Below are 56,034 nucleotides of genomic sequence, written 5' to 3'. Positions count from 1 at the left end.
AGGATTGTACAGCATATATCCCCCCCCCCCGACTGGAATAAAGTTTCTCCTCTGTTATACACGGTTCATTCTTGCTACAAACATTTAAGGACGGGACAGTGACCAACTGCCCTAAATCAGTCAAGATAGTCCTGTCTCAATGCCATAACAAGCTAGGACATTGGCCACTTCTCAGTCCCAGGATGCCATGGGCATCCTGGGACTGAGAAGGGGAAGGCCATTTGCCAACGTCAAGTCTTAAGATGATATTGAGTATTTAAGTTGCCCGCAATATTCAGAGGTACTTCCCTGCATCTACTGAAACACTTCGTAAACTCCAATACGACATAAAACCATGGGGAGGAAAGAGCAGCAGCAGTGTTATGATTGTGATTTACAATCCCTATCGTCCACATCGTGCCTGACTGAATGGAATAGTAGGCATAGCTGGCCTAGAACTTCATAGCATGTAACAACGTAACCACCGTACCCCTCACACGCGTATCCTAACATACAGCCTTCGCTGGTCGTACAGCCATCCGGGAAATCAGCGGTTACCGGTTCATACTTTTCTTTGGACCCAGCGCATGCCCACTTTTCTAAGCTACCATCCCGTCCCAATTTCACAAAGAGAAGCCCCCAGCAAGTAAGATGAATAGGAACTCCCCAGCCCCCAACAGTTATTAGAAGCATACAAAAGTACTAAAGAAAACCAAATACAATCATATGTCTCAAGGTTTCTCGGCCCTAAGGGTATTTGACAATATTTTTTTACTTTACTGAGAGGGTGGTAGATAAGTGGAGCAGTACCTCTGCAGAAGAGGTAGACACTAATAGAGTAAGGAAATTTTAACATGCGTGGGATAGGCATATAGTTATCCTGAACCTAAGACAAGAACGAGGACTGATCAAAGTCTGAGTCTTTACATCAGGATAAACGGGCAGACTAGACGGGCCAAATGGTTCTTATCTGCTGTCAAATTCCATGTTTACCCCAATAACATATACATTTCTTTAACATCAACCGCATTGCATGCAACTCCTGGCACTGAACAGGTTAAATGTTCTATGGACCTATGTCTATGACCGACATACAATGGAACAGTGGCCATATTGTTTTTCCATGGAATATTTAAAAGTTAATGTATCTGAAAGCAAACGGCCTTTTAGAAACAGGAAGTAGGGTGATTTAACGTGCATTTAAAAACGTTACAGTCTCTGGAATCCACTCGGCTGAATGAAGCGGCTAAAAGAAAGACTCCAGAAAAAAAAAAAAAAAGGCCCGAATGGACTCTCCTGTTCTCATATCCAGAAACAATATTCATTTAACGTCCCCTCCATCCGACCCTAAAAGGGGCAATTCCTCATGATCATAGCAGCCATCAGAACAAAAAAAAAACAAACAAAAAAAAAACTCATGATCACAAGAGCTTGCAATCTAATATCAATATCTCACATTTCTGGCTAATAAAAATGGGGAGGGGAATATTGTGAAGTTCTGTCAAAGCTGCAATTATTACATTCTGAAGAGATCAGCCAAGCCTGTTTGACAACGCTCTGTCCCGAAATCCTGGCTGGAAGACAATTCACACTCCTTTCATTAAAGAGTTTTGCAGCTGCTGCTTGAACAGATCAAGTTAAATCCCATATGCAGAATTTGACCCAAAAATCTGCCCTAATTCACCACCTCCAGCCCCATGCCTGCAATCACACGGTTACGTCTTCCTCTAATATCACCAGCTTTGTACTGCCCTATATCCTAACACAAGACGTTCCCAGCTAATTCTCATCCAGTCCTGTCCTCATTTCCATTTCTATTGTTAAATACCAAAAGATCTCTAGATTGTAAGCTCCTTTGAGCAGGGCCCTCCGTGCCCCTTGTTCTGTAAGTCAAATTGTTATATACTTCTTATGTCCTGTTTACCCATTGTACATCGCTGCGGAATATGATGGCGCTATATGAGACAATAAATAATAATAATGTACTGTGTTAAATATGGCAGTCCTATATCCTTTTTTACTGTAGCAGGATAAAATCATTTAATTTGTATAAACATGTGAAGTGTAGCTGTTCAGAAATTAGCCATTTTTATTTTTAGCTGGCCACATACAAGGTATAGTCTAACAAGATTACGTCATAGAAAGATAGAATTTGATGGCAGATAAGACCCAATCAGGTCTTCCAGTGTCTTTATTGATGTAGCGACTTGGCCTCATCTTAGATTCCGGATAGCTTTATGATTACTCGATGCATATTTAAATTCCCGTTACCACTTCTGCTGGGATGCAGTTCCACTTATCTACCAACTGCAATCTATAATATAATTCACCAAGTAAAAAGAGACTGCTGCTCCCCTTATTATACATACTGTATGCATGCATACATCCCCGGGACTGCAGCTACATCACTATGACTGGCTCTTGGGACAGTTCATGTTATACATATATTATGTTAGCGATCACATCTAAACGGTTTTCCCTTGTCACCAGACTCCCCATACTGCACTAATAACTTTGTATTGTACCCCATGTTTCAGCAACCAATTAAATCTAAAAGTTAGATTTTTTATAGAATATGCAGTTAGTATCAGATATTTGTTCAGACCGTTTACTTTCATAGATACAGAAAAAGAGCAAACTTTATATACACACAGATCAACACCACAAAGCAATATATACATATACTTGTGTGTGTGTGTGTGTGTGTGTGTGTGTGTGTACGTATACACACACAGTACTGAAATAATTGCTTCTTGCATTATAGATACTTTACTATAGAACACAGTATCTGAAATATCCACATATATCACACATACATTATATAAAAACAGAGCAATGCTACAACTTTTAACAGTATAATAATAATAATAATGTTTGGCGAACATGATTAGATTACCCAAATATTATTATTATATACAATGTATCAAACATGACAACATATATCAAACATCTATATGGGTATTAAATATAGTGGACCGATCACATATACAGTCCCCATTACCCATAGACCATATGCACCAATACAGCTAAATTACACAGCTCCAATTCGAATTAACCGCTGCAGGACCCAGAGCGATCCCGAAACGCTTAACTTTGTGGTTTAGGATTCTAAGAGGCAATGGGTCCGAACACACCGAGCACCTCGGGAATGATTTAATGTGGTTTGAAGCCAGATGTTACTCCATACAGCTCTAAGCCAAAGCTAGGAGATGCTGGCAGCGCTTCTTACACGAAGTGCCCCCAACTTCCTCCACTGTGCAACAGGCTGCCCGGATCCCCCTTATCCATCCTTACCTGTCAGCCATGTTTCTGATGCCCCCCCCCCTTCACATGGTCTGGTCCAGAGCCAGGAGTACAGCAGTTAGTCCTTGTTTGGGGATCAGTTGGGTGCTGAGATCCCTGTTATGATCAGTTGGGATCCAGTCTTAGCAAAGTGTGTAAGGGAGCAGAGTGTCTTCCCCTCCCCTGTGTGTGCAGTGAGTCAGGCTCTCCCTTCCCAGGCAGGATGTGTAATCCGATTCCACTCCCAGCACATCCTCCCCCTCTCTGGCTTCAGAGCCGGGACATGTATTATTGCATTCCCCTCACAAAAGAGGCATGAGAAGGGAGGGGGCTTAACCCATTGCCTGCCAGGGAAGCATACTCCACTCTGCAGGTTTAACTCACAGAGGGAGGGGGGGGTCCCATCTAGGAGGTCCCATGGAGATGTCATTGGCAAACATGCCTTCCCTTCCACTGCACAGGACCCACAAGTAACTAAGCTTCCCCCCTGGAAAGTATTCTAGATCTCATGTTTAATGTTCATATTAGGTTTAGAAGGTACCCATGGTGATCACACCTGGCACAGCTCAAGTAATGATTATGTATGTTACACAATTGCAGAAATTATGTCCATAATTATCTCCGAAGAGAAGTATATTTAGAAGCAGGGCTCCCAGATTAGTTTCAGTATATTATTTATTATATATTTATTATTCATGCCATACCCAGAAAACGGAATGGCCACTCTATCGCTTATGTTTGCCGGTCAGGATAGAGGTCATCGCTATGTCCACATAATTCCTAATTTGTTTAGAGTCTGATAAGTTATGATGAGATCAGCAGATGAATAGCCCAGACCTTTTACCTTTTAAACTTTTCTTTTCTGGAATGACCCTCATAGCCGAGAAGAAACCAAAAATCCAAATTTGTCTCACTCAACTGTAGAATATCAGAATGGAGCTGACTTGCTAGTTTGAATATGGCAGCCATAATTGGGGAAAATCACAAGTAATGCTTTGTGAATACACTATTGTTTGAGTTTCTCTGAGGGGGGCTCCACTTGAGTATAAGTTGCCTTTTATAACATTCTCCCCAAGTTGTGCAACACAGAGAAGCTTTCTTGGAGCTTGGTTGACATGCCAGGACCTAAAGTGGCCAGTGATCTAAGTGAATTTTCCCCTAAATTGAACTTACATTGGCCGAGCAAAAATTGCCCATTGTATTCTTTAGTGAATTGCTTGTGCTTGGCCTGTAAATCAATTCTGTAAATGGTGGCTCCCACTATAACCTGATTCAGAGATCACCTCGTCAAACCTTAACTTTAAGAGTATCACTCATTTTCCCAAATGCAACTTTTTCCAGTTCAGTCAACTAAATTAACTAAATTGCTCGAGTCTCCTTTTGGGTTCAAATGCCAAACTTGACGCAGTTTTGGGTACTTTGACGCAGTGTTGGGCTAAGCAATGTATGGCCGTATAGTGTGACAGAATCCCAATATTTATGGTATTCACTGTGCATGCAATGAATTCTTGCTATGTTTAGTTAATAAGTAATGGTGGGTTTGCCACACTGTGCCATTGAACCCAACAACCCACAGTTACAACATTGTCCTTTTCAATTCTTCCAAAGCAATTAAACCTTTTGAAACATAAAACCAACAAGCTACGGGTAGTTCTACTTAGTTCATTTAATGAAGTCCTAAACCTTGGAGCAACTCAAACCAACGCTGACTTGGCATCTTCCCTAGACTATAAGGTGCGGAAAGACGCTGAAGGCTTGGACTTGAAACATGATATCAATGTACTCCAGAAGACACTTTAAAACAAGACTTTAGTGCCAATAATATGAAGTTATTGTACATTAAAAAAGTTCCCTAAATTCTCAGTGCTTTAAGTGACAGTAAATTAATTTATTGTAGCTCCATCTAGTGTGTGATGCCGACTTCAATTAAATCAGACCAATAACAAAGTTTTAATGCAGAGGTCCTTGTAATCAGTCATGGCCCCTGGTTTCAAAATTGTCCCACCAGAACTCCTGCTACCTGTCTCTATATATTTAACAAAATTGGGGTGGCAGCTGTGGAAATGCTTTCCGATTGTGTCATTTTATTTACTAACTAGAGATTGAAACAGCCATGCTGTACATCAGAACTGTAGCAACATTCATAACCTTTGGAATTCCAGGAAAATTTTGCAACTGTGTATTCACAGATAATAAAGTAAATAATCCTAAGAAAAAGACTGGACGGTCAGTTTGTTTTTATCTGCAACGTAAGTTTTATTCGTTTTGTTCAAAAAGAAAATATTTGTTTCTTGAGACTTCCTCCTTTAAACACTCGGTAACCATGTTCGATGTCTACTTCTGCTTCGATGATTTTGAGGGCCGATATGTCTACTACTGATGGAGCCTCCTGAGGCCATATGACAAGACCTTGAAAACCTACGTTCTCATGGCGCTTGGAAGCAGCTGGCTGGATTCAGTTACGAGTATTAAATATCCATGGGTTTTTTTTTATATCAAAATTTTCTGTTGGGGAGATTACATATAATAACTATAAATTAATTTAATTTAGGAAATTGGAGCAGTTCCTTAGACCGGTTATTTTACTAATGTATATTAGGAAAGTTAAATCGTCCCTGTTGAAAATAATGGTGTCTCAAAATGCTTTGGGCCCTATTTAGTAGGTGCAATTGTTGGAAGAAACTTGTAAAGTGGTTGCCATGGACACCAGATGAAGTTTAGTTATAACAACTAGAATTTTTCTCCTTAAACATGATCCAGCATTTTATTAAGGTATTTATACATTACTACGTGTATATTTTTTTCTCTTATTATAGCTTGAGATTCCTTAATTGGGAAATTAGGCCATGTATTGTGTAACAAAATATTATTCTTGATGCATGGGTTTGCTATGATGTGATGTAATAGAAGTGCTAATTAAATTTGTACTGTTAAAAGTATAGACTCATCGTTGGTTATGTATAAAAAGTGCTTTTATCACCATTACAATGGCATGTTCTTGACGACTGGACCGTTCCATGGGTTGCTATGGTGATAAAACCACTTTTCAAACTTTCCACTACAATCTCCTTGCATATGGATATCTCCCTTTTCATTTACAATCCCAATCTTGTATGCATATCTTCCCTTGTAAGCTTTTTAAGTATAAGTTTGCTTAAAATTGTTGACTTTATGCAAAAAAAATAATTATTTAAGAACACACTAAATGTCCAATACATAAACACTGGGATTGTCCTAAAATTAGATTTGGATTATATAAAATATTTTTGAGCTCTTATGGCTTGGAATGCTACAGAGAAGTAGGTGACATTAGACAGGAAAGTTTCTTTGTTACAAGTATATCCAACCCTCAGCTTCAAAAATATTTTCCAATCACACTTCAAATTTCCATGTAAATACACAGAGACGTTGTCTTTGTTTATCGTGCGGTGTAGCTCTAGGTTCCTGAGCATTCTTTGTTGCTAGGCAGTCAAAGAGGAATCTCCGTGGGGCAGAGGAGAGGCAGCTGTTGTGGTTTAAAACATGAGCCAAATAAGAGCAACAAGAGAGGACTCCAAAGGCTAGAGATGCCTCCAGCACTCATTGATATAAATGTAAGGTGAATCCTGCGTGGCTACGGGAATGACAGCTTTAGCTTCCATAGGGTCGTGTAATTATAGGGTGCCAGAATGCAGCGCTCTGTCCGATGGAGTCCAAGTTGACACAAATGCACCAAAGTTATGTAAACCTGTAACATAGTCAATGTATAATAGACATGTCCAGCGATTTCCAAATGGTTCCAGTATTCTTCTAAGCTGGGGCAGAATTAGTACCCCTGCTGTCCTGATCCGACGAGGGAAACCAGTTTCGGGCTAAATGTTTGGAACTGCCATATGTTAGTGAATGTATTTCTAAACCACATTGCATGGTCCTTCTACACAATGTTTCTTTCTGTAATTTTCTAACTTACAGTTGGGTGGTTCCAGTACTTTTTAAACTGTTCTTTTACCCTGGGGTGTCAATGGGTTTTCTCTCCTCACACGGGAAGGAGGATAAAACACGGGTGTAATGTCAGTCCCTACAGTTTAGCACCCCCCCCCAACAAAGATTTATCCCTCAAGCCTTCATTGCACAAGTAGGCCTATTGGAGCTGGCCCTAATCACATCTGCTGCTAACAAGTCCTGTAATTACTGCCAGGCATGCACAAAGTAACTTGCTTACTTTTGCTCCTCTCAGGGCTGCAATAAATACAGGGCAAAAGGGGGTCCCAGGCTTATCTTAGGGTGCATAACAGCTGCCCCTCAGACCCCTGCAACAGCCACTCTAGTAAGGAGGTGAAGGTCTGTGCAGCTTCCGATACGGACTTCTCCACGTTGACTTCCTCCTAAAGGCCAGCCACCATCTGATGTTGGAGAGCGCCAGGATATGATGTAATATCCCAGCACCCACCAGCAAGAGGCATGTAATATCCCAGCACCCACCAGCAAGAGGCACGCAGGTACTCGACTCAAACCACCAGCACTGGTACCAGCTGTAAATTTAGTCTAGCTATCTGGGATAGGACCATCATCCAGATGAAAAAATGGCTCTGTGACCCAACACTGGCTGCGTTTATAAATAAGGTTAACAATAAAAAAAAAAATCGCAGCAAATGATCACATTCGTTTTTTTTGCATGAGGCCCCCTAACACATACTTTGCACCTAAATCTCTTCTGTATCTATACCTCCTTCCTCCAAGATGAGCTGAGTTATTTGTGTGTTTTCCCTATTAGAACAGGGTTTCCAAAAATCTTGTACATAACACATTTTGGCATCACAAGATTTGTTCTACAATAATTCTTCAGTACTGCTTTTGTACGAAATCCCCATACACCATTATAACAACTCAGATCCAGTTACAGAATAGTGAGACAATGAGGTCATACCTTGAAATGAAGCAGTTCTTGGTGGAATGTAGAGTTGAAACTGACTTTATGGTTATATATAGTCTTAAGAGTAGAATACGCTGCCAGGTAGAGAAGTACTATATTTAAATCCACCCGATGTGGTTGTAATCTTTAAATCATTTGTTTAGTTAAATCCAGAGTAGACCATGTGCAATTGTTTTCATTATTCATGATTTGGAAGGTAAAAAAAAAACCCTTTAGCTTAAAGAAGCGGAAATGCCTTTCTCCCTTCTTTTGGCATTGACATGGTTAAATGTCGCCTACAAAAATACCCTGAATATGTTACAAAATCAACCGGTGATTGTTGTTTTTCTAGGAACACCCTTGGGGAATCTGAGTTTTTTGTGAGTCTGCTTAAAAATTCAAATTTTATATATATTTTTTTCATCTCTGCAAACATATGTGGGTTTAATTTGCATCATTACACAAAACTGCCTTCTGAGTTTCTCCAAACAGCTGACCTGAAAGTGATATCATAAGATTGCATCACTGCAGGTCTCTAGTTCTGAATATGCAAAGCACATCATCCCTAAATCATTTATGGACACAGAGAGTAATTAAAAACCAGGTAACCATTATAGGGACATGCATACTTACCCATTACCCTAAACGTGTTACCCTTGTGCATAAAACACCAAGGCTAAGTTATGGTGAGGCAATATGATCTTAATGTTGGGCTGGAATTTTGGCAGTTGTGAAACAAGTGTTGAATAACAGCGGCGTATCGTCGTGCTCAGCATATCAGAGGAGACGCTGGTGCAGGGTAGGGCACGATGTCCCCACGAGAGAAAGCCCATCGTTCTCAGAAGAGCTCTTCCCTCTCCAACTGGTTTCCCCCTCGGGTTGAGCCTTTAGGGTTCAAGCGGCCTTGGGACTTTCTGATGAACAGAATGCACTAGGGCAGAATACACTATGACAAGCATCAGTACCATCAGTGGGCAAGGTATTGTGGGGTTCTGAGGCTAAAATGGGACACAGGAGGAGAAAAGGTACCAATTTCTTATTTGGCGCTACAATTCAAATGGAGTGACGCCACTCTGTTCAGGACATGCGGCCGCTGTAGCGAGAGGAAGCCAGATTAAGAGTAGGTGAAGAGTGAGGATCCACCTGTCTGGATGGAGGCCTCCCTCGACAGCCTGGCAGAAGAGCGTACCAGCTGGAGGTCTGCGGCCGCGGCGGACCAGCGGGTGGATGACATGTTTCACTGTTTGGCGCAACTCTAGCACTTACCCAGGAAAGCTTTACTAGCCGACCCCAGGGCCATTCCTCTATATCTAGCTATAAAGCTTTGTCTTTTGTTAGTTCTAGATTGTTATACTCTTTGACTGTATGTACTCTACGAAGCGTAAACCGATGGTTGTCATAAAGTTCCCTTTCGATTTAACTCAAAAACGTTCTTTGAATATTTCTCTTCGTTTTTAGATTTGAAGATTTGTAGAGCTCACCCTAAAATCTCCTTGGCCAACCTTTGTGTTAACACTGTTACAATCTTAGCTTCAACAAAACTAAGACAGAGTGTTACTCACATGGGGAAACAATTTCTTTACATCAATGTCTTGGGGCGCATTCCTCTCACAAGGGCCATACATATTGGGAAAGGAGCAGCGTGCCCAAAAGGTTTGTTAATAACATTTTGGTGGCTCTGGAGCACCGGTGTAATTATTTTACACTTTGACTTATTGCCTTCTCCTGAATGTTAGCTTACAGCTTGTTAGCTCAGTTTAACCAAAGAAACTGGAGAACATATTCTTAAACTAACCGAGAAACGTGTTCGATGGTAAAGTCACCTCCCATACTCTACAACCCCTCCAAAAAACCATAAGATTTTCAGTTTAGTATTTGCGGAATGCCGTTTCACTCGGCTGACAAAACTGTCTTTCAATAAATTGTAATGTACAAAGTATGTTAATTGTTCATCTTATGGCAATGCTGCAATACATGTCTTTTTGCACCGATGCTGTGTGTGCATAGTTTTCATTTGGAAGGGCAGACAGCGACACACACACACATACTCTCCTCCTACACCTCTGCGTGGTATCATCATCTGCAGGGATAATTGAAGGCAGGCTGGTTTTTCTAGTGTATGAATTGCCGTATAAATGAGCTATAACACTGCTGGCGTACACGTGATAGGTTCAACATGTGGATAACATTTCTCCCTCGCTTAGATATTGCTCATAAATGTTTTATGGCCCGTAGAATGCAGATAATTTCCATGTGCACAATAGGTTTTCTTTGTTTTCATAACCTGAAAACGCGAACCCTTAATGGTAAGGCTAGTTGACATGGCAGCTCTTTAGGGTTACAACTCAACACCAGGCATCATGTTGATGACCAAATATATCCTGTATAGACTAGGACCGTCCTGTAAAATGCCACACATACACCGGAACTTGACTTTTCAAATATTTACTATGTAATTGCCCATCACAGAACGCCTGCTGTATTGGTAGAAAACAAACGGTTCTAATAATTCGTTAATTCCCAGGAGATAAAGCCGTTCTGTATTAAGTCATCTTTATTCCAGCAGGGATTTCCACAGTGTCCAAGTGGCTTACTCAAATATCAAATCGGATTAAAATATTAGGGAATCGGCTTCAGACTACGTGACTCTGAGAATCTGCCCATTCACCCAAAAGACCATGATTACTGTACAGTCCCTCAGACTCAGGTTCAGACCTTTAGGGGACCTATACCAGGAGAGGACACCATTCTGCAATGGACTGTTGAGGTTCCAGCGCAAAGTTATTAAACCCAGTTCTACCAGAGATATAGGAATATGGTTTACACTGTGTTTTGCCAAGCAAATGGCCATGCATTACTCAGAAAAAGCCAGTTTGTCTATGAACCTCATCGATCAAAATCCATGAAGAAGGCATAAGCCTAGAAGGCACTGGAGTCCCTAGAACAGGAGACATGAAATACAGTAGAACTAAGCATGAATGCTTGGTCAATGGCGGGTTAACGGAGGTTTTCATAAGATGCGCTCTTGAATGGCTTTAAGGTTTTAGGCAGCATTTGCCAACAGGCATCTGGTCAGTTTGGAGAGATTCCACCATCTGTTTAGTTCCACTTATGGCACTAATTATGAGCAGCATGAATTGCAATTAGGAATGCTGGAGATACTGAAGCAAGGGTTGTGGGACCCTGGGCATGACATCATATACTAGTGCAGGGGCGTCCAACATGCGGCCCGCGGGCCAAATGCGGCCCGCGGGACCTTGAGGTGTGGCCCGCGTGAGATCGGCAGCCAGGATCACAAGAGCCCTGCTGCTGCTTACTTGTGGGAGGTCTTATTGTCCTGCACAGAGGAAGCGGGAGGTCACGCTCCCTGCTGAAGTCTGTGAGCGGCATCGTGAGCTGTAGTGCAGGTAAGGGGGTGGGTGTTTGAATGAGTATGCCTGATTAAGGGAATGAATCTGTGAATGAATGAATTTGTGTGTGTGATAGCATGGATGTGTAAGTGCTGGAATCTAGGCATGATGGGACTGCGATTGCTGTTAGCAATCACACTCCTATCATGCCAAGTCAGCCAGTACATGCTGAAACCTGGCTAGCTGCCCCTTTGTGTATTGATGCTGCCAGCAGTATGGGGTCTGCACATCACTTACAGCCACCCTGTACCAGCATGTACTGGCTGACTTGGGATGATAGGAGTGTGATTGCTAACAGCTAACAGGAATCTGCTAACAGCAGTCACAGTCCCATCATGCCTAGGTTCCAGCATTTACTGGTTGCCTGGGTATAAAAAGAGTGTGTTTTCTGTTAGCAATCACACTCCTATCATGCCAGGTCAGCCAGTACATGCTGAAACCTGGCTAGCTGCCCCCCTTGTGTATTGATGCTGCCAGTAGTATGGGGTCTGCACTTACAGCCACCATGTACTGGCTGATTTGAGATGATAGGAGTGTGATTGCTAACAGCTAACAGCAATCTGCTAACAGCAGTCACAGTCCCATCATGCCTAGGTTCCAGCATTTACTGGTTACCTGGTATAAAAAGAGTGTGTTTGCTGTTAGCAATCACACTCCTATCATGCCAAGTCATATTGTTGATTTTTTTTTTGTCCAATTGTGGTGTTACTTTTAACAAAAGTGTGGTTAACGCACTAAAATTGGACAAAAAAATACAATAACCATTAATTTCTATGATTGTTGACAGCAATCACACTCCCATCATGCCCAGCCAACCAGGTTTTGTGTCGTTTACTTTATTTTAATCTGCATATTTTATTAAAGGCTATATTTTCTCACAGTGAAAAATGAAAGCCCTCGCACGTATACAATTCTGATGAAGTGGCCCACTGCAGAAAAAACTTGGACACCCCTGTACTAGCACATTCACTGATCGCTGCCAAATAGTCATACAAGAAGGCAGAGGAAAGAAGGTCTGAGACATAGCTGTCACTTCCTCCTGTGGGACCATGCTGTTTTTATTCTGGGTAAATAGGGGACATTATTCCTAGTCGTCTTTCTTTGTCTGTTCCCTCACAGATTTATGAAAATGGTGCCTGGTTATGACATTATATACCGGTGCCCCAAAACGAATAGCATAAACTGTTGGCACAAAATTCTCTGCACCCCAGCTAGACCACTGGTCATGCAACAGAGACCTGAATCCCACACTGTCTGGCAAATACCCTAACTGCTATCACAAACGCACCCCTTTGAGAAGCATTTATTAATAGGAGTTTAAATCAGTGGCATATTTTTGCCCAGCGCAGCAGGACAAGGAGGGTGGCAGCCCCTCTGCCCCATAATCGAGGGCCGGTTGTCCTGTTTGGTTATCAAGCTCACTGATGCACCACTGCTCCTATAGTCATTTGTGGAGATCACTTTTAATCAGCCCTAGGAGGCACGACCTTCGTGGTAACCTTACCTGGTTCCAAGCATCCGTAACAGGTAGAGCGTACGTAACGATGTTTAAATATCTTTTTATTTAAAAGGTCAGATGCAATACAGGCACAACTGATGATCTGCATAATAAAAGCAAACGTTCAGTCGCTTAATGGCAATCTGTCTATACCTACCAGCAGACAGACACCGGTTAACCAGCCTCCTTCCTCCCTCAGGTGAAATGGCTTGTAGATGTTAGCTCACGGTTAACCAAGAGGAACAATTGGACAAGATTACATCACGCCACGTTAAATGCATTCCAGAAAGGTGTCCTGCGCAGCACAGTGCAGTGAAAACAACAGGGCCTTGTTGTGTACTGATCCTTTATGACTGCAGGTCAATCTGATGAAGGCTTCACAACCAGATGGAGACATCTATCTGCTTTTGAGTTGGAGCAACCCAAAAACAAAAAATTGTTGTGATGCATAAATCTAACTCTCCAAACTTTGTTCCAAGATTCCTTTTTAGAATTAACCTCATATTGTCATGTGATATCCAGAAAGCGTTTGGTGCACGATATTCACGAACCCCCTGGTATCCCTCGATCTAAAGAGTTTACTTTGCTCTAAAAACTCATCTTTACAAATGCGATAGGCATCATACCAGGATACTTAGGGGTTTTTTTCTTGTGGCAAAACCCACATCCATTATTACACTAAATTTGAATTATTTCTTTCTAGGGACAATGTAGAGTCGCGCTTGGTCATCAGGCTCTTGTCAATGCTCCACTTAAGTAACGTCTTGTAAAATCCAATTTATTTATGCGCCATGCAGGTTCAAGGGAGACTGGGACAGCTGTTCGGCTAAATAGGGGTGGCACTGGCCACACTAGAAAATACAGGTTCATGGTTTTGAGATGGATATTGCAATATTTGGCTGTTCTGTCTAGGGAGAAATTCTGAAAATAACAGACAAATGATATCTGCTCTGACCTGCCTTTGGCTCTTGATGGCAGGATATGAACCAAATAGTCTGGAAGGGGCACTAACCCTAACCTTCATCATTTGTGATATCTGACATTAAATAAACAGTACATATTAATGGGTTTGTGCTTGTTAAACAATGCTTTTTGCCCTAGCAGTGCCAGATTGGTAAAGTGTTCACATGGAAACAGCGAGTGTTTATTTACACTTACCGCTGGAAAGTGTCAGGTTTAGGGTTGTTATTTTTTTTCTTGATAAATAACCCCTCCTCATAGTTGCCAGTGACGTTGCATATGTGCCTCGCGTTTGATCCATACTAAGTAGCTATGGCATGATGTTACCCCCCAGTCCTGTCCATCAGATTGATTCGGCCTAACAAGCTATGCCTATTATAGTATAATTTGGATGAAAGACAACGGAGAGGGGATATGATTGATACATTTGACCACAATTGTTTTAACAAAACATGGTTGGAATATGTATCGGGTCTAATACACAAGCCCTCAATCCCACTGTATGCAGGCAGCATGCAAGGACAACAAGGGAGCAGGAGAACGGACATGCCACCAGCCGCTGGACCACAAGGGATGAGCCTCCTGCTGAGCATATAAAGGAAGGTAAGTTGGCAGGGGGTCCTTAATGTACAGTACATGTGTGTGAGATATGGCATGAGTTTGTTATATGTAAGTGTGCACATGTATGTTCCGGTGCAAAGTATGAAGATGTTATATAATAAAAGATGTGCTGTTACATTAAAGGAATCACAACACTTTAATATATGCGCATGAGTTATACTCAGCTGCTTTCTATCTGGTTTAGAACTGTGAGTGTCACTCTGTTATTATTGTATTTAGCACAGGGCAGGAAATGACATCATAGTCACACAGCAGCTCATTATGTGAAAGCACATGTACACGACATCAGGACATCTCCAAGTGTCCCTCTTAGCAAAGTTTAAGTATGATTCTTAGTACACAAAGGACTAATCCCGTAAGAGGCAGATGGTGACAGATGCCTATCGTGCGTTATCTAATAAACCTGTAAGATTAGCTGTGCCTTGAGCTTTACGAAAGGGAAAAACTAAAACAAGGAAAACCAGACACGGGTCAACATCTTTCGCTACATTTAATAACAGAAAAGTAAATCCTGCTGACATGGGGACCATTTTATCCCCTCCGTCCCCCTGCACCTCAGAGAGGGGTACGCTTTGCCACCTTTTTTTAACATGATTTAAGAGACAATCTTGTTGACAGCTCCTTTCTAATTCCAACTATATTATATATATATATATATATATATATATATATATATATATATACTACACAGAAAATTTTCTGCTTTGCTGGTAGCCAATTCACCATTGATGTTGGCCCTGGGGCAAATTATCATGGTGTCCATTGACAAGCAGGCACATATCACACCTGCACCCACCTTCTGTATTGCACATCAGTGTTCTCGCACTTCTCTGTGGTGAATAGGAAAATGTAACATTCTAGTCTATGAGCTCATTGCCAATATCCATATCCCCGTATCCCTAGATATAGAGATAGATATGCCTAGATAAGCATGGATCTAGAAACAGTTGAGAAACACTGTAGTCTTTACAACACGGTGCCTTACTCAAAGCCATACCCCTATGTGTGCTAAATTAGGTTTCCCATATATATATATATAGATATATATATATATACATATATACAGCAGATCAGATGGCCAGTCTGGGCCTGGTCATATATGCCAAAAAAGCGATATTGATGATGTTAAGGCCAGTAAAAACATTTGAAACGCAACTGGTATGCCTTATGTTTTCATTATATTCAAGAGGTCATAGAATAAAAACAAAAAGAGAAGGCAAAAAAAGAAGAGCAAAAACAGACACACAATCAATCGAACAAACAAAAACAAACAGCATGAGCCCAGTTTACTCAGGTAAATGCTGTGTAGAGTAATTTAATACTGCAGTTAGCTGTTAACACCCCAGCCATTGAAACTGCTAAGAATAAACAATATATTAATATTTGGTGCAAGAAAACACTTTATATTGTCTTCTGGGTGCTTATGCTGGTAATCTTGATTAGCAATCCTCTCTCTCTCCTTTTTTCTCTCTCTCCTTTTCTCTCTCTCTCTCTTCCCGACCTTCTGGGTTTTTTTCCTGCCTTGCTTCGATGCAAGCAAACAATGATCATATGGTTATGGATAATCCTACTTTATAACTTTATTTTCAAGGCTGCCTTCTCTGTAGCAAAGGACATTTTTGAACGGTAATAAAGAACTTTTGTTTGGTGAATGCAGCGTCTACAAGAAACACAAACGTTATTCAAAGTATCCTCTTCAAACTTACAACAGATCGCATTTAATTTTGTATCTTGTTTGTTGAATGCCTGTCCCTTCTGCGGAGATATCCCTTTAAGAATATGAGATAAAAAGAATTCAAGGCATGCGGCCATGCCATTCATTCTCACATATTGAATGATATTGTTCTAAAGAGTTTCTTGCGGCTATGGTTACTAGAATTGTTTTGGCAGGTCCTTCTCCAATCTGGGTTTGTAAATAAAATGTGGGATGTCTTGCATGGAGCTTTCAGTGATTAATGTAAGAGGATTCAGGATATTCTCCATTATACAAATTGTATGGTCTGGCAGGACTAGGGTGATCACTTTGCTTTCTGCCAAACAGGGACACCTTCTCCCTCACATGTTGAATGCGTCTTAAAGACAAATGTTCAATTACACCCCGTCGGCTACAGCTGACCACTAGATTTAAGCACCTAGCTCTTCCCTTCTTTGGAGGCTGACACGCTACAAAAGGATGTATCCTCACTAATGCACTTGTATATTTCTTCTTATGTAGTTGGCGCTTTGCCGTTAATAGTAGCATATTTGCCCAAGCAGCTTCTCAGTGTCATCTTTGTCCTCCGAACAACTTGCCAGTGCTATATTTGCCCCTAAACAACTTGTCGGTGCCACCTTTGGGCTCAAACTTCTTATAAGTGCTATTAGCTTTTCAGTGCCTCATTTATCTCCAAACAGCATGTCAGTGCCATTTTTTGTCCACAAACAGCTTGCCAGTACCATCCTTGAGCCCCAAACAGCTTGTAAGTGCCATATTTGTCTTGAAACAGCTTGCCAATGCCATATTTGCCCGAAAAGCTTGTCATTGCCATATTTGCCCCAAACAGCTTGTCAGTGCCATCCTTGTTCATAAACAACTTCCTAGTGCCATCTTTGTCCCCAAACAGCTTGTCAGTGACATCTTTCTGCCCAGCTTGTCAGTGTTATTTTTGTCCCAGAACGGCTTGTAAATGCCATCTTTATCCCCAGTTTGTCAGTGCCATCTTGGTGCCCAAGCCGCTTGTTAGCATCATCTTTGTGCCCAAGCAGCTTATCAGTGCCATCTTTGTGCATAGGTTGTCAGTGCCATTTTTTCCTCCAAACAGACTGTCAGTGTCATCTTTGCCCTCCAGACATCTTGCCACTGCTATATTTGCTCCAGTGCTTGTTGCCATCATTTGCATCCAAGCTTTTTATCAGTGCTATCAGCTTCTCAGCGCCACATTTGTCTCCAGCCAGTCAGTACCATCTTTGAGCCCCAAGAAGCTTATTAGTGACATATTTGACTTAAAACAGCTTGCCACGGCCACATTTGCCCCCAAACAGCTTGCCAGTGCCATGTTTGAGTGCCTAGACACACACACCAAGTAAATAGACCCAACTGTCCACTCCTAACGCAGTTAGATGCCAACCAACGTCACTTGCTATCCTTTACTGCCATCTACTGGCCACCACTGACCAATGTTGATAATGCTTGCGGCTATATGAGAAATGTTAGCTTGTTTGTGTTTATCAAGCATGAACAGGCCAATGAGCTCACCAGGTAAATACCTGTCGGCAACTCCTATGTACCTTTATTGCAGCATGCTTCAAAAGCGTAGGAGTGTTGTGTGCGTTTGGAGTGTATCCTGCATTGGGTCGCATGCACGTCATTTACCTGATGCTTGCCTTAAAGTGCTGGGCCGATTGTAATCCTGTCCTTTCTAATTGATCATTATTATATTTTGTTGTGACCAGACAGTAACTCACTCACAGTATGTTACATTTTTGGTTGTCTTTAGTGGATACATTGTGGACTATGGATGGTAAATGAACGTACAGTGGGTCAGTCTCCTAGCACCTTGCAATACAAAACACAATGTTTTTAGTAAGACCGTAAGAGGAATGATTTTGCAAAACATTTATACATTATATAGGAATGAACACGCTGTTAATATTAATCTATGGAGACATGATTAAAGGCTAAATATGATGACTGGTTTAGCAGACACATAAAGTGCTACATTTCAGGAATACACTCATTTATCCCCCACAAATCGCTGGTAGATGGCTGCAGGGTAGCTGGTGCTATTCTGTTTCCATCCTGCCACAGACACCCGACCCCACTTCAGCTATTTATATATCCAATTAAGGGACAGTAAAACAATTCTGAGCTAATGTACGCGTTAAACACTGATAGCAAAGTGTTACTATAGAACCAAACACTTGCTAGAGCAGCTGCAACTTCTATGTGGACTTTAATTAAACCACAAGTGAAAAACAACCTGTTATTCCTTATACAGCTTGGAAAAATACATCCTAAAAAAAGTTACCTATGTCCATGGAGAGCTCATTAAAGAAATGAGCTGCACAGAGGAATTGTTTGTTCTGCAGAGTACAGAGGCTGTTACAGTTGTCATGACTCAACGAAGGATGAACCAAAATCTGTACAATATAAATCGACAAGTAGTCCTCCACTAGTGATACGTATAACACCAAGAACACACTCGTTCACCGCTGCATGGTGTGAATCCTCTGCGGGGAATGCCAATGATAACACACATAAAGTATGGACATACATTAACGTATCAAGGTTTGGGGCCACGTAGATATGCCCTTGTTCTTGGAAGAAAAGCAAATTTTGAAATGGACCAGAAAAACAGAATAGATGGAATGTCTTCATAGACGTACAGAAGTCTCCTGCGTTCCAATGGCACGTTGTGTTCACTGATCCAAGTTTAAGTTTATAGGGCTAATTGATCGTTAGAAAAGCCTTTTGCAATTATGTTACAGCTCGAAACTTCCTTGTTTTGACCCCAAACTTTTGAACGGTAGTATACGGTAGTATAGGACGGCTTTAACATCTTACAAACAGCAATGACTTTAATTATACGTTCATTGATATTTGATTGCTTGTTGTTAGAAACATAGAATTTGATGGCAGATAAGACCCATTCAGTTCATCTAGTCTGCCCCCTTTTCCTAATATAAGGAGTCTTAGATTCAGCAGCCATATGCCGTTTCATGTTTTAATTCCCTCACTGTATTAAACCTCTACCACTTCTGCTGGAAGCTGCTCCACTTATCTACCACATTCTCAGTAAAGTATGCCACTAGAAGTCACTATAAATCATTTTAACACTTTCCAGTCACTGAGTACGGTGACACCACTCATGCCTTAGTTTTTAAACTTGAAATTTTTAAATCTGGTCCTCTTGTCCTATTTTGGACATGTTTGAACCCGGTCAATTCACCCCATCAAACCATATATTTTTGAAAACTAGACACCCCACAGGTATTTCAAATGCTGGTATTTTAACTCTTTCAATGTCATGATTTTTGGGAAGAGACATTTTAGGACTCTTTTTTACATTTTCTTGGTACTGGATGTTTCCCCGGATGGTAACCGTTTGGTTTGCCAAATCTCTGTTTTCATGTTGTAGTTGTTGTGAGGTGGACTTTGGGCTGAATAAGTGACTTATTAAAAATGCGAGAGGAGAACAGATCAAAGGAGCAGACCTGACTGATTATATGAGGGACCCAACAGAACTATGTTTGCTTTACTGACCCCGATCCTCAGCATTTCACTAAGAAACACCGCTTGGAAACAAAGCTGGTGGCAGAACGTACATTTCCCCATTGCAGCTGAATTACTTTTTTTTTTTATTAAGCTACAAAAATCGTCACGCTGACCCATTGCTTAAATGGACAATAGAAGTGAAAAGAAAAATTGTTTTACGGAGATTTACCAGGATCCTTCTTTAAAAAGGGAACTATATGCAGATAACAAATCACTTTTATTTGTTGTTTTTTTACCAATATTTAAAGATTTTCTTACCTCTGCAGGACGCTGTATAATGGAAATGCCCTTATTTTCATTGTTGACTCCTTCTGAAAAACAGCCCAAGAGAAAAATGTAACTTTTTGCTTATGTTTCACTTTATTTTGAAGCTGTAAACCGCTCATGTACACATTATATGAAGTATCTGTACGAGCCATTGAGGAATTATTGTTTTTTTTGTTAAATTTGGCCATTAAAAACAATGTAAAAGATAACACGACAATAGCTTCACAAAGACTAAACAAACACATTGTATCCAGTTATGCACTTTTTTTTTTGGACCGTTAAGGATTTATTTAAATGAAAGAGGAAAACCCTACATTTTTGGGGCTTGGAAACTCGTTTGACAAGTTTTACAGACACACCTTACCAAAGGGTCATTTGCAATTAAATGATATCGTTTGAGCGAGAGTGATAAATGCTTAGAAGCCCGACGATGAAAAGCGACCCTTGTTTTAATGGTTGTACATAGTGACGTATCCACGCCTAGACAGACTGGGCCTAGGGGCGGCAGATCGCCCCAGCGTTCGGCTACGGAGGAGATCTTTGTGCTTCCCAACTGGCCTACCTGTGCTATGGAGCCTGCGCTGGCGTCACCTTTTAGTGCATGAAGGATGCTGACCCCGGAGGGGGCATCTGGGGGCGCTGCCCTGGGTCAGGCCTAGGGAAGAACAAAAGGTAAATCCATCACTGGTATTTAACACAGTATTTAAAGAGTTAAAAGACCTTAAGGATGCCAAAATAAAAATGCATTTGAAACTCTGAAACATACCTTTATATAAGTGATTATTAAAATGAACATTTAATACGGATCTGAGTAAAATACCGCCGTATTAAGTATAAGAAACGAATACCTTTGCTCATTCTTATGGGATTGTTGTGCTATTCAGTAAATCAGATTTCACTTAAGACATTTATTAATCTAAATTAATAAGAAAAACCTTAAATAAATAGTAGGGCCGCTATGAGGAAGTTTTGCCCTCGGTGTAGTAAGAAAAGCCACCCCCTTGCTGTAGGTCCCCCGTTAAAGATGTACAGCTACCTCCCGCCATTATACATAATCTATTTCAACCATATACATGAATCACAACGCACTACATTACTAAAAGGAATAACAGCATATACGTTAAGAAATCAAACAGTTTAAATAAATTAAATACAATAACCTTCTATTTATTATTCTATTTTATTTATTAAGCGCTAGCAAATTAAGCACCCCTGTACAATTTAAACGGGGCAATTCTCTTCAGATTCTCTCATGTTTTTGAGGCCTTGCTGTCCTTCCTATTCTAACCGGCTGTGATATTTACATAAGACTCCCAGCTGGGTGTTTTTTGCTCACAGTATGCTATGGTTGATATCCCTGCTTGAAAGCAGGTGACTCAATGAAGTATAACTTTAAATAATATGAAATCAATGTTGCCAAGGGAACGGAATTACAGGCATTTGGGTAAATTGCTACCAAGAATCCTTATGATGGACTATATAAGTGTTAATATTTTAAGACACGGGGCGTTTGCCTGCTGATTATTATAATCATTTTACATAGAGGTCCAAACAGCTGCGCTGCTTTTACGGTAAAATAAAAATGTATACATTGAAATTCACCTCTAGGACTATAACGAATTTTTTAAGTGGCGGGAAAACCCAGAAACTAACTCCCTCTAGGGTAATAGCCATGTGACTGGAGAAACCTATTACCATTTTGCGCCACGCCCATCCCTGTCGTCACCGGACCCTGCGCCGCTGCCCTGGAAACCCCGAGCGGTAGCAAAGAGCCTGGTGTCCGCCATTTCGGGGAGTCGCAGGTTTGCCATTACACGGCCTGTCATCTTCCCGCCCCGACAGCCCTCTTATCCATTCCCGCTCGGGCCTCTAACCTTTTTTTTTTTCCCCTCCCACTCTCCTCACCCCCTACTGTCTGGACGCATAGAGTCGCCGCTCTCCCACCTCACTAGCGGTATAACGAAGGATTGTTGTCGTTGTAGATTAAACGGTTGCCGACATTTCAAACCGTTCTCTTTGCGTAAACAAGGCCGAGGCCTAACAGGGAAGACACCGCCTAGCCCTAGGACTGTCAGGGGCTAACGTCAGGTAATTATTACCCTCGTCGGTCGAACACTTCGCGTTTTCCTTTTATACGATGCGGTTTCCTTGTGCGTATGTCTGGCTTGTGGTGCGTGTTTGCGGCCTACGCTGAATCTTAATGCATGTGACCTTTCTCTCTGGGTCTTTCCACTCGTGTCTCTGATCCACGCTGGTAATTTAACGCGCTGCTACCGCCGAGTGTTTTTAATAGTTTAGGAGGTTTTTTTTATGTTTACCTGTTGCCTTAATACGCATGTGCTAATTTTATATGCTCCCCCCCCCCCCCTGGCAGTGTTCGGGTTATACGGGCCTACCCGGCTGTTACACGTGTCCTAGCGGGTAGTAGTATATTTATGCTGAATATGCCATCATGCCCTGGGTATTATTACACGAGGCCCCGTGGGCTTGTGATTTCTTCTATAGGGGTTAGATCTTAAGGGCCACACTCTTAAGAATGGCCCCAGGTGTCCTATGGCATGAGGGCCTTCCAACTTTTGGAACTTAATATTTGAAGTAGTTTGCCAAGTAGGAAAGGAAGTTATTAAACTGGTAATAAATACGCTCCCTGATTAGGCCTAGGGTGTAAAAATGTGATCCTCTGTAAAAAGACAGTATGATTTTATGACTAATGCAATGAAAATCAAAGGCCTTAAAGCGGTGCATGAAGGAAGGAATACTACGCCTCGGTGCTGAGCTTTTATACCTTTTGAGATCCAAACACTCTGCGTGTTCTCTGTAAACCTCTGCCTTCCTTAATCCTGTAGGCAACTACAGAGTTAAAACAGAGCAAACAGTCTTGGTTTAAAAGCAGATCGCTTAGAAATCGCTTGTTTGCTGTCCTCCATAGACTTAATGTGTTGGGTATGCTTCATTTTAATATATATATATATATATATATATATATATATATTGTAGTGATACATTTGTAGTGCTTGGACTTTATACTGTAACTTATTTACAGGCATAATGTTTAGATTGGAAACATATATTCTGGGTATTCAGCCAGAGCTAAATTAACAGCATGAAAGCGAAGTTACCAAACCATCTGTTACAGGAAGTCCTCGCTGTTAAAAGCGACTTCCTTGAATCTCTACATTAATCTGGTATGATTGGCAACATAGTATATTTATCTAAGTACATCGCAACACGGTGACCTTTTAAGTGGAAAGGAACATACGAAAGAAGGCCATATGATGAAACATTACTGTGCCACAAAGTAACTTGGGTTCTAAATCGATAGTTTTGAGTGCCCAGTATGATTTTATTCGTCACCAGTGGCCGCTTCTGCTTAAATAGTCTGATTTACCTAATTTTTAAAAGATTAACACATTATTGTGTAAGTTTGCTAGTGAGCCGCTGAACTTTGGCTTTGCAGGCAGTTTCTTAACATTATCACATAGGCTGCCAGGGCTGTTAACCACTGAAACCACCTGCACCTCTAATAGGCATGCGCCTACCCAGAATCCCTTGTGGCTGTAGCGGCACCATGAGATTTCTGAGGGAAAAAAGCCTTCTGGTGTCTGTAGATGAGTGTTTAATAATGCTTATACTACCCCCTTAATTTTAAGTGGAAGGGTTAATGACACAGATGTGTCTATAAATAGCAAAGCTTTAAATGTGGCGCAGTCGTCATGGAAACCAGTGGCGTATTCCTGCTGATTGCTTTATATTAATCACTTTGTTCTAGAACCGCTCTTTAATAAGTAATGGCTGCGCAGACGCTCTTCTATTTTGGTTCCGGTTTCATAATAACTGATGTTTGTTTTTTCCCTTTTCCTCCCCAAGATCAACCAGAATGGCTGATGACATTGATATAGAAGCAATGCTGGAGGCTCCTTACAGGAAGGTGAGAAACATCTGCCAGTAGCTTTTGTTTTCAGAGTGTAGTTTATTCATGAAACTACTGCATAAATGTAAACTAACACCCCTGGAGCTCTCATGACTTATCCCATGGAGATATTGCATAACATGAAAAAGTGAATTATTTACTGTTTTGTGATATTGTGCAGTAGTTTGACTTCAGCATGATAAATAAATGCCCATCTATCTCTTTTTGTAGACTTGCCTAACGATATATCACCTCTACTCCCATGAATTCACCTTTGATTCCAGTGTGAACTGTCAATCATAAGGTAGTAATTGAGTGACGTATCGCTGTACCGTGGTCCCCTAGGTAAAAAGACTTGCCTATGAACTGCCGAGCTCCAGTTTGGCATAGCAACAAGGTGAATGCAGTGTTTTTTGGGGGAAATGGGGTTCCAAGAATATCCTTTCACCAGCCAAGAGCAGCCCAGTTCAGCAGATTTTATTCTGCTTATTACATCCTTTTTTTTCAAAAATAAAAGTGAAGAGGCTGGTGAAAACGTCACGTGGACATGGAGGATTCATCTCCTGGGTGACCAAAACAAAACAAAATTCTTGGATCCCCCGCAAATTACCAGGATATCCGATAACCTGCATGGCTGCTGTGTTCTGAATATGCAGCTAAGATTTTTTTGTAATTTAAATGCAGGACTCCTATTGTCCCCAACTTGTATAGCATACATTGCTGCAATGTTCCGTTAAAGGAATTCATAGACTGCCCCCTCCCCTTACTGCTGTCTGGTGATTTACTTTACTATTTGCATGCAAGGACACCGGACAGCCTAGAATGGTTCTCATCCCATTGTTATTGGCTCGTGTCCCTTTTTTGGGCTCTTCACCCCATTGTCACCGGCCAGCTAGGCTTAAAATGCAGAATGTGTATCACCTAGCCCCGAACAAAGTGATCTTAATGTTTTAGCCTAAGTGAACCTAATTTAAAATGGATGCTTCCATGTAAACCGGTATGGCGGTAGGGACATATGTAGGCTGGACAAGTACGTATTTGCTGACTTTTCTCGGAGTCGACGTTACTAAAGCAGTGTGAATCCCTGTTTGCTTCAGGGCGAGATGTGTGACAGAGGTGGCACCAAGCTCTTACAGTCCCAACTCTCCAACGGAAATGGGCGAAGATCACTGGAATGGCATCGGTCACAGGACATGGATAGTGGCTGGCTGCTAGCGTGGCCATTTGGGACTTAGGCAAACAATAGCCTTGGTACCGGTCACAGGGACCGCAGCACCAGAATTGAAAAAAAAACAAACATGTAAACAGACTACAGCATTTTACTACCTAGTGTCACAACGCCACAGAAGCCAGAGCTACATGAATTGTTATATATATATATTACATTGTGCTAGTTACTTTTAAACTTCTTATAGATTACTTAATTATAGTGCTGAAACAAATTCCCCTGTATATTTCTTTTTGTAGCCTTTCACATTAGTTTTTAGTTCCTTAGACATTAAATTTTCTTTTATTCTCTCATTCCAATTCCCTTTACCCTTGACCACTTGAACTGTTTCCACTTCGCCCTCATGATGTTCTTCTATCAACTCTGCTTAGGATGAGAACAAGGTGAACAGTGCCAATGGACATGAAGAACGGAGCAAAAAGTAAGTACACATCTATATCGCTTTCTAATGTCCCTACTTTGTTTAGATTGCACATGTCACTTTCTTTTCGATATAGAACTTTGTCATGTTAGTGATGAGAAAACTACCTGATAAGAAACCTTAAAAAAGTATGTAAAATCTGTCCTATAAGTTATCTGCAAGTGATATGGTTTTTTTTTTTACATGTTAAAATGGTAAATGATTTGCAGAGCCATTTTTGGTTCAGTAGAATATCTGCATATATACTTAAATCCATAGGGTATTGTATACATTTAACACTGCAATAGTGTGTTAACTAGCTTCTTTAATCTTACAGGAAAAAGAAAAGTAAGAGTAGGAGCCGCAGTCGTGAAAGGAAACGTAGCAAGAGTAAGGAGCGTAAACGCAGCCGAGATCGGGAAAGAAAAAGAAGCAAAAGCCGTGAAAAGAAACGCAGTCGCAGCAAGGAGAGGCGGAGGAGCCGCTCAAGAAGCAGGGAACGTCGGTTCAGGGGCCACTACAGAAGCCCTTAGTAAGTATAATGTTCAGTGCTAAAATGTGTATTGTCAGTAGAACAAAAGGGCACGACTTAGTTGTTATATCGCACGATTCTTTGGTTATTACAAGTTAAGCATAGCTGGCTATTAAACAGTTGCATCTGAATATAATAGACCATATGTTAAAATACATATTCCGCGGGCTTAGTGTGGTATTGTTTTACATCTGGAATTTATTCACTCAAAGGAGGCTTGTGGTTTAACCTGTCTGGCTTTTTTATTGTAAAGGGACCGCACTGGCATGTTTCTCTTGCAAGGGGCCATGCTCACTCTGTATAACATGATTAAATGGCCATGGCGACTCACTAATTTGAGTAAATGTTGGTTGCACCTTTCCTCAATGTGACCTGTGTAAATGTTTTAGCCCAATTCCATACAGCTAACTTTTTTTATATATATATTGTAGTTCTGGACCAAAGTTTGGAAGCTCCATGCGTGGGAAGATTGGACCACATAGTGTGAAATTAAGGTGTGATATTTTCAACTGTCCTTTTTTTTTTTTTTTTTTTTTTTTTTTTTTTTAAGAAAAAGTGCTAGTTGGTTCTCTTTTCTTAATGCTCTTCTGTATTATGTTGCAGGCGACGTTCAAAGAGCAAAAGTCCTCAAAAGAAAGAGAAAAGCCCCGTGAGGTATGTGTTGTGGGATACAAATGTGTGCTTCTAAAACTGATATACTGCTGTTCACCAGACAGAAACACAAGATCCATCATAATTACAGGCTGCTACTTCTAAAATAAATAGCTGTGCTTACCTCCTCTACAAAACAGCTGACCCTTAGTCATAGTCATGTTACACTTAGTTATAGGATTAAGTTATCAGAATATACTCATGCAGTTACTTTCATGCCTGCTAAATAGTGTTGAATATATGTTGCTTCAGTATAAGGAAAGTGTTGGTGTGGATTCCTTCCTCTTTAACCTTTTACTGTAAATTGGATTTTCCAGAGAACCAATTGATAATTTAACACCAGAAGAAAGGGATGCACGCACAGTCTTCTGTATGCAATTGGCTGCAAGGATCAGGCCAAGGGACCTGGAAGAATTTTTCTCTACAGTTGGCAAGGTACTTGTCTTACGAATTCCTTCGTTTATGGTACTAGCAAGTAGTGTGTGTACTGTGTGCATTTATTCAATTTAATCCTACATTATTGCAATTTGATCTCTCACAGGTCCGTGATGTCAGAATGATTTCGGATAGAAATTCTAGACGCTCCAAAGGCATTGCCTATGTAGAGTTTGTGGATGTGAGTTCAGTGCCCTTGGCGATAGGGCTAACCGGGCAGAGAGTACTGGGAGTTCCAATCATAGTCCAAGCATCCCAGGTAGGTGCCGGAAAGCAGTTGTGCTCAGCTTGTGTGTCGTCTGTTTTGTGGATACCGATAACATCTGTGGACTCTGGTTGGACATATAAATCGTTGCTCTTACCTAGAGCTGTCCTATCGAAATATCTGTAGCTTTCCACTGTACTCTAACTTTGATGTATTCAGTCCTCAATAAGGTGTTGCCTGATTTTACAAATAACGATGTTGGTAATGGCTTTTAACCTTCAATTTTCATACTGGAGACCAATTAAAATCTGGCTTGTTTCTGTAGTTGAATAATGTGCCTGGTACCATTCATACAATTTTATTTATCCTGCAAAGGGAAGCATATGGCTTTAACATGCTGCATATTACCCTCTGACATATGTTTTTGAACACCAAAACATTTTAAATATACTGTTGCCTCTTTCAAGTGCAAACTTTTATTTTATCACAGGCTGAGAAGAACAGGGCAGCTGCAATGGCCAATAATCTACAGAAGGGAAGCGCAGGGCCTATGAGGCTGTATGTAGGGTCTCTGCACTTCAACATAACAGAAGATATGTTGCGTGGAATATTTGAACCTTTTGGCAGAGTGAGTATGGCGGGGAAATGGTCTCCTGTAACGAATTATTCTGTTTCCTTTATCTAGTTGATAGAAATAGTGTTCAGACATTTTCGAGTTTAATTTTTGCTCCAGTAAATGCTAAATTTGTTGCCCCGTTACTGAAAAATCTCATTGGGTTTCTAAACAAAACATTCTGTTTTCAGATTGAAAGTATCCAACTTATGATGGACAGCGAAACTGGCAGATCCAAAGGATACGGCTTTATTACAGTAAGTATTTCACTAATCTGCAATTTCTTTTTAAAACCGGGACAGCTGAGTAGTTACTAACTTTTGAATCTCTCTCTGAAGTTTTCAGATTCTGAATGTGCCAAAAAAGCCCTGGAGCAGTTAAATGGCTTTGAACTGGCTGGACGACCCATGAAGGTTGGCCATGTAACTGAGCGTACAGATGCATCCAATGCTAGCTCGTTTCTAGACAGTGACGAGTTGGAAAGGACTGGCATTGATCTGGGAACTACCGGTAGACTTCAGCTTATGGCAAGACTTGCTGAAGGTAAGATACTTGATAATGCTTGGATAGCTTCTACTTGTGTATTTCTTAAGGCAGGGGTATACCTCTTAAGTCTAAACCCCCTTCATCCATCCACCCACCCACCATCGTGTTTTCATAATTTTAAAATATGCCGCCGGCATACCTCCCAGATGCACAGAAGTGATTTATAGTCGCCATGGCAACCTGCACCCGGGGTTTGTCTTAAGCCTTGTCTTAAGCCTTGTCTTAAGCCTTGTCTTAAGCCTTGTCTTAAGCCTTGTCTTAAGCCTTGTCTTAAGCCTTGTCTTAAGCCTTGTCTTAAGCCTTGTCTTAAGCCTTGTCTTAAGCCTTGTCTTAAGCCTTGTCTTAAGCCTTGTCTTAAGCCTTGTCTTAAGCCTTGTCTTAAGCCTTGTCTTAAGCCTTGTCTTGAGGTATTTTTTACTGGACCTCCTAACACATTATAAGCTTGAAAGAGCAGGGCCTCTTTTCCTTCTGTACCACTGTCTCTACTTGTGCTCAGATTTGTATATTTTCAGTTTTGGTGTTAATGATCACTGTTCCCTTTTTTTTAATAGTGCTAGTGACTTTGCTAGCACCCTATAAATTAACACGGGGTTATACAAAAAAGTGGTGTGTGATTTGGCCATCCCTTTGGATGCTATGGCGGGGGGGGGCATTCCTCATACTTTGCGTTAAACATAAATGTGTGTGGTTTTGATAATCTTGTATTTTTACAGGCACGGGATTGCAGATCCCTCCAGCAGCTCAGCAGGCTCTGCAGATGAGTGGCTCTTTAGCATTTGGAGCTGTGGCAGGTAAGCAGTTCGGGTTACACTGAGTTTTTGCTAGTTAATAAAAAAAAAAAACCACAAGTCCTTAAATGCTTTGAGTTTTCAGTCCTTGCTGAACCATTTAGGCAACTCTTTTGTTCTACATTGAGCATATTTTTACTAAACATTGCCCTAGCCTAAATCTATACAGTGTGCAGTTTAACTATATTGTTTGCTTATGCTTTAGTTGTGTAGATGGCATCACTGCATGAATAACACATCTTTCTGCTTTTAGAAATTCTAAACCTTGTCTGTTGTGTTTAATAAACCTGTTTGTTTTTCCTTACAGATCTCCAGTCAAGAATCTCACAGCAGAGTGAAGGTTTGTAACTTGTTTTCCTCTTCAGTTGATCACTTTCATTCATAAACCTTAATACTAAGTTTTGAATTAAGGACTGTAAACAAGTATCTATAAAACTGTATTCATGGCTGCTTTAGTGTTTTATTCTTTCAGATGTAATATCTGATGTAATGTAACTATCAGCTAAAATATATTTGCACAGTGGAGATGAGTGAATTTTACAGAACTAGAAACTTACTGGCTTCCTTGCACAGTGAATAACTTAACAGATTGCCTATTAGAAAGGGGCTGTTGTAAATGTGTATATTATAGAGTTTAACTGTTTTGCAAATCACCCTATTAGATATTTTTTATTTTTTCTCTTAAGACTCCAGTTTCTGTTAACATTGTTCCCCCTGCTTTGTTACAGCACTTGCCGCTGCCGCCGCCTCTGCTGCTGCCTCTGCTGCCGCCATCTCATTGACGTCCCCTACTTTACCCGTCCCAGCAGCAACTCAGCCACTTGCTACCCAATGCTTCCAGTTGTCTAACATGTTCAATCCTCAGACGTAAGTAGATGACTGGAAAGCTCCAGTCCTCCCTTTAGCTGCGTAGGAGTATGTGTTCAATCCTCACCAGGAAACGCTTTAAATAAAGTAGTTGAATTTCAAAAAACATATGTCAGAATGTGTTGACATCTTACAGTCAGTACTGTGATCGGTTACATTCTCTAGACTTACTCGTCACATTAAGCAGCTGTACCTTGTATCCCTGGCGTCCTAAAGAGACATACCATACTTTGCGATAAGCTAGTTGCATTGTGCTCACTGTGAGAGTTAATTTAACAAGTGTGATAGGAACCCAGATGTCCCCAAAACATCTTACAAATGAAAGTGAGCCTTGTGTATTTAAAGTAACTATTTTAAGACAATGACATTATCTGTTATTCCTGAAACCAACAAGCCGTGGACACGGTATAATCTGGAGGCCATATATCCACAGTAAGCCCACCTGGTGGCCATAGCCGGAAAACCACTTAAACAGTTTATATTGTGTATAGTATGGGTCTGACCCTTGTAGTTGAGGTCAGTTATACTCTTGGATAAACACTAATGCTGTACCGTAAATTACACATTTGGATCATGTGGCTCATTGTATGTTGTGATATGATTCCTCTGTTCCATTATTGTGAGAGGCTACATGTCTGAGTTTTTGGCACGCTTACAATACTTCTGTTTTGTAAAACATTTTATAGGGAAGATGAACCTGGCTGGGACACAGAGATCAAGGATGATGTTATTGAAGAATGCAACAAACATGGAGGAGTGGTTCACATTTACGTAGACAAGAGTTCACCTCAGGTACGTTTGTTTCTTGAGCTACAGGTGTCCATTGATAAGGGAGAAGGTTCTGTATCTGCCCTAAAAGATAGCCGTGTTCCCAAAGAAATCTCATTGTACCAATTATTAGCCACCTATGACAATGAGTAAATCAAGATTCATGCTGACACTGTACCATTAAATCTTCCAATTAGAAACAGTATGTAAGGAGCTGGAATCTTTCCAACAAGCGGTCTGTAAAATTAAAATATGGCGCTGCTCTAAATGTTAGCGGTATATAGGAGTTCACTAACTTGCTGTTTTTTCTGTTTGTATCAGGGAAATGTGTATGTGAAATGTCCAACCATTGCGTCGGCAATAGCAGCTGTCAATGCGCTTCACGGAAGGTGGTTTGCTGGTGAGTACTCCCAGGGTTTCTCATGAATGTTTAGTGCTCCATCATTGTGCAGCAGCTAAACTTTTTTTTTTTTTTTTCCTTCTATTGCAGGCAAGATGATCACAGCGGCCTATGTCCCACTCCCTACCTACCACAGTCTTTTCCCAGACTCCATGACATCAACTCAGTTACTATTTCCTGTTCGCCGATGAATCGAACCATCCTGTTTTGTACATAGCATTTCTTTTGTTGCAAGAGAACTGTCCAACTGTCATTTTTTTGTTTAGTACAGCAAGACATAAAGGATAGGGCGTGACTTCATTTTTGTAAAAACTGGTAACCTTGAAATAAAGGCTTAATGCGATTATATTGTCTAGCAGGCATTTAAAAAAACGTTTATTCCCTGCACAGGTCCAAATTTGGATTGTTTCACAGTGGACAGAAAAATGTGGAAGATTAAAACCATTAGTTTGGAGGAGTTGTTACGGCGTGAAAACCCCTTGTGAACAATAACATAGGTTTGATTTGAATGTCACCAGATGTTAGGAATTGGAATTACACATTTTAAATCTTAAAGGTATTTAGATTTCTGTATCTGTGAAAATAAATTTTGTACATAGTGTCATGGTGTTTCCAACGTACCAAACAAAATCTCAGCTGCATTTCCAGACCGAGATCCGGGAAATGCAGGGATGTTTTGGATGGTTGCATATAATCTTTTGCTCCTTTTTAAGCTCTGTGAGCTCTGAAAATTTTTTGTTTTGTTAATTTGGTGTGTGACAAGACAGCTTGATATTTCTATCAAACAACTTTCATATTTCAACTATCTTTGTAAAGATGCTATCCGAAATAAACTTTCTTGGGAAAAAATGGTGGTAGTTTAAAGTTTCAACGGTTTTTTTTTAACATATGCCTTGCCAGAGACACGTGTATTTATTAATCCTACGCCACAGTTCTGAATTGAAAAGTTTACTTTCTTTAAATGATTTGTTTTATAATCAGTGAAGGTGAAGACACCCCCCCCCCCCCGACTGTTTTTATCCTCTTCCAAGGGTCACTGCAGGCATAATATGCACTATATAATATATATACTCAATTGTTTTGAGCTTCAGGCAAACCCAGAGAACTTGCTCTCCCTTTTCTGGACTGGAAGTGGCGGGGGGGGGGGGGGAGCTTTTTCCAACAGACAGGAAGCACTTTCAGACCACAGGGAGAAGCCTGAACAGAGGAGCAGACACCAGCAAGGTGCCGGAAAGGCCTTTTGTTCTGCATCTCTGGTGGTTTACCCCCTTAGCCGTTATGACGAGCAATGCCATCATGAAAAAAGTGGCCTAAACACTTTATGAAGAGCATTGTTCAGGGCAGGCTTTTGGTACTGTAACGAAGGGGTTAATGGTCAGGTGAAATAGTTATACTCTCAAGCTACCATTATAAGGCAGGAAAAAGTCAGTAGCTGCGGCCTCGGCCTATTGAAAGATGGACAGGAAGACTATCCTTGTGATAAATATGGTGAGTGTCACTCCAAGAAGACTTGTGGACAAAAAGCCAAACCTCTGACTTTAAAACAAGGCCAAGCGACATAACTATTCACAAAAACACAGGAACTGGGGTGCAGGAAAATGTTTGGCTGTAGCAAAAGGAAGTTCGTTTGCCAAAGGGCTTGAGTGATACAGGAGTGAGTGGAGGCTCCCTGCAAGTTTTGGGCTGCAGGGACATCAGCAGTTAATTGACTGTTTGAGATGTGCTGGGACCGCAGTTACTGAGTTTAAAAAAAAAAAATGCTGTTTAAGGCAAAGGCACCAAATATCGACTTGATTTAGATTTTTCTTGTTTACTCATTTTGCATTTCATTATATGATAAACCCTTACCATCTTTATTTTTGAAAATGTTATTTTACAGCATTTTTTCACACGTGCCTAAAACCTTTGCACAATACTGTGTGCTATTTTTTTCTATATAACTGCTACAAGGATTCAACGTGATCATATAATCATAGGCATAAACTGCCAATACTAAGACCCACCTGTAGACTATGCGTCATGATCACTTGATCGTATCTGATATTTTTTCCCCTTCACTCTTAAAAGTGGCACTGCAGCCATTATAAGCACTTTAATGCATATTATAGCTGAATACCCACTTTAAATCCCCATCTGCCCCTGCTGCTCCCTTGGAAATGCATGCAGAGCACACCTCTTTGCCAAAGCACAGGTAGTTCTAGTGCAGACTTGAGACAGTTGAGCATGCACACCTGTTGAAAAGCAGCCAAAACAGGACCAAGTATAATTTATTTAAGGGCCTCCCGGGCATCCTTTTCATACTTGTCTGGGTATACTGACTCTTGCACTGTCACAATATTCCACACACTTATAAAACCATGGGACCTCACAGTACTACCATTTAGCAAATGTGTCATTACTTTTGGCATGAAAGACCAGACAAATTACCTAAACCAGGTGAAATCCTTTATGGACATATTGTACAGAATTAGCTTTATTAACAAATCAAAGACATGAGCAATCAACAACGAATTCCCATTCCAATGGCCATAAAAGTTCCAAAAGTGCCGCCGCTTTGCATCATCGTCTTTCCAACGCCACCCATGAGCTCCCGTCCTCTCATCCCGATTCTGCAAAACACGAGGATTGCTTATTTACGAACATATGAACAAATATCACTCAGCAGCTACCGGCGCCAGCTTAAATGGGAACCATGAGCAACACGTTTGGGAAGATTAACAGGAATGTTAACGTATTTGTCGTTGACAGTATATAAAGAACCCTTAAATTCTTTAAGACTAAACACTTATTGTATTAAACTCATGGGTGAAAGGGAAAACATGTTTTACTATTACGGTTAAACTATTTCCACATGATGATGTAATATTGATCTTTTTATATGGACTCTGATCAGGGACAGCCCAGGATAAACAAATGCGGACAGTCTGATCCGATCTTTGCTCACCTTAAACACGAAAATGTGCCAAACAGGGCTCCTGCTGCCATGCCCACTGCAAACCCCATCATGAAGCCCATTTTCACTCTGTCAAAGCAGTTCGGCTGTGACTGCCCGTAGGGTCCGACTGCAACCGGCATCTGCAAGATATACGCGATACTCGTTTCTACGCCCAATGCCTGAACCGGATCTTACCTCCGAATCTACGGAGAGGGTCAGTAAGAAAAGGGGGGCGCAGCTGAGAGATATCAGTTATACGTTTACGGTGGGCTACCACCTATACGGTATAGCTAGATCAGTATATGTCAATTTCGCCCTGATTTAGCATTAACAAAATAAATCTTACATCATAATTAGTAACAGGTATTATTATTATTATTTTAGGGTCCTGAGGATGCCATTTCTCCATAGAAACATACTTGAGGTTTATTATATGTTTTTAAGGTAAGAAACACCATTTTAGCACAAGGGCTGTTAACGTTTTTTACCACGATGTCATCTCACAAGTCCCCACGCGGGCAATTAAAATGCTCGGAGCGATCTATTCTCCGTCCAGCCCAGGCTTCCCAGGTATATTCTCCCCCTGTCGCTGCTCTTCAAAGCCCCTTACCCCATTCCGAGCCGCCGGTTACCGCTCTACTCACCTCTGCGGCTTCTCAGTGCCTCTCACCTTCCAGTCCAGGCCGCAGCGCGATGATGACGTACTTTCCCTCGCGTTCCCGGAAGTGGTTTTTGACCTCTCCCACTCCGCACTTGGCAGCACCGCCCCCGTTCCACTTACACAACTTTGTCGTGAGGACGCTAACGGGCTGTCATGCTGTGCAGGGCTGCGCTTCGTAGCCTTCTGGCGGCAGGGAGTTGTAGGAAAGGCAGTGGCGTCCGGGCCTGTTATGGGGAGCGGAAAGGTATCTAAGGGGGTCACTGCTCGGGGCAGGGGGGCAGTAATTTTACATTTATTGCTGTGGATGTATAGTAAAGAGACAGCTCATGCATAACACATGAGCCATGAGCAGACAGCATACATATAATAGACTGTGAGCTCCCAGGAGCAGCGCCCTCTACTCCTTCTGTGTGTTTTAATGTGTGTGAAAATTATCAATTATAAATTGTTAGATCATTTTACTGTTCCCTTTAACAACATGGGATACAAAATGCTAGCCCAGAAGGCCCGAATGGTCCTTACCTGCCATCCAATTGTTTCTGTACCCCTGTGTAGCAGCGCTATGGAATCTGATGGCGCTATATAACTCAACGTTACGCAATACAAGCATGTACAACGCATGCATCATTAACAAGTCACTGGCATCCCTGTGCATACAGTATAAAGGCTTGTGATCAGCTATAACTGTGGCAATATTTAGAGAAAATAACGTTTCAAAACGTGTAAAGAAGGATAAATGTTACAGGATTCTTCTGGGGATGAGGCAAGCATATTCCATGTGTTTTTTTTTTGTTTAATATTAATTTTTGTTTCATTTATTTTGCAGAGAGGCGTGAGAAGGAGCCGGAAGAATCAGAGCTTAGACCCTTGTATATGGACGTTCAGGCTACAACTTCACTGGTCCGTAGTATTAATTAACTTTTAATTCTCTGTTTAATTCCCAAAAGTTTTGCTTAACGTGCATGAAACATCTCACTGACCTAACAAAGTGTTACGGAGGATCAGCCCTGGTGAGCTTCCGCTGTATGGTTATTTCTGTGAGATGTATGGCAGGAAACAATCTCAAGAAAGATTTAATGTTACGAATAACCTGTTTAGTCAATAAGCCCCCTGTCTCTCTCATATAAAACCCTCTTCATTTTCACTGTTACAGAGAAGTGTTGGATTGGCTCAGTAACCACCGGGTTCTACTTTAGCTATGATTTTGGTCGCTTTGTTATATTATTTTCAGTCTAAAGTAAATGTATGTATCTTTGCTAAACCTATGAACCAAAACATAAAAACGACGGTAGATGTAACTTTTCTTCAATAGACAAAAGGAGGGCAGACTTTGCTTATCTGTTCCCACTGATCTCTTTAGGATCCCAGAGTCTTGGACCGCATGCTGCCTTACTTGGTGAACTATTATGGAAATCCTCATTCGAGGACCCATGCGTATGGCTGGGAGAGCGAAAAGGCAGTAGAGAAAGCTCGCCAGGTAATAAGCTGTGCGTAATAAAGTTTGCTAGGACCCTGACTGCAGTTAGTGGCGCATTCACTAACCTGGATGATTGCCGAAGAGTAGATGCTTTATGAAGGGCCAACCCAGTCCTTCCTAACTGCGAATCTGAATAGGGGCTACAATGATATCATAGAGCTTGGATGCCTGTGAAAGCCCCTGGGGAAAGTGAATATATAACTTAGATTATAATACCCTTTCACGACACTGCTTTTTACCCGTAGTATTCCTAGTCTATTTGCAGATAACATTTTACTCAATTAAATAAAAAATGAAATAAAAAACAGGCAGTCCTGCCACAAGAGATAATATTATTGACGTTACAAAAGTATTTGTGTCCAACATCTACTTTCATTCAGCGCCACGGCTATTAATTTATAATTCCCACACAATTCCACTTCCTTCCTAGTTATTATTTTTATGTAAAGACTGTCCTTTGGAGGTATCGGGAAACAGTGGGTGCTACGTCCAAGCTCAGCAATCAGACAAAACAAAGCAGTAGATCTCACACAAGAATCTATCACATGAATGATTTCTGGATCCAGCTGCCATCCTTTGGTGCAGTTGCCAGAGAGGGATCAGTAGGATTCAGGTTTCAGTGCTTAGTATGTTAGTATGTAGCGTCACGTTTGTATGTAGTGATTTAAAACAAGCTGCTTATCCCTTTACAGCAAGTTGCCTCCCTGATCGGAGCTGATCCCAGAGAAATCATTTTTACAAGTGGTGCAACCGAATCCAACAATATTGCTTTAAAGGTAATGTTCTGCTTCATGTACGAACCATTCCCCACACGGCGAGATCATGGCACACGTATGATTGCAGCACGGTAGGTAGCCCAGGGCTTGAGTTCAGGATTCTGATCCCAGAAGCTGCTTTGAGATAAATGATATTGCGTCAAAAATACTCCCAAAGAGCCCTATTTTGCAACATTGTGCTGCCCCTGAAGTCGGTTACTTTTTAAACCAAATTCAGACATTTTACCCTAACTATGGTACGTTAATTTGTATCAAATGTGCAGTTTTACAGGAATACATTTCCTATGCAGGGTCCTGTTTACCATCAGCATTATTTTAATGTTTTACATTATCCAGGCTATTTAAGACAGCCTAAACCTAAGAACCAAAACACGATTTCTCTTCTTTTATATCTTTTTTTTTTAAAAAGTTTTAATAGGGAAAAACTCCAAACCTATAAACATGAGTTGCGAGCACAATATTTCCTAGAGAGTTAGGTTTTAATTTCAAACCCCAGCAATGTAGTTGGGAGGAACACAATGTGTACAGGGGCGGTCAGGAAAGCAGAAAGTACCGGTGAGTTAAGAAGACTATTGCAGGAGGGTGCAAGGGATTTGGAAAATGTGCTCTGGAGGGAGAGAAGTGATGGAGGGGATACCGATGTCGGGACGAGGGGGGATACCAATGTCTGGATAAGAGGTTGGAAACGCAGGAGGTGTCAGTGCTTCACTGCTCACTTTGCGATTTTTTTTTATTGTGGTATAAAGGGTGTTGCCAGATTCTACAAATCCCGTAAGAAGCACATCATCACTACACAGATAGAGCACAAATGTGTTCTGGATTCATGCCGGTCCCTAGAGGGAGAAGGATTCCAAGTCACTTACCTTCCTGTCAAGAAAAATGGACTGGTGGACTTAAAGGTGAGTCCCGCGGCCTCCCCACCATGTGTTTGTTTTGCATGCTGTCCGCAGTGTATTGTCTGCTCATGTACTGTTCTTGTGTTTTAGGTTTTGGAAGATGCTATCCGACCTGACACAAGCATGGTGTCGGTAATGGCTGTGAACAATGAGATAGGTGTGAGGCAGCACGTACACGAAATAGGTAATTACGTTACATCTCTTTCCATTTGTGTAACGTAATCTTTGAAGTGTGCATCCTTCACGACACTCCACGCCATCGGGATTTTCAGATTAGACTATTATGTATCGTAGAGCAGTGATCTCCGGCTGCGGGTGACTGCCTTACAAACAAGGCAGTCCCAGGTGAACCGGTAGCGACTTGGCTGAGCGCAGGATTGCTGGGGTCAGATACACCAGAACTAATTGACTCACAAAACATTTGGTTGAGTATCCATTATCCAAAATGATCAGAATCCCCCCCCCCCCCCAGATAAGTGATACTCATGATTGAGGGGAGACCGAAAGAAGTGTCTGACCTCTCCTGTAGTCACTATATTCTTTTCCTGCCTCCTTTTAGGCATCTCCCTGATGTCTGGTCTGTTGTTCAGACGTCTCCCCTGGGTCTCTGATTGCTTCCGGTTTGTTGTTCAGGCTTCTCTTTGGGTCCCTGAACAACCGACCTTCAGGGAGATTCGTTTAGAAGACAATGGTCCAGAATCTCATATTTCCCTCTTATCGCTGTAGGGCAGATATGCAGCTCACGGAAGATCTTTTTTCACACCGATGCTGCACAGGCTGTGGGCAAAATCCCAGTGAACGTGAATGAAATGAAGATTGATCTGATGAGTATCAGTGGGCATAAAGTCTATGGCCCAAAAGGTATGTAGGAGGTGTACGTAATAACGATAGACAGTGCTGAGTCCTTGGCACAAGACTGAAAGGCTTCATTAACAAAACATATGCTGTACCTATGATGTGACTGCCATCAACTCTGGTATTCACTAAAATGCACTCTATCCCAACTCGGAAACAGATATCACTAGGGTCCCCTTGCATTTGTAAATTGTGTGTGTGTATATATGTATGTATGTGTGTGTGTATATATATATATATATATATATATATATCACATGATAGTATTGCGATTAATATTACATTTCATTTATAGGCCACCAATGGATTCCACGGTGTAGAGTGATGAGAGTTTCTGGGGTGCGAGGGGCTGCATTTTGCCAAGCATTCTGAACTGAGTGCTATTATTCACCTGACTTCCATTGGGTTTTAGGCACTGAATCACTCATCTTCCCTTTTATGCTAAAAGATTTCAATTTAGGAGAACCTGCCAGCTACAAGTATAGTTTCTGGGAGATATAATATAGGTTTTCTGTATCTGCTGTTTATTACTTTCTGTCATGTACACAGCTATGTTATGCTAGAAGCTTCATTCAGCAGCTTTCTGTGCAATGACTATAGTCGTTGCTCATCATTATCATCTCTTCACCTGTATAGGCGTCGGAGCGATTTATGTCCGCCGGCGGCCCAGGGTGAGACTGGAAGCCCTGCTCAGCGGAGGAGGACAAGAAAGGGGCCTGAGATCTGGGACTGTGCCGACCCCGCTCGCTGTTGGCTTTGGTGCCGCTTGTGAAGTGGCTCAGGAGGAGCTGGAGGTAAATATTATATTCTATATTACGCCTCCGTTCAGAGAATCAGCACAAATGTGACTTAAGCCAAAGTGCTTTGTTTCACAAACTGTGTTGTCCGAAGTGCTACGTTTTTACAAAGCGCTCTGTTGGTGTCGCCGGAGACTCATGTGGCTTCCTTCTTTTTTTCTAGTATGATCACAGGAGGATTAGCTACCTTGCTGAAAGACTAACCAAGAATCTAATGAGCCAAGTGCCTGATGTTGTTTTAAATGGAGACCCAGAGCACCGTTATCCAGGTATCTATTAAACTTCACCAAAGGGGCAAAATGACAACAATTAGATGTGCTGAATTGTTCATATTTGATGTGCTGTACTCAATTAGCTCAATTTAGCTATACATTAAATGTCTTTTTTCCTTTTCCCACAGGCTGCATAAATCTTTCTTTTGCATACGTAGAAGGGGAGAGTCTGTTGATGGCTTTGAAAGATGTGGCGCTTTCCTCCGGAAGGTAAACTGTTGGCGCTATATAAATAAAGGATGATAATAATAATAATACAATAGTTGTAACTGTTTCTCCTTGAACTTTAGGGAATTGTATAAGATTTAGGTTTGAAGCCTAACCAACTTTGGGCTATGACTATACGAAACTTAACACGGTGTCGGTGTTTGCCTTCTAGCGCTTGTACATCTGCCTCGCTGGAACCTTCCTACGTATTGAGAGCTATTGGAGCTGACGAGGATTTGGCTCATTCCTCTATCAGGTTTGTGTTATCTTGGTTTTCGGTAGCTTTGAACCGCTTGCATTGAACGACCAGACAGGACTCTAAATGCAGTGACCGTACGGTAAACTAACCCCTGAGATCGAAGATGACTTCATAACTCAGGATCTGCAGACTTCCTTTCACGAGACTTAAAGCGTGTGCTGCGGCAATCGTAATGCCCGTTAATTCCCAGGCCGTATAACCGTTTCCATCCGGGTTTATTAAACCAGGAGCGCACAGGGCCATGTGTCGCCATCATAGAAACACGCATTGCGTTGCATGTACGGTATAGGAAAAAAAGAACGGTAACCGGACGCCTGCTCCCATTATTCCCCGTGGTTTTGCCTGGGTCAGATATCTTTCACGTACTTTTGCAGGTTCGGCATTGGACGTTTCACTACAGAAGAGGAAATTGATTATACTGTCAATAAATGCATCCATGAGGTGAAGAGGCTTCGAGAGATGAGGTACGGTAACTATGTTTGTCTATAGTTCTTCAGATGCCCCGCCAGACACCTATAGCTGGTATTTTAATTAGTATTACTTATGAATATGTTTATGGGCTACGGCATAATCCCAGACTTCAGACCTGTGACTAAAAGCAGCCCTTCTTGTGTTTAGAGTGAGGGATCTCTGGCAATGCAAGCTTTGCTGATAACGTTTGTTTTCTTCACAGCCCGCTCTGGGAAATGGTTCAGGACGGCATTGACTTGAAAGACATTAAATGGACCCAGCACTGATCAACAAGCACTACAAATCAGGACTGGCTGCGCGTGCACGAACCGTCTACAGCTCGGTCCCTTGGCGCCTGTTACATAATATTACCAGAACTGTCATGCCTTCTCTTAGCTGGAGGGTTTGGGATTTCCGTGTTACTCTTGCTTCGCCCTCATAGTCTGATATATTACTTGGCGTTCAGTAGGTGTTTTAACTGGAAAATATTGCGTGTTTCTTTCACCCTGTGCTCCGGAATAAGCTCAGGCACGGCGTTTGGCTGGTGGATGTACCGTTCTCTTGGTGATGAACTAAGACTCTCGGTATTCTCAGCCTTCCATTTGATAAGAATGACCTGAAATGAATGTTAGATAAAAAGAGAGCCGTGGGTGAACTTTTCCTTTAGTTTTCTGAAACTGGGCATAAGAAATGTAAATAGACTTTTGGCCTATTGGATGCAAAGCAGATAGAAGAAGAATTAAAACATAATTTTTACTTGTCTTATGGATCCCCTCTGTTTGTTGAGAGAAATGGAAACACTTGCTGTGAATTCTATTTCTTACAACTGTGTCCCGGCTTCCCGATGTTGTACCAGGATGATAGATTTAGCATGGAGTCCGGGTAAAACCGGTAGTCGGGTAAACTATTCTCACCGGTCTCGATGACCCCCCTTCCGCAGATGTGTAAAGTGGGGAAGGTGGAGGTTAGTGGTGTGCGGTGAGTGTCCAGTATATAAAGGTTGAGGAGTTGGGTAGAATTCCAGGCAGCGCAGGACGTATCTTTATGCAGCATTGTTGTTCTATTTAACATTGATTATTTAATTTGTATATTAATCGGTCACCGAGGAAAAACTTGCATTCTGTGGTACGTGTACGTCCGACGGGACCATGAGGTCATTTTAGTGTCTATTTGATTTCAGAACTAAGTGATGTTTTTGAAAGGTATCATTCTGGGTACATTTTGAAGAATCTGTTACCATTGGCACTAGATTGTGAAGAGGCTGAGAAATGCTTTGTATGTGTGTGTGTGTGTGTATATATATATATATATATATATATATATATATATATATGGTATATATATATTTTGGTAGTTGCTGCGGTGATGAGCGAGAACTGGTATTGGATGCCATACCTGTTTTTATTTAGGGTGCATTTTCTGGTTATGGTTTTCTGGTTTTTAATAAACTCTAGATGTTGGTAAGAAGGCGATGCTGCATCCGAAGACCGTATTGAGGATGACATCTGTCATTTTTGCTGTTGAAGTTATATGAGCTCCAGTGATAAGCAGAGTACAGATCCTTAGGCTACAGAAACACTGCTCGCTTCCTTCAGGCGTCCATGCTTGGTTTTCTGCACAGGTTGGCTCGACGTTGCATCTACATGCATAGGCATTCAAAGAGCATATTCACATACTTCCCCTAGCAGCGACTTTCACATAAGGGGCTCCGGTGCCTACGAGAGCTTCTCGTGGAACCTCTCTGCTAGCCATGAGGAGGCTGGTGGGGGTCCTTCAGTCTTTCCAAATCGGAAACAGACATATAAAAAAACCCATATCTGAAAACCGGGATAATTGTAAAGTGTCTGAACGTTTGCTACCAACGCGGCGTAGGAATGATGGCAGGCGCGCTCTCAATCAAAAAGTCGTGTTCCTATAACGAATTCTATGTCTTCTAAAGCATCTGTGGCTGGAATGAAAACTCACATTGCGTATTGCATTCTCTAAACGCACAAGGACACACAGTTTGTGTGCTCCAACTTTTTGTGTAATATGTTAATGTGGGTGTGTGTTTTTCTTAGAGCAAATTAACAAGGATTTTTTGTTCTGTTGGAATCCATGGCTTGGAATAACTCTTGTAAACCATTGACAGTGCTTAGCTTACGTTTGCAGTCTCTCTCTCTCTCTCTCTCTCTCTCTTTCTCTGTACCTGGGCAGGTAGGATCCAGCAAACCGTATGTACTTCTTCTAATTCGCACCTTTTCTTTCATGTTTGCCTTATTTTTGCTCAGGAAAACAAAAAGTTACATTAATATTACACCTGATAATGATAATCAATAAAACAAATGTATCCGACTGGTTTTATTGCGTTTTAAATTGTAATGAGCCCTTCCTGCTGTTAGAGCTGTATGTAGGGGATGCTGATGGTGAGAAGATATGGTAGCCGTGATGGTACGGTGTATGTGTGTCCCTTTGTGACATTCTCTGCGAGGGTGAGATTATTCCTACGGGAGGTGATGTTGCTGCCATGGACTTGTTGGAATAGGCTCATTATCTCATTAGGCCATATCTGATGGGCAGTAGGGTTAGAGTAAGCTTTATTACTATAGAAATTGGAGATAGAAATCAAGGTTGAAGATACACAAGTATCTTAAGAGTTGTGAGTAGAGTAACTTCTTAATTCATCTCACACCGGAAACCAACACTTAGCGCAAAGCGCCCAGCCATTTCTGGGCGACCGCCACTTTTTCTTCTTGGGTTTACCCTTGGAAGGAGTTAATGTCCATCACTGAAAAGGATCTAGCCACTTCTCGTTAATGCCCAGGTCTCCCTTCACCAGCCATTCATCACAAACGGAACAATACCAGCTAATGTCCAGAACACATCCAGGGTCATCCGATTAATTCAGGGATCCCAAGGAGCCAAGAACAACCACCCCGGTGTTGGTGTTCCTGGCCAGACACAAGTCCTACCCTACATTAACCAGCTCTCCCCAGCAGGGACTGAGCTCACGCGTGCCATTTGCTTTGGTTTATGGGTAGGCCAGCTGGCCACCATACAATATGCGCCAAGTCGTATTGGCCCGGTGTGCTCTTCACGAGCCAAGCCATAGGCACCAGAAATGGGAGTGTTGGCAGTCATAAGGGCCCAGAACCGGATTTAAGCCGGCTTGGCTTGTACTTCGGTCTTTGTGAGCTGGAGATGAGGCATGTCCTGGGCTCCGGTCCGTGTTGCCTCACCCAGCCATAAAGATAGCGGTCAGGTCTTGCACTCCCTCTGAAATGTTTGTCAGGCCGGCGCAGAGGCCAGGAGTAGCGGTCACTTCATTACAATGTTGTGATGTCCAAAGGCACCAATCTCTACTTTATAATATGAAGCCCCCCCACAGTGTTTGGAACTCCGAGTGGGAACAGCGGTCCCTTCACGACGGTCAAACAGGGGGCACTTAAAAGCAAAGACCTCCATGCTGTTTCACTGCTTGCTAGGCGGAGGTTCTCCCCAATTGCCCATAGACCTCAAGTCCCGAAAAAAGTGTGACATTTTACGAGTGAGAGTGGTAGTGCTGTGTATGTGACATGCAGTGGGAGAATATTTACTTCATAATGTTTAATTTATTTAGTATTTACACGTTTCTATACACTTTATTGTGACTTAGGGACTGCGACACACTTATGCCCAACAAACACTGAGCTCCTGGAGAAAAAGGATTCGGGTCACAAGCCGGCAAAGCTGGAAAAAACACAAACCAAAATCCACTGACCCACGCGAAACAAACAGCATTTTCCACGCTCCGTCAGCGCGCGTTCCCGCGGGTTTGGAGGCGGGAATCACGGACTCCGCCCCCCTGTTGTCCCGGGCGCGCGCCCTACTCAGCAGAGCATCCGTCGCCCGCCTCTTATCCTGTGAAGTCACACACTGAAGCGGCCGCCATTTTGCGCGGCTGCTGGAGAAACCGGGGCAGAGAGCCAAAAAAATATTTACCGTCGCCAAACAGCGGAGAAGAAAGACACGATTCTCTTTCTTCAATTCTTTGCTGTCTTTCTTTGTTTTCTTTCAGTGTAAACAGATACCAGCGGTAAGAGAACCCCCCGAGGCCCGGTGTTTACGGGAGGGGACATACGTGCGTGTGAGGGAGGATGGGAGTAATATCGGGGAGGGGGACCTCAGGGCCTACTCTGCACCGAGAGGTTGTTTTAGAAGCTTCTAGACATGTAGACGAGGATACGCTGTCTGGCTCTATATCCCCGTGTTTAGCTGTGCCTGCGTTTCGTACGCGTTAACTTATCACATGTAGCTCGGGCTTTGTGTATGGCCCCTCCCCTTTATATACATATTGGAGCGCTAGACGAGGCCCATGCTATTCATGATCATTGCACGTCGATCGGTTCATGGCCTGTAACTGCTGAGGGCACCCCGCACCGCCTCTACTCAGCGTCTAGTATTTACTATTATTATAAATGGCGCCACCATGGTCCGCAGCGCCGCATTATACCCCTAAAGATCTCAGGAGGGCCCTGCACCTTGCATAGTTCACATGGTGATATCATCTGGAATATAAGTTAAATTGTGTAACAGTGTATATTACATGTTCAGATCTAGGGTGTCCAGGTTATGGTTGGAGTCCAAGCTCTTGGGCTTTGGCCTTTCATAGTGAGTGGGATGAAATGTCTCGTGTATGTCATGGAGTTTTGCTAGGAGCCGCTGGCCAGCTCTTCTGGAGACAATAGTTATAAAATGACATTAAATAAGAATATTCTTGGCTTGTGGAGAGCATGTGTGGGTTAATTGGATACATTGTAACCAACTATTCATTTGCTGAGAGGCTACCTTTTGAGAATCGGAAGCGCGCTTTTGTATGTCTTTGAATCATATTGTAACTTTTTCTGTAGTGTGTGGCTTCTTACCTGGAATTGGGTCATTTTTATATATATATATATATATATATATATATGTGTGTGTGATCATTGTTGACCTTATTTGCGCTGCGTAAACTGTTGGCGCTATATAAATAAAAGATAATAATAATAATAATAATAATGTGCCTACCCAGAATCCCTTGCGGCAGATACAATGTCTCCGCAGATACTTTGGGGTTTTATGGAATTCAGTGAGCGTCCCGGCCCTCGACCTCCGTCATGTAAGACGAAGTCAGTGATCTAAAGCAGGCGACTCTCCTTCCGATTTATTTTTTAGTGAATAAACCCTTTTTGGGATGAGAAAAGAATCACTGGGAGGTACTTATGCAAACAGGAGATTAAGTAAGCGAGGGGGGTGTTTGAGGTAACTGAAGGGCCCCAAAATCCTTTACTAAAATCAATTCATTAGGAGAAGAGATACTCTGAAGTATTCATCAGAGAACAGATTTCCTTTTGTTTACTTCGTACATCTGGGTTCACCAAAATCTCACCTTTGACTGACAGATCGTATTGTATACATTTACATATTGTGCAGCAATTCGTAGCTTGACCAAGAAAGACTATTTTGTCACAATTTACACGTTTGGCGATATCCGTGTATGGTTTATTTTACTGCAATTCAGCTGCTGTTATAACGTGGTGTAATATGTCCGTGCTTTGGATCGTGCCAAGCCGTATGATTTATATATCGGAGTTGTTCACCTCGGGATATGATTTCTCTGTTCTTTATGCTTCTCTAAGAGTCAAAGTCCAAGCTGATGAACCTAGCGGACCGACGGCAAGATCCCGCCTGTAATGAGAGAGCCGTCGGAACAGAGAGAGTTCAAATGCATAGACACAAAGAAAATTTGGTGAAGATGATACCTTTATTGTAACAGATGTATAACCGAGTGTAAGCTTTCAACGCTATCTAGGGTACTTCTTCCTATATACCTTTTTATGCCTGAGGAAGAGACCTAAATAGTCTTGAAAGCTTCCAATCCATTATATGTCAGCCAATACGGGTATCCTCTTCGACAAAATGCATGGAATACATTTGAGTTTGTTGTGTTATTTTATCTGCTATTGGATCTGCGTCACAGAGGTATTCACTAAATAATGTGATTATTTGATCGGTAGCCAGCTTTTGGGAGCAGGTTTTCTGTCGAGAAAATTAATCCCAGAAATATCTCAGGCTGTATGTCTAAACAATTTTAATGTACATATTGGCATATATGTTGGCGTTCCGGATTGTTGGGAGGTAATGGATCCGTTGAATGAGAACACTTGTGTATTTGTATATTTTGTTTGCTTGGGATGGATAAGCTTTTCACCAATTAATCGTTATTATCCGAATAGAACTGGACATGCAATGTTTTCTTATGCTTTTGGTTGTGATGCTGTAAGTCATTTTTAAGATGACAGATGGTATGTAACAATGTTTCTTCTTCTATGTAAAGTGTTCATAATCTGACATCATACAAGAGCTTTTGTGCAGCTGATCAGATGGATTTAGGTGCTGAAATGTTATCGGATGTGCCGAGGCATGGAATGCACACTATATAGAAGATGTAGCAATGTGTAATCAAATGTCTACGGAACACAATTGTTACAGAAAGGGCCCTTTGGCTTCGTATATATGTTTATATATAATGTGCATATGGGTTCTGTAATGTATGTTTTCTGAAATTTGGCTGTGGAGGAAGAATTGTCCGTCTTATACTCCTTATTACTGAACAATAATGTGTTTGCTTTTGTAGAAACCGTTACAGCAAAATAGTTTTCTGCCACGTAATTGGGAATGCTCTGGTTCCTGGAATTTGTCTTTTGTATGCATCTGCCTTTATCACCTGGGTATATATCTATGTATGTATATGTATATATATCAGCTGTATGGAGTTTGAGGGTTTCCTTTCTGTGGATTGTGTGCTTTCTGGTTGACACAATACATCTGGTTCTGCAGGGCGTTATGGAAGTGCTTTTGTGTAGCGCTGTGCATATAAATCTTATAAAGTAATGCCTAAAATGAAACACCAGATGTGCGAATGCAGCGATGCTTTTAGTGGTTTTATATTTACAATATCGGCATCAAGAACATCTGGCTTTGCGATAACTTACCAAAGGCGAGCGCTTAGTTTGATTATTCTTAACATGTCTGGTAAAACATTTCCGGGGCGCTCACCATTACTTTCTGGTAGCTTTCTGTTTTTGGATTCTGCGATTCGTGCAGGTGCGTGTATGTACCGTATGTGACGTGTGTTTTTAACCATTTGCATCACATGGGAACTAATGAATTCTTATGTACTTAACGTATAATTTTCTGTTCTCTGCCCGAATCCCAGGTAACTTTATTCAAAAAGTTTATTAAAATAATAATCGGTTAGTTTGACTTTGACGGCCTCCTTTTTTTTTTTCTGGTATAGACAGCGTTTTCTTTCCATATATTTCTTGTGCTGCATGGTTTTGATTTTTTGCCTTAATTCATTTTTTTTGCAGTCTTTTTATTGGTTGCCTACAGGATTGGTTGTTCCCTTCTGCTTATTAAAGGATATACTGCAGGTAAGCTATTTCCGAGGGCACCTCTTTTCATTTTTGCCTTTTGTTAATCATCTTTACTATCTTCTGAATTTGTTGCCAATTAATGTGTTTGCCGGGCAGCATCCCTCCTACCCAATAAAGGGGAGGAAAAACAACTCCGGAATTATAACCCACCCATAGGTGGCGGAGAAAACTAGTCAAAAACTTTTTAGGAGCATCAATATCCATCTGTAGTGACCAATACAAGACAACACAACATTCTGCTGTCAGTAAAGTTATTGACGTGTGCGTCATATGGTTTATACGGGGAGTAGAGCCCATTTTAAATTTTGTTTCTTTCTTTCCTATGAAAAACAAGAATCTAGAATTGTGCTTGTCGTTGCTAAATTTTAGGTGTTTGCCAAGCCGGGCATTGGTTGTTCTCATTTTAATAATTGGTGTGCGTGAGGCGGGGCTTGGCAAACCTGTGTAGATTTTAAGAGCCAGATAGACTTATGCGGCAGCCAGCTTGATATTTGAGGAGCCATAAAGAAGTACATTGAGAGATCAATTTTGAGATGGCACAGAATTTAAGAGCCTATATTTTGGTGGAATGCAGCCTGAAAACCTGCCTAATTCTAATATTCTTTGTTTTTATTAGCTGGCTACTGTTTGTTGCTGCATGCCTGTGTCTTTGGTCTAGCAACGTGCTTCTGAGAGGACTTGGAAACTGGTAATTTGTTTTCCCTTTTTCATAACCTTTCACATATTGGACTTGTTGGGCGATCTTTAGTTAGCCGTTATATCGAGCCCTCGTTTGGACTCCTGCCACCTATCTGTGCAAACTTCTGGGTATTTGCTGCATGTGACTTATTTACATGGTTACCCAAAGTCATGCCAATATGGAATATTAGTTGCAAAACATGTATATCTGACTAGTCTTATGCGCCATTATTTGTATATTTGTCTTTTAATAGCTCCAGCACACATACTTGGCACATTTGTCAATCAGTGATTACAATAACATAGCCACAGATGTTGGCTTATTTGCCTGTTTTATACAAACTACTGAAAAGCTTTAGCCGGCAGCCACAGTGAGCGCTGTAAACATTTTGTTACCTTCGTCCATCCCATGGTCAGGGCCAACCAGTCCTTTTATTAAAATTCAGTATTCCTCTGCTTTGTTTTATCTTCGTGATTATAGGTCTAAAACTGAGAATCTGTTTCTTGGACATTTTATTTTTGTTTAAATAGTTCCCCGCCATCACATTTACTACACAAATCTGAGTGTAATCATTGGAGTAGGTTAGCCCGGGGGCTTCTGGTGTCTGTTAACGGCATGTGGACGTTCTTGTGACGTGTAGTATTCCTTTGGTTGGTTGATCAAGTTAGTCTTACTGATTTATGTGGATAACTAGAACTGGACAAGCTGGCTGCAAACCATAATTACACCCCAAGTAGAGCAGGTACTTTAAGGTTTTTTCTTTATGATAAAAGTAATTGTTGGCAAACTCACAACCCCTCATGTAGCGACACCGCCTTAATTGTTCTGCCGTAGCATGTTCACATTTCATTTCTGAACGACAAACAGGCTATTTTTGAAAGCAATTGTTTTTTAATGGATAACTCTTAAAAATGACAAACATCACCCAAGAAATGGTTTTTGGGCTATTTCTAACTAGAAAAATGATGATGCTACAGAGTTGTTTATGTTGAGATCATAATCTTTATGCTCTGATATTTCATTTACAAATCATATTTTTAAAATGTTGCTTTTAACTTGCATGTTACTAACTTTAACTTCTTGTGTACGTGTAACTTTTCAATGAGTATTTTGCAGCTACGTAGAGGGCCATGCTGACTAAATAATGTTTTAAGACAAACTTATGCTTAAGCTGCCGGTGATTTTTACAAACGTTTGAGTCTGATGTGGACGTTGCCTTTTTTCATCTGCAGGTGTGTTGTTCAGCGCAGCATGGCTGTGGTCATCCGCTTGCAAGGTCTGCCAATTGTGGCGGGGACCATGGACATTCGCCACTTCTTCTCTGGATTGACCATTCCTGATGGTGGCGTGCATATTGTAGGGGGTGAACAGGGTGAGGCTTTCATCGTTTTTGCCACTGATGAAGATGCCCGGCTTGGTATGATGCGCACAGGCGGCTCAATCAAAGGGTCAAAGGTTTCATTATTACTGAGCAGTAAAACCGAAATGCAAAATATGATTGAGCTTAGTCGTAGGCGGTTTGAAACTGCAAATGATGTACCGCCTGCAAACTCTAGCCGTCCTGTACAGCCTACTAATTCCGGGATGACCAGTAGCTCTGCGAGAGTAAATGTGCCGACGACAGTACCTAGTTTCAGTAGTCCTCCTACTAGCACGGTCTCTACTGTTACCTCTGTTCTCGAAAGCAATAAGAATGTGCCTACATTCTCAACAGCTAATATTGGAAATGCGCAATCAAACTTAGGTGCAGCCTTCTGTAACCCAACATATACTTCTGCGATGCCTAGCACAGCTACTCCTCTTCCTGCAGTACCACCACCACCTATTCCGCCGATGCCTACAATGCCAGCCTTGCCTCCCATGCCTTCCATTCCACCTATGCCTGTTCCTCCTCCTGTACCCGCCTTGCCTCCTGTCCCACCTGTTCCTCCTGTACCTCCAGTGCCACCCATGACCCCGCTTCCTCCGCTGTCTGGGTTGCCTTCCATGAATCCACCCGTGGGACCGCTGCCTTCTGGAATGAATGGATCTGGTTCCTCTATGAATAGTTCTATGAATCCAATGTTTCTTGGGCCTGTAAATGCAATGCAGTTAAATTCTCCAGGTGCGATGAAACCGCCTCATATTAATCACGATGATCCGTACGTATGCCTCCAGGGCTTGCCACTCCCTATCTCAGAAAATGACATCAAGGACTTTTTTCATGGGTTAAGAGTTGACGGTGTGATTATTTTGAAAGATCCTATGGGTCGTCCCACTGGTAATGCATTAGTGAAGCTTCTCACTCCGCATGACACATTTGAAGCTCTGAAAAGGAATAGAATGCATTTGGGACAGCGTTTTGTTGAAGTCGGTCCCGCATCTGAGAGACAGTGGGTTGTTTCTGGGGGTCACATTCTAAAACACAATATAGGTCATTCTGGACATCCTAGTCTGATGCAGCAATCTCTGTCTAGCTCCAAATCTCCCGGTGCCCAGCGGCGTTCCAGGTCCAGATCCCCACACGAACATGGCTTCTGTATTTATCTAAAAGGTTTACCCTACGAGGCAGAGAACAAACACGTTATAGATTTTTTCAAAAAGCTAGATATTGTTGAAGACAGCATCTATATAGCCTACGGCGCGAATGGCAAAGCAACCGGCGAAGGTTTTCTGGAGCTGAGGAATGAGGTCGACTATAAGGCTGCGCTGTCCCGCCACAAACAGTACATGGGAAGCCGTTTCATTCAAGTTCACGCCATAAGCAAAAAAGGCATGCTAGAAAAAATAGACTCCATTCGTAAAAAATTGCAGGGCTTCAAATACGTTGATCGTAAAGACGGCTCTATGGATGCGGACTCAGAGAAACGTGGGCCCCGGCTATGGGGGCATCTGTCAAATTTACCCTACAGTATCACAAGGAAAGACGTGCATCAGTTTTTCCTTTTGGAAGGGATTGTCGTTGAGGAGAACGGTATACAAATACTTGCAGACAACAATGGGCAGGGTCTAGGACAAGCCCTCGTTCAGTTTAGGAATGAAGAAGATGCTCATAATTCTGAGCGCCTTCATCGCAAAAAGCTGAACGGTAGGGATGCTTTTTTGCATTTAGTGAGCGCAGAGGAAAGGAAGGAAATTGAGAGCCACCCCCCGGTGCAAGGTAGAAAAGGGTATAAAATGCAGAGTTATTCAAACCCCCCATCTGCAGGGATCAGTTCTGGTGGAGAGGAGTTCTTCATGAGTAGCTTAAAAGATAATAAAAACGGTCCACATTTTAACTTTCCTGGTAACTATGCAGGACCTACCAATCCATTTGGCCCTCCTGGGCCACCCCCTGTAATGGGCAGCAACTTTGTAGACCAGAGACCCCCACCGCCTGCCACAACTAATGTAGCAAATTCTCCTTTGGATCCCCAAGGATTTGGCAGCGGTCCCAATTTCAGTGGGGCGGCCTCTGCTTTTGGAAACGGACCCCCGCCTTTTGGAAATGCGCAGTCTAATGCAAATATCCCCCCTAATTTTAATGCTGGCCCACCTACGTTAGGAGGTGGTCCAGGTGTCTTAAATGCCCCTCCTGGATTTGGGCCTGGAAACATGCAGCTTGGTGGCCCTCCCAGCTTTAGCACAGGCTCCGGAAAACCAGGGCCAACTGTAATTAGGATCCAAAACATGCCCTTTACGGTGTCGGTAGACGAGATCTTAGACTTCTTCTATGGCTATCAGTTAATCCCTGGCTCTGTGTGCCTTAAGTTTAGTGAAAAAGGCATGCCGACGGGAGAAGCCATGGTTGCGTTTGAATCCCGAGATGAGGCCATGGCGGCCGTAGTTGATTTAAATGACCGACCCATTGGCTCCAGAAAAGTCAAGCTCCTGTTAGGATAGCTCCTTCCATCCTGATCGTATAGTTAGGCCAGCTTTCAAAGAGACATCACATTAAGTTTACAGGAGCAGTCTCCTCTTTATTATAAATAGGTTTTCTAAAGGATGCGTAATATTAGCATTGGCTGTTTACCAGATATGTTTCTGCAGTGAATCAATGTCGTTTTATCAGTCAGTTGGTTAAAATCGATTAAAGCTCCCAAGCTGTTTTGACAGTGTTAACTTTCTTTGATTGCTGTACAATTTTATTTTTGATGCTAAGCTGGGAATAGATTTCGAAGCTTTGTAAGGCGCCTTGTACTTCACATCTGCAACCATGCTGTGTGCCGATCTATGGTTTTCTCCACTTTAATTTCCTCTCTCAGTCCGTGTAGGTGATGTTTTAAGTGTTCACTAAAATAACGCGTCCTAAATCTGGATTGTACGAATACTCGTGTCTGTGATTTCTTTCTTTTGAAATATTTAAATTGTTATAATTGTGTGTGGAGTCAGAAGTTTGCTGCCTGCATACCTTGCAAATTCCCATTATGAAGATGATTATTTAAAAGGCACCGCTTGATTGTCACCTTTCCTTTTTTTTTTTTTTTCTTGCGTCAATGTGCTTATCAGAAGCTTGCATATTAAATTCTCAACAGATCCATTGATGTTTAGCGGACATTCCAGTTTATAACAGTTTGCTGTATATCGCAGGTTACTTAGATAAATGTTTCCTGGGGAATTCTAAATTCTGAGCTTGCTTTGAACCTTTTCTAATCTTCTGATGTTGCCGATTGTTTCCTGTATCAGGGCTTCAATTTTTCCCCCAAGAAGAATGAATTCTATAAAGGCAACTAACTATACTTGCCCTGAAGCCTTTTACCGAGACCATGTTGGATGCTAAAGGAAAAAGCTGTAGGGCAAAGCTTTTTTGTTTTTTAATTATATATTTTTCTGTTTTGTTTTTTTTTGTTTGTTTGTTTTGTTTTTTCCCCCAAGCCTTTGACTGACGTCCCCCAGAAAGATAGTGAAACTTTACTAGTTGTGCCTTTTAAAGTAGCGTAAAATAAACACTAAGCCGAATTGTGTGCAAGTAGCAAAGCATTTCATCACGTGTTGTATATCCAGAGGATTTCGATTTTCTTTTTGAAAGTGAAAGATTGTACGATGCTGAATCAAGAGTTGGTTTGCTTCGCAGATCTGTTTTTGTAACTCATGCCTGATGTTTTGATGGGATGCTGCAAGGTTTTGAAACATTTTGTCGACTGTACATATTGTTACATTTATTATGCTTTTGTTAATAAACAGAACTTCTGTTGAGACGTACACATCGATCATCAACCTGTCCTTTCTTTTTTTTTGTGTGTGTTTACCGGGCGTTTTGGTGCTGGGCGAAATGAGCACCCGTCAGGCGGACATTGTATTTCTACGTGGAATTTTCTGTGTTAAAATGATTAAATCCTAATACTGCGCTATATTTACGTCACAAAAGGATGCGTGTTCTGCTATGTTGGATGGATTATAAAAAAAATTTTCTTTGATCAATCGAGCAAAAAAATTGATTTTGTTTCTGTATTTGCTTTAATTTGGATTTGGAATTATTATTATTATTATTAGCTGCTCCAGCAGTTGAATTATGAAAGAGGGACACCCTTCCTGGTTTTCAGTTGCTGCTGGTTTAATATGCCTTTTCCCTACATATGAAAAACGATTTAGCTTTGTATGAAACGCACCAGGTTCCAGGATTTTGTGGAAATATTGCATTGTGATAAATCTCTTGTGTAGAAACCTCTCCCAGCTTGGATGCTAGAGAGAAACTAGAGTTCATGAACGAACCCCCTGCCAGGAAAACATCCGAAACAAGTTTTTTTTCCAGCTGTCGTGTGTGTGTGTGTGTGTGTGTGATGACAAAATATCACAAAACTACACATTTATTACATGCTCAGCTCTGCGTTGGTGTACTAGCATTTTGAAACTGCAAGTAAAGCGTTTGATTGTGTGAGAATGCCTTTTACAGAATGGGATTTAAACCCCGCCATACCAACCGTGTTGAGTGGTATCTTCTGTGTCAAGTCCTTCGGGCCATGGTTTGTTCCCCTTTTTTGGTAGCTTTCTCCCAATAAATTCTGAGCTTCTGTTTTGGTTTTACACGAACATCTGCTAATGGGAGCGATTCAGGTAATTGGTCTCATTACTAAGCTAGCAGTGATGCAGAGGCCGATCTCTCGCTGTTGATGTGCCCTGCTTCATGATTGTGACATTTTATGAAATTGTTTTTTTAGTTCGGTGTGAAGCCTACGATTTTATACTCGTACAACCTGCAAACAAAACTTTAGGACCATTAATGCAGCTGGAACTGTGGACACGAGGCATGTTTGAGTCCCGCTCGGGCTGCTTGTAGGGTTCAGACTTATCCTTCACTGCGGCGTTATAGGGAATGAAGGAAAACGGATCTAGGAAATGTTCTAGTTTATGATTGCGTTAGGAGTGACGTTAAAGTCAGAAAACCATTAAGAGCACTAATATGTATTTAATTATGGGTTTTATCTCGGATGAGGCTCACTCACCTGTCACTATCACAGCTTTCAGCATTAAAATGTCTTACGTGTGCTTTCTTTCTCTCTGTGTAATTATGTATGTATTTTGGTTAACATGGGACCTTATTATTCCATGGTAGCTGAAATCTGTAGCAATAAAGTGACCCTAGATACTAAATCGATTAGTTTCTTGTTGTAAATTTTCTCTATTCACTCCGTCCAAGTCTGCCAGAAACGGGCAGCTTTCAAAATTGGTAAAAGGGGTCAATAGGTGGGAAAAATAAGAGGATCTTAAGATGGCTTTGACTATTGTGTGAACACAAGGTGAGTTTTCAAAACATGTTCACGGAATCCGACAAACTGTCCAAATTCAGGGAAAGTGACAGATCAACTTTCACAGAACCCGTTAAATATTTACATTTAAAACTTAATCGCTGAAGTAGTTATATCAAAAGCCA

At 41.5% G+C, this 56,034-nt stretch overlaps 4 protein-coding genes across 5 annotated transcripts; 3 read left to right on the top strand and 1 right to left on the bottom strand.

Moving 5' to 3' along the window:
• Positions 1–24,039: 24,039 nt before the first annotated feature.
• On the top strand, positions 24,040–31,696 carry LOC149274165 (RNA-binding protein 39-like). 2 transcript variants are annotated; one of them, XM_089505739.1, is made up of 17 exons: positions 24,040–24,090; positions 25,672–25,721; positions 26,038–26,232; positions 26,664–26,726; positions 26,836–26,886; positions 27,201–27,318; positions 27,425–27,577; positions 28,014–28,151; positions 28,328–28,393; positions 28,475–28,679; positions 29,396–29,473; positions 29,778–29,810; positions 30,199–30,224; positions 30,288–30,337; positions 31,024–31,129; positions 31,427–31,505; positions 31,596–31,696. In XM_089505739.1, exons 1-17 carry the CDS (start codon positions 24,040–24,042, stop codon positions 31,694–31,696), a joined length of 1,563 nt encoding a protein of 520 aa, XP_089361865.1. The 2 variants fall into 2 exon arrangements, with proteins under 2 accessions (XP_089361865.1, XP_089361864.1); XM_089505738.1 differs by having other exon boundaries at positions 30,199–30,337.
• A 2,309-nt stretch (positions 31,697–34,005) lies between these two features.
• LOC149274164 (reactive oxygen species modulator 1) lies at positions 34,006–34,580 on the bottom strand. Its single transcript, XM_089505752.1, has 2 exons — positions 34,450–34,580; positions 34,006–34,114 (listed from the first exon to the last, which is right to left on the bottom strand). The coding sequence occupies exons 1-2, from the start codon at positions 34,578–34,580 to the stop codon at positions 34,006–34,008; spliced, it is 240 nt and encodes a 79-aa protein (XP_089361878.1).
• A 35-nt stretch (positions 34,581–34,615) lies between these two features.
• Positions 34,616–41,377, top strand: LOC149274163 (cysteine desulfurase-like). Its single transcript, XM_089505761.1, has 14 exons — positions 34,616–34,654; positions 35,043–35,232; positions 35,928–36,001; positions 36,462–36,578; positions 37,271–37,354; positions 38,101–38,253; positions 38,341–38,434; positions 38,977–39,111; positions 39,742–39,899; positions 40,066–40,171; positions 40,303–40,384; positions 40,554–40,637; positions 41,015–41,104; positions 41,314–41,377. Exons 1-14 carry the CDS (start codon positions 34,616–34,618, stop codon positions 41,375–41,377), a joined length of 1,470 nt encoding a protein of 489 aa, XP_089361887.1.
• Positions 41,378–50,456: 9,079 nt separating this feature from the next.
• On the top strand, positions 50,457–53,066 carry LOC149274162 (RNA-binding protein 12-like). Its single transcript, XM_089505769.1, has one exon. It carries the CDS (start codon positions 50,457–50,459, stop codon positions 53,064–53,066), a length of 2,610 nt encoding a protein of 869 aa, XP_089361895.1.
• Positions 53,067–56,034: the final 2,968 nt, after the last annotated feature.

Source organism: Sceloporus occidentalis, unplaced genomic scaffold (assembly GCF_023333645.1).
Source record: "Sceloporus occidentalis isolate IW3139 unplaced genomic scaffold, rSceOcc1.0.p SCAF_345, whole genome shotgun sequence".
Taxonomy (NCBI): domain Eukaryota; kingdom Metazoa; phylum Chordata; class Lepidosauria; order Squamata; family Phrynosomatidae; genus Sceloporus; species Sceloporus occidentalis.
This window is presented reverse-complemented; position numbering and strand designations above follow the sequence as displayed.

Coding starts and splice junctions, on each gene's coding strand:
- LOC149274165 (XM_089505738.1), top strand. CDS start 24,040: ATGGCTGATGACATTGATATAGAAGCAATGCTGGAGGCTCCTTACAGG. Junction 29,811..30,198: donor AATCTCACAGCAGAGTGAAG/GTTTGTAACTTG, acceptor GCTTTGTTACAG/CACTTGCCGCTGCCGCCGCC. Junction 31,506..31,595: donor TCACGGAAGGTGGTTTGCTG/GTGAGTACTCCC, acceptor CTTCTATTGCAG/GCAAGATGATCACAGCGGCC.
- LOC149274162 (XM_089505769.1), top strand. CDS start 50,457: ATGGCTGTGGTCATCCGCTTGCAAGGTCTGCCAATTGTGGCGGGGACC.
- LOC149274163 (XM_089505761.1), top strand. CDS start 34,616: ATGCCTGAACCGGATCTTACCTCCGAATCTACGGAGAGG. Junction 39,900..40,065: donor TGGCTCAGGAGGAGCTGGAG/GTAAATATTATA, acceptor CTTTTTTTCTAG/TATGATCACAGGAGGATTAG. Junction 40,638..41,014: donor TTGGCTCATTCCTCTATCAG/GTTTGTGTTATC, acceptor GTACTTTTGCAG/GTTCGGCATTGGACGTTTCA.
- LOC149274164 (XM_089505752.1), bottom strand. CDS start 34,580: ATGCCGGTTGCAGTCGGACCCTACGGGCAGTCACAGCCGAACTGCTTT. Junction 34,115..34,449: donor GGCACATTTTCGTGTTTAAG/GTGAGCAAAGAT, acceptor CGTGTTTTGCAG/AATCGGGATGAGAGGACGGG.